The following is a 72,089-nucleotide window of genomic DNA, read 5'->3' on the forward strand; positions in this document are numbered from 1 at the left end:
AACCCTTACCTTTCAGAAATTTATAGGTAAATCAAGCTAAAAATGAAAGTTGTTGAGTTCGTCACAATCTTTCAAGAAGCAACAACAGTAATCATTTTAACATGAACTTTTCCAGTAAACGTTTCTTAGTAATAACTAAAGATACATTTGCATCTCCTTAAAAAGCTGTCCAGTGCAGGGAATATGCAAAAGAAGAGCAAAAGTTACAGAAGTAGATGCGTTGAGTGTCTCCACATCACCACTTGAGGGGAGGCGATGCTCTCAAAAGGGTAGAGCTGCTCCAGAGAAATAAAACATTGTGATATGCTAATTTAGAGTTAAGACACTTGCATTTTAATTCAAACTGCAACAGGATCTGATGAAGCAATCCTCAGTACTATGGCAAACGTGACCATCTAAAAGTTTTGCTGAATGATAAATGAAATGCCTAACTTTAAAAAGTTGACAGAAAGATAGCAACACTCACAAGAGTTCTTTTTTGTATTTAAACCAGTAGCCTTAGTAATGTGTTAAAAGTTCTCAATTGTATTATACGTTCGAAATGTTAATTCTGCCTTTTTCACCAGATCATTCCCACTAAGTCAAAACAATTCTTCTATTTTCCACATATATAAAAACATTGTGGATGCTGGAAACATCATAAAATGTGCATGTTGTGTGGAAGTGAAGAACAGTATTACTCACTAGAGGTTACACTTCGTCAAATAGAGATGACAAATCCCCTACTAAGCTGTTCCTGAAACTCAAATCCGTCTGAGAAATGAAGATTCAGGGAAATCAAGCAATTGGATGTAATTAAACCGTCTTATTATGAGCATAACTTCAAGTAAAAGCATTCAACAACATTCTTAGCCTCAAATACAATGGCTACAAATTCTTTGCTTCAACAAACAGCAGAGATTTCTTCTTTCCAAGAAAAAGAAAAAAAAAACGCCAAAAAGAGAACCTTATCCCTGTTTAGAATCTTGATACTATTGACAAAAGGAAACAAAAATACAGCATTTCCAGGAAAACAAAAGTTGCAAGAAAATTCCAAGGACAAATGCAATGTCTAGAGTGCAACAAAGGCTTCATGAAGAAGCCAAGCAATCCATTAGATTTGGTATGCCACAAGTTCAAAATTATATATGCAGTAAATTAGAAGATACAATATAAGGTGACATTTCTAGTATGCCAAAACAAAAACACCTCCAGTCTAGTCACGCAATAGACTCTTGGAAAGTAATCAAGACATTCCTAGATGATCTTGGGCTGTCTAACAGTTGCTTAGCCAATTGTAATAAATATTGAGACACACAGCTCTCTGAACATGTCCTGCAGATTCTCCTTTTTGATACGATAACGAACTTCTTCAAAGCCATTGCATTCTTTAGTAGAAACTCTGAAAGTTTGAAAAGCTTATCATTGCCACCTTCAAACCGCCCCTCCACACAATCTATTGTGCAGCAGATCTTAACATTCTTGAGATTGGGAAACACAATGTTTGACATCCAACTTTGCAGATTGATATTATCTCCTTTGGCCAAATAGCTTCGCTCAAGTTGGCAGTGGACAACAAGAAACTGTAGCAGATAATATAATCAGGATCTACAGCTTAATGGGAATATTCCACAGAAGACAAATAGGAAGAAAGATAAGTACATTCCAGTAGTGTATGATATAAAACTATTTTCAGAAGCAACGAATCTTGAATAGTCCTCAACAAATGATTACAATAGCTGATTCATTTTTTATGACGATTAAAATAGGTGATTACTGCCAGATATACTGAAGCAGTAGATAAACCAAGAAAAAAGAGACTCAACTTGTCACCATTCTTTTCCTTTCCGAGCTCGCTTACTAGATAGAAAGCAACTACCTTGACCAGAAATTTATATATGGCAGTGAATGTTGCGCTGTTAAAATCTAACAGATCTGCAAGATGAGTAACACAGAGATGTAGATGTTAAGGTGGATGTGCAATCACATAAAATTAGACAAGATTAAAAAATATCACATTTGCCTGAAGGTGCAAGTAGCATGAATTGATCAAATGAGAGAAGGTCATTTGAGATGGTTCGGTCATGTCCTATGTCGATCCTAATTGCACCGGTTCATAGGTCGAATTCAGGAATTAAGGTGCTTTTCTAATGGTACTGACTTGTTTAGTATATATATGAATTTAGAGCCAGAGCCTTGTGTTGTTTGCTTAGAAGAAGACGGGAAACCTGAAGAACAGGGTTTTATTTAGTGGGGACGAGCTAGAGCTAAAATAACATGTAAGGAAGTAGTCTCTAAAGACCTACAATCTCTTGGATTTAGAAGCGGATCCAGGATTTAAATTCTAGGGGTTCAATCTTAAGAGTTTTAGTATTGAACCCATTATATTTTTAAAGTTATGGGTTCCTATCTACTATTTATTACCTTTTTAATAATTTTTTACACATAAATTTATGCTCCGCGTGGAAAGCTAGGGTTCAATTGAACCCCCACTTCATATGCTAGATAGGCCACTGCTTGGATTCCATGAAGACTTAGCAAAAGATCGGATACACTGGACGAAAAGGAACTATATAAGTGATAGAAGCAATTAGGGAATACGTTATAGTCATATTAGTGTGTCTGCTTCAGTCCTATGATTTTCTAGAAGTCTTTTTCTTAACAAAGATTGATATGCCTGTAAAACACAGAGAGTTCCTAATGTTTTCTTTTCCCTTTATTTGGTGTAATGTTGGTACGTTATGAGTTAAAATTGAGCAGCATGGTTGGTGAGCAAGGATTTGAAGACCCCGATATGTTTGGGATTGAAGCGTAGTAATTGCTGATAAAGATTCTTGGTGGTAATTAAAGATACATTTGCATTCCCTTAAGAAAATTTCCATCCGTGGGAGGGGTTAAAACTTCAAAAATTGAATGGATGTAAAAAGAAGAGCGTAGGTTGAGAGAAATTATGACCCAATTGTAACACCTCGTAGCTTCGGGCGAAGGTTTGACTCATAAGATGATAATATAATGGAACTAATATGAGGGTTATAGGAAGTGTTTTGAAAACTAATCAAGTCATAAGAAATGTCTTTGGACAAAGCAAAATTGGAAGCCACTCTACGGGGCATGTTTGCAAGTGAACCATGGCCTGGACGTAACACGGCACTCGGTGCCTGACTGCATGTGACCGAGCGAACCACATGGCTTGCTGAATTATTATGATACATAACATAAGCGGAATATAACGTGAATGCATGATGAGCCTTTATAAAACATGGTGAGTCATAATACTTAACAAAATACTTGTTTAAACATGAGTGCGGAAATAACATGAATGAGCCAAAAATGGCTATACGATTCCGGATGTCTGACATAACATAACTGACTTGTCTAGTCTATGAAACCTCTATCATGAGTCTGACTGGAAAACATGCTTACTGGGACAAGGCCCCCAGCATACCTTAGATGCATAACGAACCATAAAAACAAAAGTTGACTAAACCCCGAATGAGATGGGGCTCACCAATAAGCTGATACGGATGCTGTCCTACTGAGCAGATGTATCGTCCTGTATATCAGTACCTGCATCGTGAAATGCAGGCCCCCGGGCGATAAAAGGGGACGTCAGCACATTGAATGTACTGGTATGTAAAGCAACTGAATGAAATAACATGGGACGTGAAATAATATGATAAGAAGCGAAACTGAAAACCTGGACATGAACATGAGTGTATACATATATATATAAAACATGGTAAAAATATCATAAGTAGGGAGAGCAATAACTTATAACCGATCCATGGTCTGGTGCTTGCGTCCCGCCAGCAGAACACTCAGTCCTTGCCAGGGAACATGAGATTTAATAAAATATGAAAGGATCCAGTCATTATGAGAGATCGTCCGGGACATGGGTGGAGCGATCCTCATCCTACGGTGGCTACGTAGTTTCAGGCTATCTGAAGCCCTCCTCGGTAATTAATGCAACTCCCAAAACATGAACATGTAAAATAGTGGCACTTGCTGCCCATGGTATATCATGAATCGTAACTTGCTTGTACATGGTATTCATGATCATAACTTGCTTGTACATGGTTTTCATGAATCATAACTTGCTTGTACATGGTTTTCATAAATCATAACTTGTAAATATAGTTTCATAAGATAACTTGTCATAATCTTGCAAAACATGTTTTTGATGCATGAGTAATAACAATAGTTCATAATCATGTATATATACTTGACTTCAAAACATGCTTGTAACTTCCTGGATGAAATCATAAAGTTTCATATAAACATAATGAGAACACATGAGGAAGAATTCATGATTCATGGATTTAGCTAGGATTCCTAATATCCGTAATGGAGGATTAGGAATACAATAACGAACATAGATACAAAATTCATGTACATACATACATAATTACGGGCTACCAATATGTTGGGTTTAATGCCCTAGGATTTGAACTTCATGGATTTTAAGAAACGGATCATGGGGAAGAACGTAGAGATTCCCACATGTGGGTGGAAGTTCTACATACCTTAACTTCCTGCTTTTGAGCGTATCACAATGTCCTCCAATCCCTTCAACTTTAATCTATAGCAGTACATGTCATAGGGATTCTATGTTAGCAACAATATCCATGCTTTGTTCATCTAAGCATTTTATCAAACACTTGGTGGACATGAAACTCCACAACCCTCATTAATGGTGTTTTCTTCACCAAATCCCCATTCTATTACTTCTAGCAAATTCTAAAATCTCAATTAGATGTAATTAACATCATTCTTCATCACCCATATGAATATAACAATTCCAAGTCAACAATCCAACAACTCTAGCATAGTTCATATGATTCTTTTCAACAAACCAATTATTATTCTCCCAAGAGTTCATCAATTCACAACTACAATTGATTAGGGAGTAGAAACATTACCTTTTTGGGTAGTCACCACGAAATCAACACCCCCAAGTCCGATCTTTAGCTTAAAATGACGGCAACAACTTGTACTACACTTTATCCTTCACGAGCTTCGGGATTTGGGGCCTTAAACTTGGTTGATTTCCTACTTTCTCTCTCTAGCTCTCCTCTCTCTCACTTCCTCTCTCTAAAAATCTGAAATTTGAGGGAAATGGAGGCTGCTAGGGTTTTCATTTCCCTTAAATACTAAGGGGAAAATGGGTTGACCCAACTTGAAAACGGGTTGAGACCTATCTGTCTTAAAACGTCTATATCTCCCTATCCCGACGTCGCCTATGAACCCACGACCTATGGTTGGAAAGGTTTTTCAATTATCTAAAACTTTCGTTCTTTGAGTTTTCCCAAATTCCCAATTTATGATAGGGTTATGGCCTCCCGAAGTCAGGTGACCCGAAACGTATATACGGACCAAGATACGGTCACTGTTACGGTCCCGTAACACAAGATACGGACCGTATCTTTGTACCGTATCTTGGTGAAAATTTCCAGTGAGCTTCTGGAAATTTTTGGGACGTTACGGTCCACTGTTACGGCCCGTAACACAGTTACGGTCCGTAACGTCACCGTTACGCCGGGCAAAATTTCCAGCGAATAGGCTTCAGTAAAATGGGCATAACTTTTTGCACAGATGTCCGTTTGACCCCGTAAGATACCGTTGGAAAGCTATTTCAAAGGGCTACAACTTTCATTGAGGAAGTTTTCTCAAATTCCCAACGGATTTTCACTAAAGTTGACTGGAAGGCAGACGTATCGAAAACTTAGCCGATTCTATAGGATTTCAAGTGCCTTACTATTAGCCATATTGAGACGATCATATCTCCTTGCTCCGATCTCTGATTGGCTTGGTCCTTATATCGTTAGAAAGGTATTTCTGCATACTACAACTTCATTGATAGTACCTTCCCAAATTCCAAACCGATCAAGGAGTTATCGCTGCCCGAAATAGGCCCATGAACCATTTTCGCAAAACGTCAAAACCTTAAATGTTTCCACTAGAACTCTAATGATATGAGCTTAGACATAGTTCCAAGATGCGGGGTGTTACAATATCCCCCCCTTGGGATCATTCGTCCTCGAATGATGGGTCATGGTTAAGAATATGGTTGGACATGGCTTGACTACATAAACATGAAGGAAACATAACATGAAACATGGAGACTGAACTAACATAACATGGTTATATGAAAACATGAATACTGAGGCATGAACATGGGCACTGGATAGATGACATGAGCGTGGAACATGAGACATAATATGACATGGGGCATGAAAACTGATATGACATAGTTTCATGAAAACATCAGTGCCCGAACATGAGACATGAATAGCGAAGACATGAACATGAACTTGAACGTGAAACGAGGGCATGAATACATAAGGGACATGACATGAATACTAAAAGTATTTACCTTGAAGTTTATTTGCCTGCTCTTCAAACAAGTAGGGATATCTGGATTTCATGTCTTCTTCGGCTTCCCATGTAGCCTCTTCAACCTTCTGGCTCCTCCATAAGACTTTTACTGAGGCTACTTCCTTAGTTCTCAACTTGCGAACTTGACGGTCAAGAATGGCTACGGGGATCTCTTCATAAGTCAAACCATCCTTAACTGTTATAGTATCAACAGGAACAACCAACGATGGGTCTCCTACACATTTCCTCAACATGGACACATGAAATACGGGATGTACAGCAGCCAAGTCTTGTGGCAACTCAAGTTCATAAGCCACTAGACCGACCTTTCGTAGAATTCTGTAAGGTCCAATATATCTAGGACTTAGCTTCCCTTTCTTGCCAAATCTCATAACACCTTTCATAGGTGAGACTTTAAGGAACACCCAATCATCAACTGAAAATTCTAAATCCCTTCGTCTCACATCTGTATAAGACTTATGGCGACTTTGAGCCGTTTTTAAACGCTCCTGTATTAACTTGACTTTCTCCATAGCCTGATAAACCAAATCTGGTCCTAACAACTCTGCTTCACCTACCTCGAACCAACCAATTGGTGATCTGCACCTTCGCCCATACAGAGCTTCAAATGGTGCCATCCCAATGCTAGCATGATAACTATTATTATAGGAAAACTCGATAAGAGGCAAGTGATCATCCCAATTACCTTTGAAATCCAAGACGCATGCTCTCAACATGTCCTCCAGAGTCTGAATAGTACGCTCTGCCTGGCCATCTGTCTGCGGATGAAAAGCTGTGTTGAGGTTCACCTTGGTACCTAATCCTTTCTGAAAGGATTTCCAGAAGTTCGCTGTGAACTGAGCACCACGGTCTGAAATAATGGACACTGGTGTCCCATGCAATCTGACGATCTCATTAACGTACAGCTTGGCATAATCTTCTGCTGAATCTGTAGTTTTGACGGGCAAAAAGTGTGCTGACTTCGTAAGTCTATCCACAACCACCCAAATTAAATCATGCCTCCTAGTTGAACGAGGTAGACCTAGAATGGTGAGCTTCTGACATAAATAGTTCTCTGAGTCCATCTACATCTGAAACGCATAATCTGCCTTGATATCTCAAGGTACCATTATCTCCCTCCTGCTCAAAAGCTAAGGCTTTCTATTCGTGAATCCTCTCTTTCATCTGCAGCAAGTAGGAATCACCAAACTGCTTCTCTCTAACTTCAATAACTAAGCAGGAATGCCATGTTCTGGGCAATAACTCCACCCACTTCGGAGTTTGAAAGTCAAATTCCTAGCTTGGATAAGAAGTGAACTTCTTTCACCTTAGTTCTCTTGTCTGCCTAAATCATGAGCGTACTTCCCATACTTGATTTTTATTTTTTATTTTTGAGATACTTTCTAAAATACTCATAGTACGGTGGTGCGCTAAGTCTTTCACGAGCACCTTAAAGATTAGAGTCTTGTGCAATGGCACTGCCCTATGACACATAACTGGGCATGATCTTATAGCTTTTCTGTGATCGCCTAATCGATAGTAATTGAACTTGACACGATCCGTTTGACGATCATTCTACTCACTTCAGGTTAGGCATATTCCCTATGGAGGCTATCTCATTATGCCAACCTAACTGAATTAAGGTTCTTCATATCTCATACTAACCTTTCGGGTCTTCAATTATCTCACTGGACTTACTGGAGATTTATGTATCTCCCCCTTAGACCAAGGCTAACGTCTTATACTTACAAATTCTTCTCTTTTGATGGGATCCAATTAACATTCCGTACCTTCTGCAATTCCTTTGTACTCTACAACACTGACTTTTTTTTTTTTTTTGACTCACATCTGACCAATTTCTCATGGAGAAAAGAACTAAATTTACTTACATGAACGGGTTGCTACTGTATTCGTAAACGGCATACTCTATCTTAACGACTTAACTCTGCTCACACTTGTAATTCTTAGGACAACCTCTTTTGAAAACTCTTAAAGGCTATTCTTCTATAGGTTGCTCCCTTACGGCTTTAGCTGATTTCTTCTTCTACTAATCACTCTACTCTGAACTTAAATTAAGCCCTTGTTTTCCAATACACATTCGGATATATCTGAACTGTCACCCACTCAAGGTTTTCATCTGAATAGGGAATCAAATCTTATTTCTCAAAGTCATCCGTAATCATAACTTAGTCAAATCTTATCATTACCGTTGACATGGCTTTTCCAGACATATTACGAACTTATATCTCATTCTCCTTCTATTTCTAGGAAAAATTTTGGCAGAGTTTCCTTTGTATTTCTTACTATCCCAAAACCTGCACGCAGGAAATACCAACAATGCCTCACAAGGCCAGCATATATATACATATATATATCATATCATATCATAGCCACACAGGGCTCCCAATTTCAACACAGTATAAAAATTATGAACTTACCTCATATGTCCAAATCAAACTGTACCTGTTACACTTTCCTGTTTATTTTCCCTTTCAATCTGTAACTGCGGATGGAGTGGGTCCTAATGACCTCCGATAGAAAACTGCCTGCCACCTCTTCCTTGAGATGCTCCATAATTTACCTTTTTCTTGTTGACTTGGCTCCTTTTTCTAATTTCTCTAATATCCTCTCCCTGTTGTATTCCATGCTCAAGGACATTATTTTCATTCAACATACCATTCATTCCACTACACCCCTTCTCGGGCAACTTACATTGTATTCCACTTTCAATAGCACTTGAAGTCTCATTCGTTACCGTAAGTATTGCATAATTGTACCCCCTATGGGTAAACATCCTTACTTGGACCTTGAATTACCTGTTCATCTCCTGCGCATTCGAAACGTACGTAATTCGAGATAAAGAGAAGTTACTTATTGCTCTAAGCTTCATGGCACGATCTAGAGTGGAAAGAAATGAGACAAATCCTGAATGTCTTGGTGGTCAACTGTTTATATGTATGGGGCCCTCACACATATAAAAATGACCCCACTGGACACGGTTTCATAGACTCCCTAAAGACTCTTGAACCTAGGCTCTGATACCAAGTTTTGTCACGCCCCGAACCATGGCCTGGACGTAACACGGCACTCGGTGCCTGACTGCATGTGACCGAGCGAACCACATGGCTTGCTGAATTATTATGATACATAACATAAGCGGAATATAACGTGAATGCATGATGAGCCTTTATAAAACATGGTGAGTCATAATACTTAACAAAATACTTGTTTAAACATGAGTGCGGAAATAACATGAATGAGCCAAAAATGGCTATACGATTCCGGATGTCTGACATAACATAACTGACTTGTCTAGTCTATGAAACCTCTATCATGAGTCTGACTGGAAAACATGCTTACTGGGACAAGGCCCCCACATACCTTAGATGCATAACTAACCATAAAAAAAAAAGTTGACCAAACCCCGAATGAGATGGGGCTCACCAATAAGCTGATACGGATGCTTTGTCCTACGAGCAGATGTATCGTCTCGTATATCGATACTGCATCGTGAAATGCAGGCCCCGGCGATAAAAGGGGACGTCAGCACATTGAATGTACTGGTATGTAAAGCAACTGAATGAAATAACATGGGACGTGAAATAATATGATAAGAACTGAAACTGAAAACCTGGACATGAACATGAGTGTATACATATATATATAAAACATGGTAAAAATATCATAAGTAGGGAGAGCAATAACTTATAACCGATCCATGGTCTGGTGCTTGCGTCCCGCCAGCAGAACACTCAGTCCTTGCCAGGGAACATGAGATTTAATAAAATATGAAAGGATCCAGTCATTATGAGAGATCGTCCGGGACATGGGTGGAGCGATCCTCATCCTACGGTGGCTACGTAGTTTCAGGCTATCTGAAGCCCTCCTCGGTAATTAATGCAACTCCCAAAACATGAACATGTAAAATAGTGGCACTTGCTGCCCATGGTATATCATGAATCGTAACTTGCTTGTACATGGTATTCATGATCATAACTTGCTTGTACATGGTTTTCATGAATCATAACTTGCTTGTACATGGTTTTCATAAATCATAACTTGTAAATATAGTTTCATAAGATAACTTGTCATAATCTTGCAAAACATGTTTTTGATGCATGAGTAATAACAATAGTTCATAATCATGTATATATACTTGACTTCAAAACATGCTTGTAACTTCTGGATGAAATCATAAAGTTTCATATAAACATAATGAGAACACATGAGGAAGAATTCATGATTCATGGATTTAGCTAGGATTCCTAATATCCGTAATGGAGGATTAGGAATACAATAACGAACATAGATACAAAATTCATGTACATACATACATAATTACGGGCTACCAATATGTTGGGTTTAATGCCCTAGGATTTGAACTTCATGGATTTTAAGAAACGGATCATGGGGAAGAACGTAGAGATTCCCACATGTGGGTGGAAGTTCTACATACCTTAACTTCCTGCTTTTGAGCGTATCACAATGTCCTCCAATCCCTTCAACTTTAATCTATAGCAGTACATGTCATAGGGATTCTATGTTAGCAACAATATCCATGCTTTGTTCATCTAAGCATTTTATCAAACACTTGGTGGACATGAAACTCCACAACCCTCATTAATGGTGTTTTCTTCACCAAATCCCCATTCTATTACTTCTAGCAAATTCTAAAATCTCAATTAGATGTAATTAACATCATTCTTCATCACCCATATGAATATAACAATTCCAAGTCAACAATCCAACAACTCTAGCATAGTTCATATGATTCTTTTCAACAAACCAATTATTATTCTCCCAAGAGTTCATCAATTCACAACTACAATTGATTAGGGAGTAGAAACATTACCTTTTTGGGTAGTCACCACGAAATCAACACCCCCAAGTCCGATCTTTAGCTTAAAATGACGGCAACAACTTGTACTACACTTTATCCTTCACGAGCTTCGGGATTTGGGGCCTTAAACTTGGTTGATTTCCTACTTTCTCTCTCTAGCTCTCCTCTCTCTCACTTCCTCTCTCTAAAAATCTGAAATTTGAGGGAAATGGAGGCTGCTAGGGTTTTCATTTCCCTTAAATACTAAGGGGAAAATGGGTTGACCCAACTTGAAAACGGGTTGAGACCTATCTGTCTTAAAACGTCTATATCTCCCTATCCCGACGTCGCCTATGAACCCACGACCTATGGTTGGAAAGGTTTTTCAATTATCTAAAACTTTCGTTCTTTGAGTTTTCCCAAATTCCCAATTTATGATAGGGTTATGGCCTCCCGAAGTCAGGTGACCCGAAACGTATATACGGACCAAGATACGGTCACTGTTACGGTCCCGTAACACGAGATACGGACCGTATCTTGGTGAAAATTTCCAGTGAGGTTCTGGAAATTTTTGGTGTGTTACGGTCCACTGTTACGGCCCGTAACACGAGTTACGGTCCGTAACGTCACCGTTACGCCGGGCAAAATTTCCAGCGAATAGGCTTCAGTAAAATGGGCATAACTTTTTGCACAGATGACCGTTTGACCCCCGTAAGATACCGTTGGAAAGCTATTTCAAAGGGCTACAACTTTCATTGAGGAAGTTTTCTCAAATTCCCAACGGATTTTCACTAAAGTTGACTGGAAGGCAGACGTATCGAAAACTTAGCCGATTCTATAGGATTTCAAGTGCCTTACTATTAGCCATATTGAGACGATCATATCTCCTTGCTCCGATCTCTGATTGGCTTGGTCCTTATATCGTTAGAAAGGTATTTCTGCATACTACAACTTCATTGATAGTACCTTCCCAAATTCCAAACCGATCAAGGAGTTATCGCTGCCGAAATAGGCCCATGAACCATTTTCGCAAAACGTCAAAACCTTAAATGTTTCCACTAGAACTCTAATGATATGAGCTTAGACATAGTTCCAAGATGCGGGATATGGTCATATTATACGGACCGTATAACTTTATGCGGACCATATAACTTTATGCGGACCGTATAACTTTATACGGACCGTATAATATGTCCATATAACTTCCGCCTCACTTTTGTATAAATTCAAGCCTTCTGTTCTTTTATTTCATTATTCACAATTTCAAGCCCTAGCAACAATCCAAAACATCAAGGTAAGTCAATCCAAACCCTTCCAACTCAATTCTAACATATATTCTAATAATCTAAGCAATAAATCATTGTTCCTAAACTAGGGTTTTCAAGAAAACTCATCTCAAGGTTCAAAAATTCAAGATTTTGGAAATCTTCTTCAAAGTTAAAATCTTTAATTCAAGTTTGGAGCATTACCAGGTATGTAGAGTTACCATCTACGTGTGAGAACATTATTGTTCTTCCCCACGCCTCATAATCCATAAATTATGATTCTCTACTAAAACTAGGGTTTCTACACCATGTTCATGACAACCCTAGGTCCATGTCCATGAATAGATTATGTATGAATTGCTATTATTCTATCATTGTGTTCTTAATAACTCCATATGATTATTGAGAATCAGTCTGTAATCCATGAAAACCCATATCTTGTATTCCATGGAAGAGCATGCATGTTTTTAATTAAGAATGATTATTTTATGAATATCCTACATGTACGCAGTTTTTGCAACTATATTAGATAATTACTTTCATGCCATGATACAAGATACATACATGCTAAATACAAGTTATTTCATGAAACCATGTTTACAAATTATTTCGTGAAATCATGATTACAAGTCAAGTACAAGTTAATTCACGAAAATCATGGGCTTCTTAGCCAATTATATCATGTTCATGTTTTTGGGAGTTGCACAGAGATTACCGAGAAGGCTCGGATAGTACGAAACTACGTAGCCACGTAGGACAAGGATCGCTCCGCCCGCTTAGGACGATTCCTTAATTTTACCTTTGAATGGATCCATCGGCACGTTACCACCTTATACCACCGGCAAAGTATGGGGGCTCTGGCTGTCCCGAGGTACCGGACTCCACGTATCCATGGGGTGATATCATGTTGTCGGTTTATGAAATGCTCTCCCTACTTATCATGTTTTATTCATGTTGTCGGTTTATGAAATGCTCTCCCTACTTATCATGTTTTATTAATGTTATATATATATATATATATATGTACCCATGCTCATGCTCATATTCATGTCCAGGTTTTCAGTTTCAGTTCTTATCATGTTATTTCTTTCAGTTGCTTTACATACTAGTACATTCAATGTGCTGACGTCCCCTTTTATTGCCCGGGGGCCTGCATTTCACGATGCAGGTACGGATTTACAGGATGACGCCTCTGCTCATTAGGATCTGCACGTGCCTGGGCTTATTGGTGAGCCCCACGTCTCATTTGGGGTTTAGGCATTGTCTTTCTTTATTTAGTTTTGCATCTAAAGGTATGCTGGGGGCCTTGTCCCAGCAAGTACGTTACGTGTTTCAGATTCATGTTAGAGGTTTCATAGACAAGACAAGTGTCATGTTAGACCTCCAGAGTTGGTTAGCCGGTTTGGCTCATTTATGATATTATCCGCATTCATGACCTAATCAAGTATTTATGTTTAATATTATGACTTACTATGTTTTATAAAAGCTCATCATGCACTTCACATTATATTTCCACTCATGTATGCCTCATGATGATTCAGCAAGCCATGTGTTCGCTCGGTCACATGCAGTCAGGCACCGAGTGCCGTGTTACGCCAGGCCATGGTTTGAGGCGTGACACCAATCTCCCATGTCTATGTTCAGCATCTCCAAAAAAGGCGAGGTCCGCAAAAGGCTAGCTACTCCATAAGATATAAACTTGGTATACACCTCAATTGTTAGACATTTGCATCTCAACTCTGGAAGCGGCACTCCTTCGAGTTGCAACATGAACACTACCTGGTGAAATAATTCCAATGCAATTAGTAAAGAAAGAAGCAACCAAAAAAAAAAAAAGAAAAAATCAATGATAAATCTAACCATGTAACCACTTTCAAGGAACAACAATGTATGAAAAGCTAGTTACTAAAATAATCTATTGCCAGTAAAGTTATATCCAACTTCAGGAAGTAGACAGGAAGATCATAAAATGTAACAAAAGGTGAAGAGAAGATCATCCTATATACATATAAAAAAAGAATTCCTTCCAATTATTTAACCAAAATATATTTTCTCGTTGAGATTTTCATGTATACAAAAGTTCATAATTGTATCAGATTCTGAAGGCTATTCTCTTTCTCCGGTTTACATGCTGCTACTCTTAGCTAAAATAAAACAGAGAATAAGGCCTTTGACATGGAAAACAAACCTTTGCAAACCAATTTCCAATTATTGGCTCAGTTGCATAAGTCAACTTTTGAAGAGAGTCCAGAACAAGGTTTCTGAAAACTTGATGAAATTCACGACAACTATAATCATCAAAGGTGGTACAACAAATGTTAAAAGTGAAGTTGGCAGTAACCAAAGAGGAGACATTTACTAGCCTGCACTTGAGATCTCCAAAATGTTCTGTTAGCTCTAAATGCTGAACAAGTGGGGCGAAAATTTCAAGAACATGATCAGGTTCTTCGTAAGAAAAGCTCCTATAGAAATTCAAATTTAGTCTCTTTAAATTTGAAGAATTGATTTCTAGATGACGAAATCCCCCAAACATTGACAACTCCAGAGTTTCCAAAGCAGGACAACTTGACAGTAATTTCACAATATCGTCATCGTCTAACCTTATGGTCCGCAACTTTAGACTCTTTAGAGAGTTTCAAGCTGTAATCTGTCCTTTATCAAACACCCAACAGCTCAAATTTAATGTAATCAATGACGAACAAGTGTACATACATAGAGGCAATTCATAGGAGAGATCTTCAGCAAATGCATAAGCGTATAACACACATCTTCCACTTTGTTTTCCACAGCAAAACTGAGTCATTCCCTGATTTTCAAGTCCCTTTCAGGAACTACAAATGAAAAGAGATGGAATTCTTTTATTTTTGAGCAAGCGGAATGAGTTAAAATGTGGTCGACAAAGGAGATGAAGTTTTCTGGTTTCTTGAAAGTTTCAGCAATGAAATTGAAGTTATAAACAGAAGTCCAGAGATAATGCCACCTCTTTGAGAGAACACATGATTTGACCGCATCATTTGTAGGCAAAAGGAACAGTATTTGTACGAGAAAGTGAGTCCGGCAACTGATTGATACGATCATCTTCAGTGAGTCCATTCTTTTGTTTCTTGGAAGCCATTGTTTTGGGTGCAAAAGGGGTTTGGAATCGTTTCATCACTCAACACTTTAGTTCTTGGAAACAGATGGAAAGTAAACAGACGCAAGAGCAAAAAAAATCTGGAAAATAGTGGTTTCAGTCCTTCATTTATTGCTTTATTCTAATTTTAATCCCTAAGTTATTCAGCTTAGCGCATTTGGCCTTAGTGCCATTTCTTCATTTTTTTTTTTTGCTTCAATTCCTCGTTAGATTCCTTTTTATAACCTCCAAAATCTCAAAAGATATTCGCATTTACTTAGAGATATGTGATTGACCTTTGGGCAATTGCTGTTTTGAATGGGTCAATCATCTATCCTTTATTGATATTCTCTATTGTGTTCAATTACAAAGCAACGATGTGTGCTGATAAATAGTTGGTGATAGTTCATGTAAGAAACGCAAATACCTGATAGTTCAGGTACAAAACTTGCAAAAAGAAGTGATAAGTTAGGTGTGTTTTTGACCGTTATCTCTTTAAAAAATGAGTATTAATATAACATGGCATGCAATGTAATAATCATGTGAGAAGTAGAGTGATTTCATTGTGATTAAGAAAGTGAATTTACTCAATAGTTCCGTCAAGCAGGGGGGCTATTTAAGAAATTAACTCGTGCACACTCCAAAAGAAACAATTAACATTGAATTCTTAAAAGGCTGTATCCATTTACTCTGCCTTTGCTACCAAACCTAAGAAAAAGAAGGGCAAAGGAGACAAGTTATAGAATGGTGCTATAGCGTGTACTGATAAATGTCCATTATCTGCTGATGTTTGGCTCAACCGCTCAAATTCAATTGAAGAAGTTCCAAACAAACTCTGGACAAATAATTCCCTATTATTCGTGTTGGCCCCAACTCCAGGACCTTAATCAAGTTTTACATTTGCCTCCAAAGTTGTCAGGCAGAGCATAAGTTGCTCCACTTGTTCTATTACTGACTACTATTGTTTTCTGGAACTCACACGAATTACAAGTACAAGGAAATATCAATCAAGTTAGAGGTTTAGATTTGTTTTCAGAAGAAAGAAGTTTATGGGGGTATATTCCGATCAGTGATCAAAGGTCACTTGACTGTACATATGCTAATCAAATGGAGATAACTGCATAAATCATATTTCATGAAAAAATGGTCAATTTAGGAGCGTGATTATATCGGAAGAAATCGTGGGAAGAGTATCAAAAACTAGAAGATGAAAGGAAGAAGAAATTATAGCTTCGAGAAAAAGCTAGCGCTTCCTATCTGGCTTAAACAACCGATGCTGAAAAAACAGAGTATTTGTCCAAGAATTACATTGCAGGGTGTGTTGGATAGAGCAAAGATGTAATATCATTGAACGTAATGCAAAAATTTAGAGTCAGGTTGTCAAAGATTAGCAAACAATCGACACAACTGACCAATATTGTCTGCACTTATCCAAAGTTCAATTTACTGGTACCATTCCTCACAAACATTATCCTACAAACCCAAAAGAACAGTAGTTTACCCCAAAAAAAGGGGGAGAAAAGATACCAGCGACTCTTTCGCATGAGATTTATCAAGAAAGCTGGTATTCCACAATCTTTTGCAACACCTTGTAAGCTATATGAGCAAAGTCAATGAAGATTTCAGGTTGAAGATTTCAGGTGAATCAACAGATGTACCAAACCGAATGGTCCTATATTACGTCCTTAAGTTCAGGTAAAAGCATTACAACTGGCTACACACTTCTTGAGATAAACATTTAAGCAGTACAAACCTCTTCATTCTGAGAAAATAATACCTTCATGTCATGGACAAAGGCGGCAAAAAATAACATTTCATGAGCTTAAATATCAGAAAAAGAGTGGCTTGTAGATCTGCCCATCTTGATAGATCTAGGAAAACAAGCCTAGTACAAGAAAATCCGAAACACATGTTGAACATCCAGAGTGCAACAACAAAAGCTTCACGAGAAACCGAGCAACCATAACATTTGGTATGTCATTAGAGTAAGATAACAAGAACATATAGTTATATAATTTATACAAACAAGTTCAAGATTTTCGTCAGCAGTATATCAAAACCTAAATATTATATTTCCCGAAACATAAAACTACATGTGATCTAGTCATGGCCCTCACTCCTGGAAAATAATCATTGAATTGGTAGCGGATCATGGGCAGCCAATTGAAATAAATATTGGGACACAGTTCATTGAACATCTTGCACTTCTTTTCTCTTGATACGCTAACAAATTTTTCCAGTACTTTTGCATCGTTAATAGAATTTCTGAAAGTTTGGAAAGACTCATCAAAACCACCTTTGGAATGGAACACTCGTTCTTTTCCATGAAGTATGTTTTCAAGTCTGACAGTACAGGCTAATTTACTGTCTTTTTCTGGAACTCAGGCGGATAGCCTATTCAGAAGAAAGACGCTTAGGGGGTATTGTGATCATGTGTCACTTGATATCTGCAAACTTGTAAGCATATCTTCTATGAAAGCTATTTGAAGAAATAAGTAATGCAGGGAGATCGAAAAGCAACATGTACACTTAGCATGAGTGTGATAATATCAGAGGAAAAAGTACTGGAACCCCAGAACAATAGTTTTATCAAAACAAAGGCGAAACATAAACCAAAGTACCAAACTACTACTGACAATATTTATCAAGAGAGTTGTTGTTCCACAAAAAATTTCATAACCCCTTGTAAGCTGTCCCGGCTAACTAAATTCTACCTGAAGAATGGAGATTTAAGGGAATCAAAAAGATAGGTCCAAGAAATACAAAGATACAGTACCACAGTAACCCTCAATCACAACTGCTAAAATTATTACGTTAAACAAACAATGCAGACCCCTTTCTTCCACGAAAAATGTCAAAATAGGGAACCAATTCACAATCAAGGACCTGGATGTTATTGACAAAGGAAGGTACCAAAACACAACATTTCATGCAGCTAATTATTTTTAAAAATGTGGCTTGCTGATCACACCTATTCCAAGAAAACAAGAGTTCCAAGAAATCTCAATGCACATGTACAAAATCTAAAATGCAAACAAAAGCTTCATGAGAAACCAAGCTACCATAACTGCTATGCAATAAAGGTAGGTCTAAAAGTATAGTAATTAGTAACATAGAGAAGTTAACTATTCATGATTGCATGGAGGTGTTTATCAAAAACTCAAAATAAGGCTCGACATTTCTTGTACACTGAGACAGAAAACTACTTGCAGCCCAACCACGGAAATTTCATTTCTCGAAGATAATCATAGAAGTGGTGGATGATCTTGGGGAACCTAACAATTTCTCAGCCAATAGAAATAAATATTTGTACGCACAGTTCATCGAACATGCCTGACAACTTCTTTTCTTTGATATGATGACAAACTTCTCCAAAACTGTTGCATTCTTTAATAGAAAATCTGAAAGTTTGAAAAGATTCTTGACATAGGCCCAATCGAGATGATCCTTCAAGCACATTGAGGAGGAGATGACAATCTTAACGTTCTTGAGGTTGGGAAACCCAAAGCTTGAAATCAAACTCTGCAAATCAATATCATCTGCTTTGGCCAAATCTCGTAACTCATAGCAGCAGAGGGAAGCAGCAGGCAGGGATGCATGTCAGCCTAGTGGAAATTGTGTAAAAGCGAAACAAAATATGATTTCACAGTAGAAGTGTCCGGTACAGAAGAATTTCAGAGCCAACAAATTTAAAAATAACTGGAAAAATGAATATAATGGCTATTCCTATCATAAAAATTGGCGCAGGTAACCCAAAGATTGATAGTGCAAACAAGACCACAACCATATTAGTGTGAAGCTTTACAGTGACATAAGCAAAGCCTCTTACTGATAATTAAGGATATATTTGTGTTACCCTTGTTCTTCAGAAACAACTTGCGGGGGTTTGATTAAAAAATAAAAAGCAACACGAAATTACATGCTTAGCTGCTATTTCTATGTTGAGTGTCTCCACATGAGGCAAGGCTACAAAGGCCAGCCGCTCCATACACATAGTCTTTTCAATATACAACTCTAGCGTCAAATATTTGCATTTCAATTCTGGAATTGGCTCCCCTTTGAACTGCAGCGTGCACAATGTTGGGTCCATCCCTTATTTTAGGGAAGAAAACACTTCCCTTGTTTTGAGGAAGAAAACACTTCCCTTGTTTTAAGGAAGAAAACATCTTCCTTGTATTTGGCAAGTTGTCGAGTGCTTGCTTGAGTCACCAATGACATCAATAGGTTCATCTCACACCTATAAATAGGTATAAAAAATCATTTGCTAAACACACCAAATTGAAGAAGACATAACATCCCAAAAGATCTAAGAGAAATACTCTTATTTGAAAGGCCTAATAAGAAAGGTCTTTGAGAGAATTTTGTGTAGTAAAATTCTTGAGTGTCATTGGGATTGGGGTTGTGAGGTTGAGACCAGTTGTAAACATGGAATATTTCTTCTTTAATAAGATGCCTACGAAAATTTGGAAGCGTAATCCGCTCTCACGTGAGGGTGAACCGCGCTCGTAGTTTATTTATTCTTCGACATCACGGCGTAAAGGTTATACTAAAAAGATTGGTATTTAAGTGGTCCTTTTGCAACTTATAAATTTCAAGGTCATAAAAAGTCGGATTTGGGATTTTCAATCAACACAAGGATACCAAGGAGCAAAGCAACGGGTTGTGTTGTGATTTAGAAACGATGGGAGAAGATGGTTTCGACGACGGCGGTGAATCATGGTCTATTTTTGCACTAAGGCATGCCAAAAGGAAGATTATTTATATACCTTCGAACCTCGAAAAACCGATCCGAATGAAGCTAATCCAAACTATGATCTCGGGCGACGGACAATCTAAAAAAAATTCGCCATAAAATGCCAAACATTAGCTAACGTGGCAAAGAAAAGACCATTCATTCCAACTATTCTGAAGGTATTGTACGATATGTATGAGAAACCTTCGGCAAATAATAAGGTATTTCTCGTGAAAAACTATTTCATCTCTAAAGATGATGGAAAATGCAACTTTGCCACAAAATAACCAACCTAGCAAATCGATCATCATCGGTAAAAATTGATTTTGATATGACAATAGTAACTCTCTTTGTTGGCATCATGCGAAGTACAACAACCACAACAACAAATGATTAATACACTAATTCCTTATGTTTATCCAGCCCCTTTTTCAATGTTAGATCGTATCATCATGAACAGCCGGGACTCCGGAGCGTCGCAAATATACTACATATATTGAATAATCATAACTATAATCCCTGCATTTCGACCAACAAGAGCAGCCGAAGTCGAAAATTACCACAAACAGCCCCCAAAATGTCACTACAAAACAGCCACGAAATTTATAACAAGCAGCCCCAAAACAGCCACAAAATTCATCACAAAACAGCCATGAAATTCATTACAAAACAGTCCCCTAGCCGAGAGCAGCCCTCTTGTTGCTTTCCTCATTTTTAAGCCATGCTTTGTATCACAATCCACAATATAACGATAAAATTTTCGGCAGATATACGAATTACATAAGCGTACAATAAGCCTTAGATCAGCCCACAGATTGGCACAACATCAATCTTGAGTTATCAAATGGATTTCCAACTAGAATTCATAAAGTTACGACATGTTCCAAACATTAAGCGATATTCATTCGTTCATTGTCATATAATATGACCCATTTTGGTAACACTACACATATACAAAATGGATAAGGTGCTATGGTACTTCACCTAACAATGATCATAATCAACTAACTAGGCATTAATTCATAAATTCAATCACAACATAACAACACCCATTTACACGGCATTGTCCACATACACAACTCACTTCCAACATTTCATATTTCATGATTTTCCTCCAATTTACAAATGGCAATAATATAACCTTCATAACACAAAAACAAGATCAACCTCTTGACCTTTTTCTTCAACTTCTCGGACAAACAAAAAGCGAGGGTTTCCAAAAGATGAGAAATAGTGGATTGAAGGTCGAAAACGATGGTGCACACGCTGTGGGGACCTCAATATCCCTCTCTTGGAGGATCACATCAACAAAATATTTTTGGATTCAACCAAGGTGTGGGTTTATTTTATTTTTCTCTTTCCTAATAAATCCGATGTGTTTAGTTTTTTTCTAAAGATGTAAAGGAATGATAAAGATGACAAACCTCGAGTTGAAGTGTTTGAGGTCCGATAAGTTGCGGAGAATACATTGATGGTGATTTTGCCGGTATTGTGCCGATAATGGAATCAAGATGATTAAAATTGTCCACAACGCCGCGACCAAATGGAGTAGCCAAAGAATGAACTAAAATTGAACAATTTTCGAATTTCAAACTACACTCGGGACTTTTTACCCAAATTTTCCTAATCGTTCCATACCAACAAATTCGGTTCAACTTATTTCAAAATAAAATCGGGTCAAAAAAATCTTTCATTTCGAAAGTGTTGTCCTTCACTTATCATAATTAGTTCGGATTGTTGATATGTACTAAAATACTTGATCCAAAATCAAAAGTGTTACTTTATTACGTTATGGTGACAATGCAGGTTATCGATTTTGGGATGAAAAATGTCAAAATAGGAAGATCATCACAATCAAGGACCTGGATGTTATTGACAAAGGAAGGTACCAAAACACAAAAAATTCATGTCGGGACAATTATTCGGAAATAGTGATTTGAGGGACTTTCCGCTGATCACACCTATTACGCCAAGAAAACAAATAATCCAAGAAATCTCTCAATGCACATGTACAAAACAAATCAACGACAAAGCTTCATGAGAAACCAAGCTACCATAATGCTATCCAATAAAGGTAGGTCTAAAAGTATAGTAATCCGTAACATAGAGAAGTTAACTATTCATGATTGCATAGGGGTGTTTATCAAAAACTCAAAATAATGGCTCGACTATTTCTTGTACACTGAGACAGATGAAACTCCTTGCAGCCCAATCATACATGGAAATTTCATTTCTCAAAGATAATCATTGAAGTGGTGGGTTTATCGGATAAAGGAAGAACCCAATTTCTCAAGCCAATATAAAGCAAATATTTGCAACAGTTCATCGAACATGCCTCGAAACGCTCACAAGATATGTGACAAAGTTCTCAAAAAGTTCAACATTCTTTAATAGAAAATCTGAAAGGTTGTCGAAAGATTCTTGACATAGGCCCAGGATGAGATGATCCTTGGACAAGATACCGGACATTGCAGGAGGAGATGTCAATTTAACGGAAAAGCAACTTGAGGTTGGGAAACCCAAAGTGGATATCAAACTCTGCAAATCAATATCATCTGCTTTGGCCAAAATCGGAAACGATTGCAAGGTTATGTTAATGCAGCAGGTGGTGATGTTGACAAAGCAGGTTCGCCAAATGCATGTCAGCCTAGGAAAGAACAGGCTGGAAAAGTGTGAAGACAAATTAAAATTATGTCTTTGGGAGAAGAAGTGTCCCTTATTTTAGAAGAAAACAGAGCCAACAAATTTAAAAATAACTGGTTTTAAGGAATATAAACATCTTCCTATCATAAAAATTCAAGTGCTTGCTTGGTAACCCAAAGATCGATAGAGCATCTCACCTATAAATAGGGAAGCTTTCTCATTTGCTAAACACACAAGAAAGACAACACATCAACCAAAAATCTAAGAGAAATACTCTTGACATAAGAAAGCCTCTTACTGATAATCTTTGAGAGATATATTTGTGTAGTAAAATTCTTGAGTTCATTGAAATTGGGGTTGTGAGGTTGAAAATTGTAAACACTTGCAACATTTCTTCTTTAATAAGATGCTTAGCTGGACGTAGCTCTCACGTTGAGGGTGAACCACATATAGGCGTGTGTGTTATTTAAAAGGCCAGCCGCTCCATACACATAGATTGGTTTTAATGGTACAACTCTGACCCTCAAATATTTCTGCATTTCAATTCAAAAGTCGGATTTGGGATTTTAAATCCTAACACACAAGACCTGGTGCAGTATTACCAATGAAGCTAGTAAAGACTAGAGAAAGCAATAAAAATGACAAAAAGAAAGTACTCCACAGCAGAGATAGTGTTGTCACAAATCAAACCATTTTAACGCGTTAAGCAACATCAATTTACAAAAATTGTGGTGTAGAGGTATACCTTTTGACGATATGAAAAAAGAAATACCCGACCTCGAAAATTGACAAAGAGATTGCAAAAAGGTCCACAAGTTTCTCTCTCTTATTAACTTTTTAACTGAGAAATCCCCGAGGGCAGGAGGCCCATGGTTTGAAAGTCCGTGGACAACGAGCCCACCCCTCTACCCTTCTCGACAAGTCTCTATAACAAATCTAATTGCTTTTGTGAAATTTGTGCAAAGTTTCTCCATTGTATAATTTTTATCCGCAAGTGCCTGTTAATAATCAATGTGAAAAAATAAGGACTTTTGAGGTAAAAACAAACCTCTATGAACCACGTTCCAATTGTTATCTCGCTTGCACAACTCAACTTTTGAAGATAATCTTGGACGAGAATCTCAAAATCTTGATGATAGTCCCGACGACTGTCCTCCTCCTCATCATCAGAATCTTGATCATTATCCTCGAAGTCTTTGATACATGTAATGTTGAAACTAAGCTTAGCATTAACCACGGAGGACACATCTACAAGCCTACACTTGAGATCACTAAGATCTCCTGAAATCTCCAAATGCTGAAGATAGGGGGCAACAATTTCCAAGGAATGATCAATTCCTCCATCATCATAATATGTATGCAAATTCAGTATCTTCAATTTTGAAGTCCTAATTTCCAGGCGATTAAAACCCATAAAAATCGATAATTCCATAGATTCCAATGCAGGACAGCCCGATAGTAAGTTCACAATATGGTCATCAGATAACATCCCAAACTCTAATTTTATGCTCTTTAAAGATTTCCAGGCAATTGGCACATGAGCATCATAGTGAAAAAACTTTTCCAAAACTAATGTTATCAAGGACGAACATGTGTATAAACATTCAGGCAATGCAGCACAAACATGATCCGTAGAATATGATCGGAGTGTCACATTTTCCACTTTCTTTTCAACAGCAAAACTAAGCCATCGGTTGATGTCAGACTTGTATGCATCAGACTCATGGCTGTCGAGTTCGAATGTTTTAATTTTGGAAGAAACAGAATGACCTAATACATAGTCAACATAGGATACGTATTCTTCACAGTAGTCTTCAGTACTAAAAGAGAAGGTATCAAGTGAATGCCAGAGATAGCGCCACCTTTTTGAGAGAGCATTTGTAACGAGTGTTTCATCTGTGGGCATAAGAGAGAGAATGTGAAGGAGAAGAGAGTCTGGCAACTCACTGATTCGGTCTACACGTGTTTCTTCAACTCTCTTTTCCCCGGAATCCATGCTTGTTTTTTCGTCCAGACAGCCTAAAGGGTTTTGATAATTTTCCGGTGCACCGCTTTCCCTTTGTCTCTTTTAAAATTTAATTTAATTTAACGGAAAAGGCTCAAATATATGGTAACTATCGAAAATATTTCATTTATGCTTGGCTACAAATCGATAGTTTGGCTCATTTATCTTTATCGAACTATAGGAAGTGGTTCATTTATGTCGTCGAACTATAGGAAATGGGCTCATTTATCGCCACTCATCAATAGTTTGACTCGTTTATCCATCGTCGTCAATAAAAATGACTCATCCATGCCATATTTCATTAAAGATGGTTTTACAATACCATATATGACACGTGGCCTCCAACTAGATTATGATTGAGGGTGGGTAAAGTGTATGGGTCGGATTTTTTTATTAATTTGGTATTTAAAATTGGGTTGGTTTAATTAAATGACGTAGACCTCTAATTGGATGTCACGTGTCATATCTGGTATTATAAAATCGGCGTTAATAAAAAAATGACATGGATGAGTCATTTTGGTAACAGGCGATGGCATAGATGAGTCAAAATATTGATAAGTGGCATAAATGAGTCATTTCCTATAGTTCGATTAAGCATAAATGAGTTAAACTAACTGACGAGTGGCATAAATGAGCCATTTCCGATAGTTGGATAGCATATTTGAGCCTTTTCCGTTAATTTAATACACAAAATGAGGGCAAACTTAAGGACCCGTTTGGCCACGACAATTTTTCACTTTTTTCCGGATTTTTTTTCCACTTTATCTGAAAATTTTAGAATTTGGAAAACAACTAAAACCTTTTTTTCACCTTTCTTTTACCTTTTTCACTTTCAGTCCATTCAAACAACCAAATACTTTTGCAAAAACTATAATCAAACAGGACTCAAACTTCAAATCCAACTTCAAAATTACAGATAAAGTGAAAATATTTGGCTTTCATGGCCAAACACCTACTAAATTTATAAGAGTATTCAAAATTAAACTGAGTTTAATAGTTTAGCTTACCCATGTCCTTACCGTTTAATAGTTGGTCCAAATATGCTAATCAGAGCCTCCCTAATTAACGTTTAACTCATATACTCCTTCCGTTTTAAAATAGGTGATGTTTTTAACTTTTTATTTTATTTCAAAATAAGTGATTTTTCACAAAATCAAGGAAACATTAATTATTTTCTTCTAATTTTACTCTTATTTAAATAAATGTAGTTTAGATGGCCAAGAAATCATTAAGGTCTGTTTGGAAAGCCACCTGGTAATTGGAATTGGTATAATTTAGTAGGAGCCTGTTTGTAAAGCCACCCATGTAATTGGAATTGAGTGTAATTGTGTGTAATTACACAGTTTGGCATGTTTGTCAGGCCAAGTAATTACATTATCAGCATGTAATTGGGTGTGATTGGGAAAGGGTAATTACACTCTCCAATTCTCAAGGAGGAGTTGAGAATTGGGTATAATTACATCCTGTAATTACATGATTGCTTTTTAATTTCTTGTTTTTTTCTTTTTATTTTAATTTATTTTCTTTTTAATTTATTTTTATTTCTCTATTATTTAGATTTCTTTTTTATTTTTATATTTTAAATTATTTTTATTTTTAAAATATTTTTTATCTTATTTTATGTTTTATTTTCTTTCTTCTCATTTCCAACCTTTACTTCTTGTTATTCCATGTAATTGCGAGTATTTTTTTTTTCTTATTTTCTTTATTTAGTGCAACTACGTTATTATTCTAGTTTTTAAAATTACACTTCCTAAAATTTGAAAGAATGAGTCATTAACAAATTTGGCATATAACGGGTGATGTTATTAAAGTAGAATTTCGTTGTTGAATGAAGTTCTAGACTTATATATGTTTTTCACTTTCTTTTGAAATATTTACTTAAGTTATTTTGGAACTTATTTCATCCTATGTTGGAATTTGACATAAAAGTTTCATGTTAAACTTTTTTTTTTTTTTTTGGATTTTGAATTTACATTTTTTATTTCAATTTATTTGCTTTAGTATTATTCACTTGTTGTTTTACATTGCACGTTGTTCATCTTTTCCACTTACAATTGATACATTATTTTTTTGTCAAACCTTTGAATAATGTTATGACATTATAAATATAAATATTAATCTTTTTGTCAAACATCCAGCTATGATGTTCTTACAAAATGTGTGCTCTTAATTTTTGTAATTAATTAAATTAAACCATTATTAATTTGAAAAATTTATACAATTACTTTTACAATATTACTTACAAATATGTGATTATTGATTAATATATTTTTAAGAAACAATATGTATCTGAAATACCTAATTTAATATATTATTTATAAAGGCACATAATTGTCAAATATTAATTTTTATTTTTAAAATTTAATCAAACTGTATAATTACATTTGTACAACCAAACACTTGTAATTACGCTGTAATTACGTTATTCCAAACAAACAAGTTCTCGTAATTACTACCCTAGTAATTACACCAATTCCGATTACCAGGTGGCTTTCCAAACAGACCCTAGGGTAGTAATTACACAGCCTAGTAATTACAAACTATAGTAATTACGAAGACCTATTTGTTTGGAATAACGTAATTACAAGCGTACTGTTTGGTTGCACAAGTGTAATTATATAGTTTGATTAAATTTTAAAAATAAAAATTAATATTTAACAAATATGTGCCTTTATAAATGACATTAAATTAGGTATTTAAGATACATATTGTTTCTTAAAAATATTTAATAATCATATATTTGTAACTAATATTGTAATAAATAATTGATATATATTTCTCAAATAAATAATGTTTTAAATTAATTAATTGTAAAACTAAAAGCATAGATTTTGTAAGAATCATGGACGGTATGTTTGAGAAAAATTATTAATATCTATAAATATAGTGTCATAACATTATTCAAATGTTTGAAAAAATAAATAATTTGTCAATTCTAATTGAGAAAAGAACGACATGAAATGTGAAACAACAAAGCAATGCTACTAAAGCAAATAAACTAGAACCGAAAATATAACATAAATTCAAAATCTATTTTTTAAAACACTCTTATGTCAAATTCCAAAATAACATAAAATAAGTTACAACATAACTTAAGTAAATATAATTCAAAAGAAAAGGAAATATAAGCCTATAACCTCGTTGCAATATAGCTATGCTAAATGAAGAAAAATAAATAACAAATAAAAAAAACTAGACAATAATATAGCTATGCTAAATGAAGAAAAATAAATAAAAAATAAAAAAATACGAGCAATTATATGGAATCACAAGAAATAAAGTTTGGCAAATGAGAAGAAAGAAAATGAAAGATAAATAATGTAAAAAGAAAAATATATTTTAAAAATAAAAATAATTTTAAAAGTAAAAATACAAAATAAAAATAATAGGAAAAAATAAATTAAAAAGAAAAGAAATTAAAATAAAAACAAAAAGGAAAGAAATTAAGAAGTAACCCTGATATAATTACATCATGTAATTACACCCAATTCTCAGCCCCCCACCCCTCTAACCCACCCCACCCCCTCCCCCCATTGAGAATTGAAGAGTCTAATCATTACTCTCTCCGGATAAAAAAGAGCATGCATTTAGCCTTTTTTTCTTGGATAAAAACTAAAACAGTGTCCACTTATCAAATTAAGAAAGAATTACCTTATTTTTTTAGATTTACCCCTATTAAGTGCTATGTGATCAAATCTCAATACCTATTTCATTAGGGATAGTTTAGTCAAATTACCTAAAAAAAATTTAAGAGTTAGTATTTTCTTAAGGGATGTGCAAATGGCTAAGTGGACACTCTTTTTTTATTCAGAGGGAGTACCTCTCAATTATACCAAATTATATGCTGGCCATGTAATTACTTGGTCTGACAAACATGCCAAACTGTGTAATTATACCTAATTACAATCACATGGGTAGCTTCCCAAGCAGGCCCTAAAAATCTACTTCTTTTTCAAGGTATTTGATTAATGGTAAAATAGTAAAAACAATTCTTACTTTCTAGGAGTGAGTAGTTTTCTTAAAGAGTCTAAGCTAAAAACACCACTTATTAGAAAACGGTGGGATTATATCCTTATTATTACGTTCAATAGTTGGTCCTATATGTCATTAATTTAACTGAAGCCCCAATTGGCCTAATTAACTTATTAATAACCGAATAGAACACAGATATGTTCTTATCGTATGCAAATTGAGCACATATGCCATGCGTTAATAATATCATGAATTATACTCAATTAAATTCGATTTTCCATATTTAACCAAGTAAAAAATTAGTTTTTTTTTTGGCTGACAACCCCTTCCAACCCCATTGATCTTTTACAACGGTGTTTTCCCGATGAGAAAATCAACTCTTGAGGATTTTCATTATTCTGTATTTTTTTTAATTTGGACACTCTAATTAAACTTTTAACGTAAATTTCACTGTTTTTTTCCTTTATAATAACCTGATGGAAACTATCTAGTCCTTAATTTAGGGCACAGGTGTAGTATAGAGAATATGTGCATAATTTGTAAAACAACTCAGAAAACTGAAGAACAAAAATATATTTATAAATTACAATCATCGAATATATGAACGTATGTTAATTACTTAGATCTATTGTTTACATCGTTAGTATGTAAAACTAACAATATTAAATTAAGCTAAAATATTCATAATCAAATATAGAAAGTGGTGCTTTGCTTTGGTTGTTATATACACACGAATAGAAAATAAAGCTTAAACTTTTACATGTTAAAGAAATGTTAAACGGTTAAACTTTCAACAAAGAGAATATCTGCTAAATTTCGTATACTATAAGAGCATATTTGGCCCTTTTTTGCTTGTTAATTAGCTAATTGGATTAATTGGGGGCTTCAGTTAAATTAATTATATATTTGAACCAACTATTAAATGTAGTAAGAATATATATGAGCTAAACTTTAACGAACTTTAAACCACTAATTCAAGATAAAAACTGATAAGTAATTTCGTAATAATGAAAGAGAAACTTTTCCTGATGCCTTTTCAAGTTTTGGTAATAACGGCGTACATTGCCTATATTTAAAATGAATTAGACGGGCATGGAGCACGGGCCCAACATTTTATATTTCCAATGGTGAATCTTTGCATAATTGGTGATGCAAGATAGTTGTCAATAATTATTAAAAAAAAAAAAAAAAGAATGAAAAAGTAGCACATGGAAACCATAGAGCTAATATTGCATAAGCTTTTATAATGCAGATACAACAACACAACTATAAACATTTGCAAATATATGTATAAGTATACCCAATAAGTACCTGTGTTTGCCCTGGAGAATCTTAGGAAAAAAACAACACCACTAATGACTAATGAACTTGTTCGTCTAATCTTCATATCTTACATACACTACGTACAGCTTGTTGACCGTGTTGTGCACGGGCCCAACATGAGGGAAGACTTCAAAATTGTAACACAATATTCCTCCCTTGCGGGTCATAGGCAAGCAATGGAGTTGAAGAAGATGCATTAAGTACTTTGACATGATACCCCATCACAAAACATTGGTAGCTTAATTAAGGGTAAAATGAACAATTACTTCTGCTGCTACTTGTGGCACCTCCCATCGAATGTAGCGTGTTCTAGCAACTGGAAGAGAACATGTTTAGCACAATTTTTCCCGTCCCTCCATGCGCATGATAATGACATAACCAGTTGCTCTTTATTTGAGTACTGAAGAGAAAAAGTCACTTTCCACCAAAAGAGACTTCAGGTTAGAAAGAAGTAAACACTACCATTATAGGCAGCAACCAATTTAATCAATAAAGTTGTAATACTAACAATTTGTCTGTGCAATTCAATTCCTGAAATGAAGGGACGCTCTGTTCTTTTTTATTTGGTGATAAGTATATTCTCCTTTCAAAAAAGAGTAGACAAAAAGTTTATTTAAAAAAAAAAAAAAAAAAGCAACAAATGCTTTACTATATTGCAGAGTACTCATGTATGAGTTAGTAGCATCTTCTTTTTCTTTTTTCTTTCTTTTTCTTTTTGAAACTGGTAATTGTGAATCAGTAGCATCTAATTAAATAACAAATGAGGGAGCACTCACATATAAATAGAAGTACTACTACACAAACGGAGATAGATAACTATGATTCTTAAAAGGCTGTTAGACTTCGATGCAAAGTTCTAGTTTGTGTGAGACCCTTGCTATCTTGCTCCTCCAACATTCATACTTGCAAACTTCTCTACGAAGCTAAATACTATCTTTTGAACTTTACTCTTATGGCATACCAACATGTTATGGTAGCTTGGTTTCTCTTGAAGCATTTCTTTGTTACATTTCACATGATGTGCACTTTCTTTGAGATTTTCTAATTCCAACTCTTGGTCTCCTGGACCTATTATGATGAAGAGATCTACAAGCACATTTAATAATTAGCCTCAAGAAATGTTATGTTTTGCTACCTTGCTTTGTCAATCAGATCAAGGTGTATGGTTGCGACAAGGTTCCCTTTTTGGATTTAAATCTTGGAAGAAACATGTCAGCATTTTTTGTTTACCTCAAATTGCTTTTAGCAGTTGTGATTGAGGCTTTCAGTGTTGTCAATGTCATATTATCACTCATCAAAAGTTAGATTAACACACGGAAATGTTTCCATCTTAACCAAGACAAAAATAAAGAAATGAAAGTTGGGGTATGATACCATTGAACGTAAATCCAAGATTTTCAAATCGTATGTCAAGGGCCTAACAAACAATAAAGTTTAATTTCAACTTAAAACCACTAGATAATTGACATTTCAAAGAGGCAAAAGTTTTTGTGGTGATTGAAAATGTGTTTTATGTGTTTTTTTTTCTGAATTTCTTAGGCAAGTAACTTGGCTATAGTTTCGGCCAAATTCACCTTCACTCTTCAATCAACTTGACTCCAATATTCTCTTACGAAGTCCACTATTTTGGTCTGTCTTTTGTCATTCCTCATGAACTTTCTACTAGAATAAGGAGCTGACCATCTATCTTTCTTAAGGTTGAGAAATATTAATTTTTGGACTCAATCTTGAGAATGACGAAATTCCTTTTAGGGAGCTCTTCGGCCGAAGTGCACAAACAAGTGAAACAACCACTTCTAGGACTCCTATTTAAAGAATAGCCCGAATTCACAAAGTTTAGCCTCCTTAGAATCAACTTTAGACATGTAGGTCCAAAGTTGGGCTCTACTATTATACTGGTCTAAATTTAAATTTTGGGTTTTCAAACTTCAAACTTTCATATATGAAGTCTACTTTGGCAGGGCCCAACTTCAAGCCCAAATCATTGAACTAGCTAAATTAGACGTTCAATCCGAAGTTTACCAAAACTGACTAATCTTTAAATAGTTTTAAAACTATATATGTTTTAGATAGAGCTGATTCGCGTTCAATCAAATTTTCTGCCTCCACTATTTGAAATGTTTAAATTTTTATACCCATTGCTTTTATAGGTTCAAGAACTCCACGCTAATCTTAAAAAAAATAGTTTTAAAACAAGATATATATGTTTATCTGGGACCGCAGATAACGGGGCATAAGTATGGGGTCCATAACTTCGATAATTCCTTCACAAAGTTATCTTACGGGGCATTTTAATGGTGCGGACCCGGCGCATAACTTTGTGAAGGAATTATCAAAGTTATCGCGACGAGCATACTTATGCCAATTAGCCCTAAGCATAAGTATGCGAGGTCCGCATAACTTTGATAATTCCTTCACAAAGTTATGCCATTACTTTTAATGGGCAAACTTTTATGCGGTTGGATAACCCCTTGAAGGAATTATCAAAGTTATGCACGATACTTATGCTCAAGTCGGCATAAGTATCATAACTTTGGTAATTCCTTAACAAAAAGTATGCCCCGATAAAAATTTAAACTTGCCTTGCGAATTTTTTTTAAAATTTTCACGCGTGGGTTCGAACTGGAACCTATGGAAAGTGGAAATAGGCACAAACGAAGGGCACTCCGCGCAAAAAAATGTTTTAGATAGGGGGTGCTACCAGCAGCAGTTTGGTGTCAAATCTACTTAAATTAGCCCTACGTCCCGCGAATTCGGATTAATCAACTCAATGGGCATCAGAAATCGGATCATTAAACCCAAAAAAGAAAAAGAAAAAAAGGGAGGTGGGGGCCCGGGGGGGGGGGGGGGTGGAGGACGGCCAGGAAATACAAAGGTTGAAATCCAGTGTTGCAAATCAACGTCATAATTCTTTGGCCAAACATACATACTCAAAGTGGCAGCAAGAGATGATTAATCTGGAAACATAGAATATAATCAGGAAAAAGTTCTGTCTACGGCCTTATGGAACTCAAATTGCACAAAGTCATAAAACAATAATTTTATAACACAAGTCTCTGGTACAGAAATGGTCCTATTAATGAATTAGATGCATCTTTTATCATTAAGCAAACCTTTCAATTATGAAATTTCCATATGTTAGTGGATGGATTATTTTAAACCACAAGATAGAAACTGATGACTAATTTCGTAATAATGAAAGAGAGAGATTTTGTTGATTCTTGTTCAAGTTTTGTTATAAATGATGTACATTGCCTTAATGTAAAATGAAAATGGAAGACCATTTCTGAGGTTTATTACCAACTTTTTGAATCTCTACTAAAGTTGATAGCTTATTTGCAGGTTACATATTTGTAGCACTAATTACTTTTCGTTTGAACTACTCCAATACATTACTCATGAAATGGTACACGTCATTGAAATATTTAAGTCCTCTTGGAACTTTGTATGAGATCCCTAAAAATGGAAAAGGGCCAATTGTACTACGCAATGCCATTTCTAAACAAAGCCATAAACAACATACTTACACAATAATATTCATCTCTTGAAAAAATTGAATGAAGCCAATTCATCCAAGCAACAATCTGACTTTGACTTTATAATATTTTACATTTATAGTACATTACACTGCATTAAACATGTGGCAGTTGCCTCATGTCCAATAAAATACTCAACCTAGAAATGTTTTCTAAAACATTTGTACGTTTGGTAAATTTGGATTCATCAATATAGTCAACAGGTTAGATGAACAAATTAACCACTACATACTGACTTCCCTTCCAAGAAGAGGTTATTATAATCACTGGACAATATTTGTTGCTCCCACAATATTATATGTATATTGTTTCTGCTTGTACATAGTATCTCAGCCAATTTTAATGGCAGCTCTCACTAGATGTTTCTCTCTTTTCTATAAAGTGTATCCCATTTTGTTCTGTTCATGGCTTCTTCAAGTGCTAAGGTTCATGATACTAGCAACTATTGTTTTCTGGAACTCATGCAGATATGCTATCGCGAATTACAAGTATAAGGAAATGTTAAACAAGAAGAGCTCTAAATTTGCGTTTAGAAGAAAGAAGCTTGTGGGGATCTTTGATCAAGCTTCAATTTATTGTGCAATATGCTTATCAGAATTCGAGCACGGAGAAAAGGTGAGAAAGCTGGAAACTTGCCAGCATACATTCCACGAAAACTGCTTGGAGAAATGGCTAATGCAGAAGGATATAAAAGCAACTTGTCCACTTTGTAGGAGTGTGATTATATCAGAGGAAATAGAGGAGTATCAAAAATTAGATGATGAAAGAAAAAGAGATCATAGCTTTGAGAAAGAGCTAGCTCTTCTCTTGCTATCTTGCTTGAACAGAGGATATTGCTATCATAGGTTTTCCAGTTTTTGGGTTTTCCTTCCGAGGTAGCTTTTCCATCTGATGATGCACAAATAATAAAGCACATGCCAAATAATTACTTATTTCGCAAGAATTTATCAGGTTCATCAAAATGTAGTTTCAATTTTACTAGTTTGACTGGTCATAGTATTTTGTGTCATCAAAATAGATCAAACACAAGTCAAGATTGAGAGGTAACACACGATTTTTTTTTTCTTTTCACTCACTGGCATCAAAAGGAAGGATTAACAAACTATAAAGTTGTAACCTAAATCAACAGAAACACACTTTGATTCCAATACTGCTAGACACTTCTGCAAAATTCACTAGTTTGGTCCTTTATATCCTGTTCAACCAACCCCAGAATGGTGGTTCTACTAAGCCAAAGGGACAACAGAAACTAAACTATTTCTCACGACATTTATCGAGAGAGCTGTTGCTAAAAAATTCTTCACAATCTTGTAAGCTGTCCTAACTCCTAGCCAACCAAAATCTGCCTGAAGAATGTCGAATTCTGGCGAATCAAACAGATAGATCTAATCATATGACTTTAACTTCAAGTACAAAGTTCAACAGCACTGTAAGCCTCAATGACAACTGCTAAAAATTAAAGGCAAACAATGCCAGACCTCTTTCACAATCATAGACCTTGATGCTATTGACAAAGCAAGGAAGCAAACACAACATTTCATGTGGCTAATTATCATAAAAATTTTGTGACTTGCAAATCTGCTCATCTTAATAGATCCAGAAAAATAAGAGGGCAGCCTGGTGCACTAAGCTCCCGCTATGTGCGGCATCCGGGAAAAGGCCGGACCACAAGGGACACTTGTACGCAGAAAAATAAGAGTCGCAAGAACATCTCAATGCACATGTACAACATCTATGCAACAAAAAAATGCTTCATAAGAAACCAAGATACCATAACATTTGGTATACCACAAGGGTAATTAAGTCCAATAGTAAAATTATTATTCAGTTACAAACTTACATAGAGAACTTAAAGATTCATGATTGCATGAGTAGCTTATCAAAAACTCAATATAAGGCGACATTTTCTAGAATCTTGAGACAGTAAACTACTAGAAGCAGTTTTGTCATGGAAAGCTCATTCCTGGAAGATAATCACAGAATTGGTGGAGGATCTTGGACAACCTAACAATTTCTTAGCCAATCGAGATACATATCGGGATACACAGTTCATCGAACATGTTTGGCACCTCCTTCTCTTTGGTATGATAACAAACTTCTCCAAAACCGATGCATTCATTAACAGAAATTCTGAAAGTTTGAAAAGCCTTTTGACATACCGCCATTTGAGATGATCCTTCAAACAGACCTTTAAGGAGTTAACAATCTTAACATTCTTGAGGTTAGGGAACACAAAGCTTGAAATCCATCTATGCAAATCAACTTTATCTCCTTTGGCCAAATATCTTAACGCAGAGTGGCAATCGGAATAATCAAACTAGAGATGAAGAATATAATCAATACTAAATGCAGGTGAGCCTAATGGAAATTGCACAAAAGTGTCAAAAATGATTTCAAAGTAGAAATGTCTGGTAAAGAAACTTTTCACAACCAAAAAATCCTAATGGTACTTGTAAAAATGATTATGATGGTTATTCCATCTAAAAGATTTCGTGGCGTAGGTAAAACAAGCAAAGAGTGATTGTGGTAAATCCTTTTCATTTAAGAGCTCATTTGCCAAAAAGAAAGCCACAGCGCTAGGCCAGATTAACGTGAAGCTTTATCGTGATGTAAGCAGAGCCTAGTACTTAACTACTGATAATCAAGTTATTTTTGCATTCTCCAGAAACAACTTTCCAGGGGTGGTGGTTCCTAACTCTAGAAAGTTCTAGGAACTTACAAGCATAGTTGCTATTTCTATGTTGAGTGTGTCCACATGAGGTGACGCTCGCAAAAGCCCAGCTACTCCATACAAATTAAACTTTTCTATATGCAACTCCAGGGTTAGATATTTGCATTTCAATTCTGGAAGTAGCACCCCTTTGAACTGCGATATGCACAACACCTATAGGGGCGGATCTACGTGTTGTCTAGGGTATTCACCCGAACACCCTCGGCAAAAAATTACAGTGTATATATAGGGTAAATTTTCTGTATTTATATGCATATATTAACTTTTGAACACCCTCGGCAAAAAATGACAGTGTATATTTAGCTTCTTTTTTTTTTCCAAACACCCTGAATGAAAATCCTGGATCCGCCACTGAACACCTGGTACTGTAGTCCCAATGAAACTAGTTGAAACCAATAACAACAAAAAGAATGTAGTGTACTCCACAGCAGATAGATAAGACCTGTGACGAATCTAACCATCTAAACACCTTAAGCAACATCAACACACAAGAATCCTGGCTTTTTGATGTATCTTTTGCCAGTATGATAAAAGAAATACCTGAGACCGAGAAGATTGACAAAAGGATTGCAAGAATGCAGAAAAGGCCACAAGTTTCTGTGACTAATCCAGTTGGGTTTGTGAAAATTGTGCAAAGGTTCTCAATTGTATAATGTTTACATTCTACAACTGTCGGCTAAAAACAATAAGAGAAACTAAGACTATTGAGTTAAAAACGAACCTCTGTGAACCATGTCCCTATTATTAGCTCAGTTGCACGACTAAACTTTTGAAGGTACTCTTGGAAGAGAGTGCTAAAAACTTTATGATAATCACGACAACTGTCTTCTGCATCATCAAATGCTTCACCATGATCAGACAAGATGTCTTTGATACATCTAATGTTGAAGGTAAGCTTAGCATTAATCACAGAGGACACGTCTGTAAGTCTAAACTTGATATCATCAATATCCCCATCGATTTCCAAATGCTAAAGATACGGGGCAATAATTTCCAAGGAATGATCACTTCCATCATTGTGCAACCAATAATCTTGCAGCTTCAGTCTCTTTAATATAGAAGACCTAATTTCAAGGCATTGAAGACCCTCAACTAGATATATTTCCAAATTTTCCAATTTCGAACAACTGGGCAGTAAGTTCACAATATCTTTATCAACTAAGATGATTGGTGCTCGTGTAAGACAATTTTTTTTTTGCTTGCTTTTGAGTATATATGGTTGCGGTAATGTCCTGGACATGTTGTGATTCACAGCAACAATAGTACAACATACATACAAAAAGTAGGATGAATTTGTATTTGAATCCAAATCCACTGCTTTCTTCTTCACAATTAAATACACTGCTTCCTTTGTGAGTAACATGTAATGGATTCTTGGGATTACTTTTTTCCAATGTTCGAATCTGAAATAGGAGTTGAAAAATATATAAATTGTTGAGTTGATATTAGAAGTTTGATGTCAATGTCGACCTATTGGTGTAATAGATTGGCTACTGTATGGAACTAAAATTCAATTACATGCCCCAACTGCACCACTGCCCAGTGGGTTTGCCAAAGAAGTAGACTCATGTTTCTCACTATCCGTCCTAGCTCAACATCATCGTTTCCAAAGTCAAATGAAACGTAGGGACACTAAAGTCACAAAACAGTGATTTCATAGTTGAAGTATCTGGCACAGTAATATTTCAGTCTTTAATGGTTCTTGGGAAATGATTATGATAACCCTTCCTCTCAGGAATTAATAGGTAAACCAAGCTAAGAATGAAAGTTGTTGAGTTTGTCAGCAATCTTTCAAGAAGCAACAACAGTAATCATATTAACATGAACTTTTTTAAACGTTTCTTAGTGATAACTAAAGATACATTTCCTTAAAAAACTATTCAGTGTGGGGAATGTGCGAAAAGAAGAGCAAAAGTTACAGAAGTAGTTACCATGTTTATGTTGTTGAGTGTCTCCACATTACCACATGAGGGGAGGGAAGGCTCGCAAAAGGGTAGCTGCTCCAGAGAAATAAAACATTGTGATATGCAAATTTAGAGATAGTACTAGCATTTTAATTCAAACTGCAGCAGGTTCTGATGAAGCAATCCACATAATTAAGGCAAACCTGTGACCATCTAAAAGTTTTGCTGAATGATAAATGAAATACCTAACTTTAAAAAGTTGACAGAAAGATAGCAATACGTTTCAAGAGTTTTTTTTTGTATTTAAACCAATAGCCTTAGAAATGTGTAGAAGTTCTGAATTGTGTTATGCCTTTTTCACCACATCACATTCCCACAAGTCAAAACAATTCCTCTATTTTCCACATATATAAAAACATTGTGGATGCTGGAAACATCATAAAATGTGTATATTGCGTGGAAGTGAGGAACATTATTACTCACTAGAGGTTACACTTCGTCAAATAGAGATGACAAATCCCCTACTTACTAAGCTGTTCCAGAAATTCAAATCCGTCTGAGGAATGAAGATTCAGGGAAATCAAGCAATTGGATGTAATCAAAACCTCTTATTATGGGCATAACTTCAAGCAAAAGCATTCAACAACATTCTTAGCCTCAAATACAAATACAAAAGTTACAAATTATTTCCTTAAACAGCAGAAATTTCTTCTTTCCCAGAAAAAAAAAGCCAAAAAGAGATCCTTATCCCTGTTTAGAATCTTGATGCTACAGACAAAACGAAGCAAACCACAGCATTTCCAGGAAAACAAAAGTTGCCAAAAAATTCCAAGTACAAAGCAATGTTAGAGTGCAACAAACAACACACTACAAATTCCAAGTATAAAGCAATGTTAGAGTGCAACAAACAACACATTACAAGAAAGTATAGAAATCGCAACAAAATTTTGTTATATTTGGCAACAACTTAGTTTTATTGTTGGCAAATGATTTTTTTGTTGCCAAAGAATTTTATTTTGTTGCCATAGTATTGATTATTGTTGCAAAAAGTATTTTTGGCAACCAAAAAAAAAAAAAAAAAAAGTTGTTGCACGTTGTTGCAATAATAGCCGTTGAGAAAAGTTCATGCAACAAAATATTTTTTTTGTTGCTAAAAGTACTTTTTGCAACAATAATAAAAAAGGCTAGCTACTCCATAAGATACACACTTGGTATACACCTCTATTGTTAGACATTTGCATCTCAACTCTGGAAGCAGCACTCCTTCGAGTTGCAACATGAACACTACCTGGTGAAATAATTCCAATGCAATCAGTAAAGAATAGAGAAAGAAGCAACAACTAAAAAAAAGTAATCTGCAAAAAAAAACAAAAAAAAAATCAATGATAAATCTAACCATGTAACCACTTTCAAGGAACAACAATGTACAAAAAGGTAGTTACTAAAATAATTTATTGCCAGTAAAGATATATCCAACTTCGGGAAGTAGACAGGAAGATCATAAAAGGTAACAAGAAGTGAAGAGAAGATCATCCTGTATGGATATTAAAAAAAATTCCTTTCAATAATTTAACTAAAATATAGTTGTTTCAATGAGATTTTCATGTATACAAAAGTTAATAATTGTATTAGATTCTAAAGGCTATTATCTTTCTTAGGTTTATATGCTGCTATTCTTAGCTAAAATGAAACAGAGAATAAGGTCTTTGACATAAAAAAGAAAAAAACAAACCTTTGCAAACCAATTTCCAATTATTAGTTCAGTTGCATAAGTCAACTTTTGAAGATAGTCCAGAACAAGGTTTCTGAAAACTTGATGAAATTCACAACAACTGTAATCATCAACGGTGGTACAACAAATGTTAAAAGTCAAGTTGGCAGTAACCAAAGAGGAGACATTCACTAGCCTACACTTGAGATTAAATTTGAAGAATTGATTTCTAGACGACGAAAACCCCCGAACATTGACAACTCCAAAATTTCCAAAGCAGGACAACTTGACAGTAATTTCACAATATCGTCATCGTCTAACCTTATGGTCCGCACCTTTAGACTCTTTAGAGAGTTCCAAGCTAAAATCAGTCGTTTATCAAACACCCAACGGCTCAAATTTAATGTAACCAATGACGAACAAGTGTAAATAGATAGAGGCAATTCATAAGAGAGATATTCAGCTAATGCAAATGCGTATAACATAACATCTTCCACTTTGTTTTCCACAGCAAAACTCAGCCATTGGCTGATTTTCAGGTCCCTTTCGGGAACTACTAATGAAAAGAGATAGATTTTTTTTATTTTGGAGCAACTAGAATGAGTTAAAACGTGGTCCACAAAGGAGATGAAGTTTTCTGCTTTCTTAAATGCTTCAGCAACGAAATTGAAGTTATAAACAGAAGTCCAGAGATACTGCCACCTCTTTGAGAGAACACATGATGAGACAGCATCTTTGGTCCACAAAAGAGACAGAATTTGTATAAGGAGTGAGTCTGGCAACTGACTGATACGATCATCCAGGGTTTCTTCTTCTTCAACTCCATTCTTTGGTTTTTTGGAAGATGGAGAAGCCACGGTTTTCGGTCCAAAAGGGTTTGGAATCCTATCTCACTCAACACTTTGGTTCTTTGTAAACAGATGGAAAGTGAACAGACGGGAGAGCAAAAAAGGTCTGTAAAATAGCGGTTTCGCCACTTCATTTATTGCTTTATTCTAATTTAATCCCCATGTTATTCACCTTAGCGTATTTGGCCTTAGTGGCATTTCATCTTATAGTTTTTTGAGCAAAGGTGCAATTATGCCCCTCAACTTTGCCATTTAGAGCAAATGTGTCCCTCGTTAAAAAAGTGGTATATATATACCCCTGCCGTTACACAAATTATGCAAATAAACCCTTTCGTTGACAATTTAAAAAAAAAAAAAATAATTAGCTTATTTTTTAATTTAAAAAATATCACATGGCTTTAAAAAGGTAAGTCTACTCATATTTTTATCAAACTTGCTTTCTTAAGCCACGTGGTAATTTTTTTTTTGGTGGATCGGGTCTGATTCATTTAAATAAATATCTCTGTGCTTGAATTACACCATTAAGTTTGCATAGTAAGATTTACATTCAATTGGCTCAGTTATGACAAGATTAATTTGAAGAAACACTCATACTTCAGTTAAGAAGTCCGGGACTTTTACAACATATCAACACCATCAACCATAGTGTTAATCAAGGTATGGTTTCTTAAACTATGAAAATATTTTTCTCCTATTTTTTCTGTTAATTTAGGGTTACGTAATTTATTAGATGTAATTTTCAATGTTTGAAGGTGAAAGAAGTATTTTTTTCACGACCCAACACCGTAGGCCGTGACTAGTGCCCGATCCGGGCACTCAAACACACCTATCAACGCTATCACAAGGTATATCAAACGCATCCAAGTATATAACGAGCGACAAGGTCGTGTTCCAAATTTATATAATTTCCGGGAAAAATTTCGGCGAGTTTCCTTTATTTTACGGACTATCCAAAATAACCTGCGCGTAAAATACCAACGAAGGCCACGCGGGGCCAACGGAACAACATATATACATATGCGGGCCGACGAGGGCGCCGCGGCGGGCGGAATCGCCCAAACACAACATATACAAACACAAGCATGCGCGTAAGTAGGCACAACCCACAAAACATGTGTCCCACGTACCTAAACGGACAAACGGAATCATATGACGGGACAGGGCCCCGCCGTACCCATGAACAAATATATACAATGCAGCGGACGAATATATATATACCAAAAATATAAGCTCCGGAATGAGAGGAGCACTCCGAATCGCAGAAGAGGGTGTCCTAAACAGGTGGATCACCAAACTATGCGTACGTACATGCAACGGGCATGAAACACGGCCCCCGAAGAAAGGGGTCACATTTAAAAATATGTGCGAGTATGCAAAGCGAGAAAATGTAATATACAAATACGAGATCAAATCGAAATAGAGGTACGAAAGTAAATGCATTTCCAAAATATCAAAATGTTACTTCAAAATATAAATCATGCATAGGGCACGGAAATATGATCGCCCGCATGTCGATGGCGCCATAACACAAGATAACACCGTAAAGTTTCAAATCTCCGAATCTCGTCACATATCATACACGCATATCGCCATACACAACATCACACCAAATATGAGTGAACCGAACCCTCGAGCGAGGACTCGGTGAACCATGAACACGACGTAACACCGGAGTATATCATAATGCGCACGACAATAGAGCCGGCCGTGTCCGGCGAACGATATCATAGTAGTGGGCACGAGCAGAGTAGTGCGGAAACCATATGCATATAAATAAATAAATAAATAAATTTCTTTCAAACTCAATAGCCAAATATTTTTACGGACATCGAAGGCTCAAAATAAAATTCGGGTCAATTGGAATTAGTATAAGAGAGTCACAAACTTTCGAAATACGGAATCTTCGAAAATATTTCATAAGTCGTATTTAGAAATTCGAGTACCATTTATATTGAGAAGATTTCAAATAACATTATGGAGCACTTCAAAGGAGCTTTAGAATCATACGCGCATATCCAAAATATACATATCCAAACTTTGGCCATATCAAATATTTTCGGACATCATTGTGGATCACATATTCATACTAATAAACTTGCGGATAACATTATGGATCAAATCAAATGGGGACTTTAAGACCATATTTTCATATCGAAATATTCATCAAAGGCTTTAGTCTTCTCGTTTTCTTTCGAACAACATCTAGAACATAATAAATAGAATATTTGAACATCATAAAATATGTACCCAGCCATATGGAATAGCTTATGGAGGTCAAAGATGTTAGCCATCCTAGTGGCTCCAAGAATAGGATCCCTTTTTTTTTTTTATAAGCATACATATACATTTTGTTTCTCCCAAAACGGATCATGTCAAAAAGAAGGAACGGTAGGCTTTACATACCTCGATCGCTCGCTAATCAATTTCCGAATCAAGTCTCGGTCTCTCCAATATCTACAATAATATTATCAATTACCCATAAATTAGCTACTAGTACTTAGAATTTTAAATCCCAACTAGCACTTGTCTACGAAATTTCGGAAGATTTCCCATATATATTCGCCTATCCGAATTTCCAATTGTTCTCCTGTTGACACAGAAATACCAACAATAACATATGGACACAACCATATCTTCAATTCTTTTATTTCAACAAGAACAACAACATATCAAAACAGCCCCCAACTATAACATAGCGATGCCCAAAATTCTAACGAACACTTACAATACACCAAGCACCCATATACACTTCTTATACCTTATTCAATGCAATCTTTTCAAGCAAATTTAATGAAATACTACAGCGACTACACCACAACTACGTCATCTATCCATATGCAAGTAAATCACATTATTATCATTATAATCCCTACAACAACCCACAACAAATTTAACTCCAACTCTAACCATTAAATTCCTTCATTCTCATCACATAATCCATGATAACAACAACAATAATCATATGAACATAATCATACCCTCAATCCTTTCAATTCAGCAAGATAACAACATGTCCATAAAACAACACAACTTTAAATTTAACCATTTAATTCCTCCATAATGCTACTAAAATCAATTCATCATTCTTACTCGAAACACCCCCTTACACTCCTCAATTTATAATTCAACATCAACATACATAACCCTTTTGTATTTAACACACATCTACCAAGCTATACAAGTCTAAACTACCTCCAAAACATGTAGAAAAGAATTAAATCTTACCTTAGAGACAAGCTACAATTTTCACCATGTAATGTCTTCAAGAAAGCCATGACCTCCATATTTTTCCTCCTCTGATCTTCAAATCTCTCCAATTAATTGTGTAGAAGGGCAAAATGGGCAGCCGTGAACGGTTCGTGAACAGTGGCACCGCCCGTGAACAAGGGGCGCCGCCCGTGAACGATTGACCGAACTTCTCTCTTTAAGTTGAGCTTCTCTCACTAAGACCTAACTTGCAAGATTAATTTGTGGTATAAGTGATGACTTAGTCATCCACTTATGCTTATATATTATCTTTACAAAGTGGACATGTGTCAACTTTTTATTCAACCACCAATCAAATTCGGCCATGTGTTGTGGCCCCTGATCCCACTAATGACTTAATAATCTAATCATGGTAAATTAATCTCAAATTTCCATTAATATTTCCATACCAAATAAAATTGCAAGCAAGTCGTGCACTTACTAAAATCGAAGATTAAAATCCTTGTCTCATATCCAACAATAATCTTGTCATTGGATTTATGTTGATTTACTTACGAATAATCCGTGGTATAAAAATACGGGTCTAACATCCTTCCCTCTTTAGAACATTCGCCCTCGAATGTTAAACTAGCCTCATAAGGTCTTACAAAGATTCCAGAGTCTCTTTTTATCGCGATAACATATAGTCTCATCCCCCAATCAATATAATCAAATGAGGAATTTTTGCTCACCCGTAGGCATGGGAACAAGTAAGGACACCGATTCTTCATCCCCCTCCCCAGTGCCATCTCTTCCGGTTATTAATTGCCGCAATACGCTAATGAAAGCCACGTGCTTTAGTATGCAACATTCTCACTCGGCGATTAAGGCATAGCTATATAGTCCTTCTGCGATAATTTCTCTGCAGCACTGGGCATCATCGCGGGGATTACTCGAAAAGAGTCGCCAATACGTTTGTGAAGCATCGACACGGGAAAGACCTGGATGCACCGCTTCCAAATCGACGGTAGTCCAACTCATGAAAACTTGCCTACCTTACGAATAATCTAATAAGGCCCGATATACCTCGGGCTAAGCTTTTTCCTTTTTACCGAATCTCGTTACGCCCTCATGGGTGACACGTTCAAGAACACTCAATCACCAATACGAAACTCTAAGTGTCGACGTCATTTATTTGCATATGACTTCGACTTTGGACTACTAATAACCTTTCCCGAATAAGCTTTACCTTATCAATAGCTTGTTGAATCGTATACGGGCTAATTAACTTAGTTTCACCAACATCGGACCAAACAATAGGTGACACCGCACTTCGCCATACAAGGCCTCACATACGGTGCCATACGGATACTAGAATGGTAGCTATTATTATAAGCAAACTCGATAAGTAGAAAATGATCATCCCGGCTACCTCTCGAAAGTAATAATACGTATTCGCAACATATCTTCTAGCGTCTGAATAGTACGCTCGTGACTTATCCGTCAATCTGAGGATAAAATGTTGTGCTAATCGTGGAGTACAAAGTAAGTCTGTAATGAAGTCTATATTTTGGGAATCTTCGTCCTCATGTATTATTCTCGACTTCTTAGAGGACTTTAATCGGTATTCTACCTTCGGCTTTTAATCTCAATCCTTATAGTTGGCTACCGAGTAGCGCTGGAGTTTCCCTCATATAATAACTTACATAGCCGCTCTGTACTCTGTCTATCATTAATTGGTATAATTATGACAGGATTTGACATATAAGTTCATCATCTTTTAGTAACTTGACTAGTCTGATCGTCTTGCTTAAGCCGTTCCATAGTTCCCTTAATCTAACTTGTAATACTTTAGGCATATTATATTTCTTTGTCCTTAATTCAAACTCTTCTATTGCCTTTATTCGGATTTTTTCTCTTAACTTTCTCACACTCATTAGGTTGCAATCTTTACAAGAATATGCGAAGGTTCCCAAATGTGTCCGAGAAATACCTTAGCGTCGTTTCACTAGTCTTTATGCTTTAACTTCTCTCTCTTCTCTTATCTTACAGTCGGTATTGGGATAGATCTTTTGTTCAACCATGGCCATGTCTTATTTGCCCTTTGGTGTTAAATCTTATATCAGTACTTTGGCTCAACCCATCTTTCTGTAATGTACCCCCAATATCACAACTGCATTGTTATTACTGAATCCTTCATTTTTATTACGTACTAACTCACTTGGTAGCTATTTTGTCATACTCCTTTCCCTTTCTTTACTTACCCTTATTTTATTTTTCATATTCTACTATAGGAGATCCTCTATCCTCTCTCCTTTGCTACTTGTATATCACAATATCATTGGCCAATAACTCTATTGCCAACGTCTTAACTTCTAATCCAAAGATCGCCTTGCTATCCCTTATAATATCCTTTAAGTTACTCGTTACCATTCTCTTGTCGTATTCTTCCTTTTTATAAGCATCCACCTTCTCCGATGTCATATCTTCCAAGGTCTTTACCAATAATCCTCGACTCGTCTCAAATACCATCTTGGCTAATGTTCATTTATCGGCCGGCTTTTAGATCTTACCAACTTATTTCGACTTGGGATCTCACTTGAAGTTTGAGTATCCATATTGGATATATTATAGCGTCAATTGTTTCCATTTGTACTTACTTTGCTTTCACCCGCTTCCCCTTTGGGGTTATTTACACCATGTCCAGGCCTTTTCTTTATCATTTATAACTTCGATTCTCCACGTGCGAAACCTTAACCAAATCCCGAGGCGATGAGAACTCTCTCGATATATTGTACAAAATCTTATCCGATGGTTGGTACTCGAGTAATGCAATTAATGTAGCAATTTATCCGAAGCCACATTCCCTTTATTCCGGTCGATGTAATTAGCTAGTGCTTATAGTCGTTTCAAATTCTCCGTTAGGTAGCACTTATATTCTAATTATAAGTGTCCCAAGCTTTCTTATAATACTATCTTTATCCCAACGAATATCGTCTCGTTTCTTCTAATAAATTCACAATGCATCGGTTGTTTCGCAAATCCACAATCCTTGTCCTTTAAAGATTTCACTATTCCCGAGGTGAAGTCGCATATACGCATCGTTTTATGCCTCATACTCTTTCTCTCTTGTTGTATATCAAATGCTAACTTCTAACTTATCCAAAATCATGTCGAATTTGTCTTAATAGTGGTCTTGTCTTATTATCGTTTCGTCGCACTACATCTTTAAGTCCATACTATATGTTTCCCCTTTTTATTCTATATTCATACTCAATTAATTACGTCCGTCTTGTGTACTTCCTTAAGTATTTCCTTCGTTTCTCCAGTCTATGTCCATCTTTCACGTTGTGCACGAGGAAGCTCATGCTACTCCTGTATCCTTGGAAAACACTATTTCTACATAACCCCTTTCTCGTTTTCAAATCATGTTCTCGTTTATCTCTTTTTTATTTTTATCACACCACTATTTCGATATTTGTTGTCTTGTTGCTCGTCTTTTCCTAGATCATCTTTAGTACTTCACCAACAACACATGAAATGTATGATCCTAAACAGCCCACAAGTTTAAGTTTTTATTCCACAAATTCCATCTCCAATTAGTCGATGAGAACTGATAAAATGTTACTATAAGGTATTTTCCAACCACCAGCAAGAAAGCTAGAGCCCGACAAGCACCAGAACTTCTTAGTACTTAATTCACATAGTTTATCCCCATATTTTTTTTTTTGAGTCATGAGCGAATCATTTAAATTCCCAACTGCTTGTCACACGCTTTGTATTCTTCCAATAAGGTGAAACTTAATCGCCGGACATTTTTGCCTTCAACATAGGCTTTTTCTAAAGCAAAATGTGGTTGGAACGTATTCTGTCCGTTTAAATGAATTGCGAAGTCGGCTCGCTCGTATATGCTTTCTCGAAATAAAATTTCCCAATAAGGATGATGTCGCTTACGAATGACATGGAGGATATCTCTTGAGCTTCAATCCAACGTAATAATTTACCCTATCGGTATCGACTTTTAAGACATATTAAGAACTTATATCCCATTCTCCTTTTATATTTACGGAAAAATTTGGGCGAGGGTTCCTCTTGTACTTCTTACTATCCAAAAACACACGCGCGCGAAATACCAACAATGCCTCGCAGGGCCAACGTATATATACGCATATCTCATATCGTATCATAGCCACATGGCTAACAATTTCAAGTAAAAGTATAAAGATGTCGAGACTTACCTCACATGTCCAACTCAAATCGCACCGTTACACTTTCCCGTTTACTTTCCGTTTCAATCTTCAACTCTATATTTCAATCGTACTTCAAATACCTTACCCGACATACATCTTTTATACCATTGCTTACTGTGTATCTGTGTAGCTTCCAATATTATCGGTCACTTTCTTCTCGTCGATGCCGTTAACCGACCGAAATCAAGGGTTAGTAAAAGGAATTTCATTTCCTATGGCTGGGCTCTATCGCACGATCTTAGATATCAAAAAAAGGTAACATCCTAAATGTCCGTAGCTTCCGTTTATAGATGTGGTGCAACACACCGATAAACAAGACTCTACTAGACACGGTCCGTGGATATTCCGAGGACAAACCGCTACGATACCAGCTCGTCACGACCCAACACCGTAAAGCCGTGACTAGTGCCCGATCCGGGCACTCAAACACACCTATCAACGCTATCACAAGGTATATCAAACGCATCCAAGTATATAACGAGAAGCGACAAGGCCGTGTTCCAAATTTATATAATTTCCGAAAAATTTCGGCAAGAGTTTCCTTTATTTTACGACTATCCAAAATAACCTCGCGTACGTAAAATACCAACGAAGTGCCACACAGGCCAACGGAACAACATATATACATATGCGGGCCGACGGGGCCGCGGCGAATGGAATCGCCCAAACACAACATATACAAACACAACCGTACGGAAGTAGGCACAACCCACAAAACATGTCCACAGACCTCTAAACAGACAGACAGAATCATATGACGGGACAGGGCCCCGCCGTACCCATGAACAAATATATACAATGCAACGGACGAATATATATACCAAAAATATAAGCTCCGAATGAGAGGAGCACTCGAATTAGCGTAAGAGGGTGTCCTAAATGTGGATCACCAAACTATGCGTCCGTACCTGCGGGCATGAAACACAAACGGCCCCCGAAGAAAGGGGTCGACGAAATATGTACCGAGTATGCAAAGCGTAAAATGTAATATACAAATGCGAGATCAAATCGAAATAGAGGTACGTAAAGTAAATGCATTTCCAAAATATCAAAATGTTACTTCAAAATATAAATCATGCATAGGGCACGGAAATATGATCGCCGCACTTTGTCGATGGCGCCATAACACAAGATAACACCGTAAAGTTTCAAATCTCCGAATCTCCGTCACATATCATACACGCATATCGCCATACACGCATCACACCAAATATGAGTGGAACCCGCCCTCGAGCGAGGGACTCGGTGAACCATGAACACAAGATAACACCGAGTATATCATAATGCGCACGACAATAGACCGGCCCAGAACCGGCGAACGATATCATAGTAGTGGGCACGAGCGAGTAGTGCGGAAACCATATGCATATAAATAAATAAATAAATAAATTTCTTTCAAACTCAATAGCCAAATATTTTTACGACATCCGAAGGCTCAAAATAAAATTCGGGTCAATTGGAATTAGTATAAGAGAGTCACAAACTTTCGAAATACGGAATCTCTCGAAAATATTTCATAAGTCGTATTTAGAAATTCGAGTACCATTTATATTGAGAAGATTTCAAATAACATTATGGAGCACTTCAAAGGGAGCTTTAGAATCATACGCGCATATCCAAAATATACATATCCAAACTTTGGCCATATCAAATATTTTTCGACATCATTGTGGATCACATATTCATACTAATAAACTTGCGGATAACATTATGGATCAAATCAAATGGGGACTTTAAGACCATATTTTCATATCGAAATATTCATCAAAGGCTTTAGTCTTCTCGTTTTCTTTCGAACAACATCTAGAACATAATAAATAGAATATTTGAACATCATAAAATATGTACCTTGACCATATGGAATAGCTTATGGAGGTCAAAGATGTTAGCCATCCTAGTGGCTCCAAGAATAGGATCCCTTTTTTTTTTTTATAAGCATACATATACATTTTGTTTCTCCCAAAACGGATCATGTCAAAAAGAAGGAACGGTAGGCTTTACATACCTCGATCGCTCGCTAATCAATTTCCGAATCAAGTCTCGGTCTCTCCAATATCTACAATAATATTATCAATTACCCATAAATTAGCTACTAGTACTTAGAATTTTAAATCCCAACTAGCACTTGTCTACGAAATTTGGCAAAGATTTCATATATATTCGCCTATCCGAATTTCCAATTGTTCTCCCGTGACACGTAAATACCAACAATAACATATGGACACAACCATATCTTCAATTCTTTTATTTCAACAAGAACAACAACATATCAAAACAGCCCCCAACTATAACATAGCGATGCCCAAAATTCTAACGAACACTTACAATACACCAAGCAGCCCATATACACTTCTTATACCTTATTCAATGCAATCTTTTCAGCAAATTTAATGAAATACTACAGCAGCTACACCACAACTACGTCATCTATCCATATGCAAGTAAATCACATTATTATCATTATAATCCCTACAACAACCCACAACAAATTTAACTCCAACTCTAACCATTAAATTCCTTCATTCTCATCACATAATCCATGATAACAACAACAATAATCATATGAACATAATCATACCCTCAATCCTTTCAATTCAAAGCAAGATAACAACATGTCCATAAAACAACACAACTTTAAATTTAACCATTTAATTCCTCCATAATGCTACTAAAATCAATTCATCATTCTTACTCGAAACACCCCCTTACACTCAATTTATAATTCAACATCAACATACATAACCCTTTTGTATTTAACACACATCTACCAAGCTATACAAGTCTAAACTACCTCCAAAACATGTAGAAAAGAATTAAATCTTACCTTAGAGACAAGCTCTAATTTTCACCATGTAATGTCTTCAAGAAAGCCATGACCTCCATATTTTTCCTCCTCTTGATCTTCAAATCTCTCCAATTAATTGTGTAGAAGGGGGCAAAAATGGGCTGGCCGTGAACAATGGAGCCGTGAACAAAGGGCACCGCCCGTGAACAAAGGGCGCCGCCCCGTGAACAAAGGGGCCGAACTTCTCTCTCTTAAGTTGAGAGCTTCTCTCACTAAGACCTAACTTGCAAGATTAATTTGTGGTATAAGTGATGACTTAGTCATCCACTTATGCTTATATATCATCTTTACAAAGTGGACATGTGTCAACTTTTTATTCAACCACCAATCAAATTCGGCCATGTGTTGTGGGCCCACTTGATCCCACTAATGACTTAATAATCTAATCATGGTAAATTAATCTCAAATTTCCATTAATATTTCCATACCAAATAAAATTGCAAGCAAGTCGTGCACTTACTAAAATCGATTAAAATCCTTGTCTCATATCCAACAATAATCTTGTCATTGGATTTATGTTGATTTACTTACGAATAATCCGTGGTATAAAAATACGGGGTCTAACATATTTCACGTCCTTTGAAACTGTAGATGAACAACGAATAAAGCAGCAGAGAAGTCAAAATCAATAACCTTAACAAGTCCCAAAAGAGAGAGAGTCAAGGCTATGTTACGAATGATAACCAAATTTGAGGCATCTCATGAAAAATTTCCGTTTTTCTTTCTATTGAATTGAATGCCTTTGTATGTTTAATCATCACGAGAACATGTCACAGTGATTTAGTGTATGTAATCTATTTGTCTTTTTATGATCTATCTTTTTATTATGTTATTCTCTTCTCTTTTTTTCCTCTTCCTTTTAGCGATTCTTCGTTAACTAGAGAACAAATGCTAAGATTCTAATGATGATCTGAAGCTAAGGGTGAAAATGATATGTCCTTATGAATGATAATAAAAATCACATCTTTAATCATTACTGGAGTAGTACTGCTTTTATATTAACCTTTATCTTTCCTATTCCTTTGGTAATAGCCAGGTAATTTTCATTATTTTTCCTAAATTTATTTATATTGTCCTTGGATTGTAATTGTTTTGGAATTTTAATTTTATTTATTTCCGTATCAAGCTGATGCTCGAGAGAAGTTGAGTGACCTTTTAAGTTATTCACTCATTAAACTCAACAACTTATGATGAGTTTAATATTGAAAACCAATCATTTGTATTAGTTATACAGAGATTATATAGTCATGCAAGACTTCATGCCGGAAACCAAATGATGTACAAGTAATATAGTTTTTTAAACAGGGATTAAATTTTCTTGAGGAGTTGTCATGTTAGGATGAACTTCCAGTTGTCATTTTAACGTTTTTTGTGTGTAAGATTCAATGGGGGATCTAGAAATGCACACTAGATGCCTAGCTCTTCACCGGAGGATTTGTTAAAATTCTATGGAATTCTGACCATCTTTAACCTCCCAAATGGTTTACCTGCATTGAGTTTGAGATCTTCTCCCAGGAATTGAGGCTATAGAACCTATTATATATATGAAATGCAAGATTCACTGAAGAAGCATATGGTGGTGATAATGTATCTTAGTTATGATACACTTTCAATGTGTTTGCTGAACTCTAGAAATACATGCACCTCGACTACTCCCGGTGGAAGGAAAAAGTCACACCCATAAGAAAGATTCTTTTGTCTATTTATAGTAAGAATATAATGAAGAGTCCTACTCAAACTCTTTCACATGACATTTATCAAGAAAGCAGTTCTTCCAATGAGCTTTTTTGCCACCCCTAGTAAGCTGTTCCAGTCACTCACATCTGTCTGAGGAATGAAGATTCAGGGAAATCAAGCAATTGGATTCAATAAAACCCCTCTTATTATGGGCAAAACCTCAAGTAAAAGCATTCAACAGCATTCTGAGCCTACAAATTATCCGCTTAAACTAACAGTAGGTCCACAATCTTCTTTCCAAGAAAAAGCCAAAAAGATAACCTTACTCCCTATGGTAGAACCATGACAATATTGACAAAGGAAGCAAATTTCATGAGCCTAATTATCAGAAAAAGAGTGCCTTGTAGGTTCGCGGATCTTGACAGTTCCAGGAAAATAAAAGTTACAAAAAAAAATCTTTTCTGATAGTACAAGAGTTGCAAGAAAATTCTAAGCACATATGCGATGTCTAGAGTGCAACAAACAAAGGCTTCATGAGAAACCAAGCATCCAAAACATTACAAGTTCAAGATGACATCTGCAGTAAATCAAAACCTACAATATAAGGTGACATTTCTAGTACTCCGCTACCAAACCACGTCCAGTCTAGTCGTGCAAAGCATACTCTTCATAAGTAATAACAACATTCTTAGATGATCTTGGAATGTCTAACAGTTTCTTTGCAATTCCCGATAAATACCGGGAGAAACAGCTCTCTTTACATTTCCAGCATTTTCTTCTCTTTCCTATGATAACAAACTTCTTTAAAGCCACTGCATTCTTTATAAGAAACTTCGAAAGTTTGAAAAGCTTATCACCCCCTTCACACCAGAACTCCTTCAGACATTTCTCTGTGCAGCCGACAATCTTAACATTCTTGAGATTGGGAAACACAATGTCAGAAATCCAACTCCGCAAACTGATATTATCTACTTCATCGAAATAGCTTAGCTCAAGTTCGCAGTGGAAATCAGTCAACTGTAATAAGGAATACAATCAGGACCAAATGGAGGTCTACAAACTAATGGGAATATTCGACAGAAGAAAAAATAAAATGATTTCACAGCAACAGTGTCTGATATAGAACAATTTTCAAAACCCGTAGTTCTCAACAAATGATAACAATATCTAATTCGTGTCAGAAATACTCGAGCAGTACATAAACCAAGCTAAAAGAGGTTTAGTTGGTTACCAACCCTTTTCCTTTCTTCCGCTCATTTACCAGATAGAAAGCAACTACTCTGATCAATTAATTTATAGCTTTATAGTGACAAAAGATTCTTCATGATAATTAATGCTTTATTTGCATTCTCATTAACACTTTCAATCCTTGGGGGTGTTAACAGTTAAGAATTCACAAAGTGAAAGATGGATATTAAGGAAGAGCATAAATTAGAGAGAAATAACGACCTTAACTCCCAAGTGTATGTTCAGTGTCTCCAAAAGAGGAGATGCCCGCAATAGGCTAGCTACTCCATACAAATTATACTCTGTCACATGCATCTCTAACGTTAGACATTTGCATCTCAATTCTGGAAGTGGCACTTCTTCATGTTCATTTTCTTCCAACATGAATACAACCTGGTGATATAATCTCAATGAAATTAGTAAAGGATAGAGAAAGAAGCAACAATAAAGAAAGATAATCCATAATAAAAAAAACTAGTGCTATGACAAATCTAACCACTATAAGGAACAACAATGTACATAATGCTAGTTTCTAAATAATCTATTGCCGGTAAATAAATATCCAACTTCAGAATGTAGATAAGAATATCATAGAAGGTCACAAAAGGCGAAGACAAGATCATTCTATATGTATAAAAGAAATTTCTTTCAATTATTCACCAAAATATATTTTTTCGCTGAAAATTTCATGTATACAGAATTTCATAATAGCATTAGATTTTGAAGGCTGTTCTCTGTCTCAGGTTTACATCTTGCAATTCTTTGCTAATAAAAATCAAATAAAGAACAAGGTCTTTAGACGTAAAAACAAACCTTTGCGAACCAACTTCCAATTGTTAGCTGAGTCACATGACTCAACTTTTGAAGATAGTCCAGAACAAGGTTCTCGAAAACTTGATGATAATCACGACACATGTCTTCCTCATCAGCATCTTCATCTTCATCCCGAGATTCAGTGATACATGTAATCTCAAAAGGAAGGCTGGCAGTAACCAAAGAGGATACATTTACTAGCCTACACTTGAGATGTCCAAGATCTCCTGAAATATCCAAATGCTGAATATGTGGGGCAATAATTTCCAAAAGCTCCTCATTTCCATCACAAGGCTTCAAATAGCCAGCCAACGTTAGTCTCTTCAAATTTAAAGAGGTAATTTCAAGAAGATGAAAACCATGGAATACTGACAATTTCAAAGTTTCCAAAGCAGGACAACCTGACAGTAAGTTCACAATATCATCATCATCTAACTCTATCCAATCCAGCTTTAGGCTCTTTAAAGAGTTCCAAGCTATGACCTGTCCTTTATCAAACACCCAATGGCTCAAATCCAATCTAATTAACGACGAATCAGCGTACATAGTTAGAGGCAAAATGTAAGTGAGATCACAACCACGTGAACACAAAAAAACATCTTCCGCTTTTCTTTCCACAGCAAAACTAATCCACCGGGTAATTTCCAACTCACAGTTCCAATAAGAGGTGTAATCTAAATCGAGATGGAATTTTTTGATTTTGGAACAAGTGGAATGAGTTAAAACATGGTCCACAAAGGATACGAAGTTTTGTGACTCGGAATGACTCTTAATGAAAAGGAAATTATGAATTGAAGTCCAGAGATAACGCCACCTCTTTGAGACAACACATGATGCAACGGCATCATTTGTAGGCAAAAGAGAGAGAATTTGTACAAGTAGTGCGTCAGGCAATTGACTGATATGGTCTAGAGTTTCTTCTTCTTCAACTCCATTCTTTGACAATGAATCTCTCAAATTACTTAACCCGCCATTTCTGTTGGTTTCGGGTTTTTGGGCCTCGTTTTGTTTTCGTTTGGTTTTCTCCACTTCTCCCTACTTTAGACTTTGGATTGGGAGTGCCGTTTTCTACAGGTTCCTTTCTGAGTTCTTTCTATCCTGATGGCTAACACATGTCCGCCGGAATAGGAAATGCATACAAAACTAAAGTTACTTATTTATTTATACTCCCCGGTTAAAAAATAGTACCCATTTAGCTTTTATTTTTTAGTTTAGAAAGAGTGTTCACTTATCAAATTAAGAAAGAATTAACTTTATTTTTTCAATTTTTTTCTTATTAAGTGTTCAAATCTCAATATCTACTTAATTAGGGGTAATTTAGTCAAATTATCTATTTTTATTTAGGAATTATAGTATTTTCTTAAGGAGCGTGCAAATGGTTAAGTGAACACTCTTTTTGAACAGGAGGGAGTATCATCTAAAATTCATCAACTCAAAGTTTAATCATCCAAGAATTAATTTGCTATATTTTGTTACATAAAAGTTATACCATTTTGACTTAGTTATAACTAAAACTAAATCGTACCTAAACTTTAATTTTTTGTACCGGAAATATGACATCGCACTCCAAAATAAGTTAGTTACTCTGAGATAATTTCAGTTTTTAACGCTAATTTCTCATTGTAATTTACGATTATAATATTTCTTTCCTTTTTCATTTTATTTTCTTGTAATATCTTATTAACTGATTATCATTAAAGTAAAAAAAGAAATTTGACTATTTTGCCCTTAATATTGTTTAGTTAATTTATTAAATACATTTGTAATTAGCAGAAGAGTGTTGTTGGAACATCAATTCAATGATACGTTTTCCTGACTTCAAATTGTTAAAAGAAAATCAAAATAAGGAGATAAGCGTAATTTTGTAAATGACAAAGGAAATCAGTGTTACAAAGAGAAACTTGGGAGAACGTCTAAATAATTAAGCCATTACATTTAATATGTTTATAAGCTAACTAGTTATTTTGGAGTATTTTCAGTACAAAGTATGAAAAGTCAGGTGAGATTTACAACTTAATCAAAGTTGGATGACTTTTATGTGATAAAAAAATTGATTTTTGTATGATAAATTTAAAGTTGGATGACAGCCTGTCACACCCCTACGAGCAGTATGATGGGCTCCGACCCATAAGCCGGAAACCGCCTGACTTATCCGTTACTTTGAACATCATAAACCATAACTCAAAGAATACCTGCACGCAGAAAAGGCCCAACATAAAAATGTCCGATCATTCAGCACATATGTACATATGCAGACCGATAAGGTCGCCATAACATAACGTATATCATAAAGCCGGCAAGGCTAACAGTAAAGTATCACCGACCAAAACAATGCCAACATGACCATATACCATGCTTGCATACCCCCACTATGTCTATAAGTCTCTAAGAGTGTACATATGAAGATATATTACACTAACAGAAGAGTACCGAAAGATAGCAAGTCCGGAGTAATGGCACTTGCTGAGACTGGTGAGCTAGAAAATCCTACTGCGGTCGCTCCTCAATAACCCTATCAGAGCCTGCAGCACGAAATGCAGCGTCCCGTGTAATGGGACTTCAGTACAGATAAAAGTACTGAGTATGTAAGGCCGGGAAGCAATAACATAAGTGGACGAAATATAAATAGAGTAAAGCTAACTTTGTCGGTCGAGAACATACAATATGCCATGCATGAATCTTAAAAATCATATATAAGTAAGCACATATGTGTATATGTATATCATATTAGTGTTGCGGAACGTGCGTGTACCGATCCATAGATGTTAGTGCGAGGAACGTACGGCCGATCCATAAATATGATATGTTAGTGCCGAGGAACATACGGCCCCGATTCATAAATATGATATGTTAGGGCCGAGGAACGTACGGCCCGATCCATAAATAGGATATGTTAGTGCCGAGGAACGTACGACCCGATCCATAAATATGATATGTTAGTGCCGAGGAACGTACGGCCCGATCCATAAATATGATATGTTAGTGCCGAGGAACGTACGGCCCGATCCATAAATATGATATGTTAGTGCCGAGGAACGTACGACCCGATCCATAAATATCACCTGTTAGTGCCGAGGAACGTACGGCCCGATCCATAAATATAATATATACATAATGTAAATAGCATGCATGAGAGCTCATATGAAAGCTACAACTTTATCGAAGTGACGTAAGGTCGGTAACCTCCAATTTATATTATGGAATTCGTGTCGAATCCAAAGAAATAACTTAACGATGATGAACATAATAATATACCAAGAATCAATCAAATAGCTAAGACATTAAGAGTTGAGCTACATGACATAGGAATGGAGTGATTTTATTATGGAAAGCTCATATCCATACTCTAGTTGGATTCGTGCCAAGGAAAGAGAGAGAAACGAACACCTTACATATCTTATCCGTCAAGCCACCACTTAAAGGATCTGTTACTTCGGTATTTGCCCTTCACCCGAACCTACATATCGAGAAATACATCTTTAATCATACTTTCATCATATTTTCATCAACTTATAAGCACTAATTATTGAACACTAATTTGGGTTACGAAAATTTGGGCAACATTTCCCCTATATTCTTTACCTCCTCCAACTACCAAAACAACTCCCAAACAATACCAACAACATCAACAACAATATCATTAAGATTCTACAAGATAAATATGTATAATTTCATCCAAAACTTTCCTCAACTTCAATCCACAAGCCAACAATACCAACACCACAATCCGTAGCTCTTATTCTCGTAAATATCCTTAAATCAATATTAATAAAGAGAAATTCATACCTTATCTTTGCTAGAATAGGAAGATCTTCAATATTTACTTTGATTCCAAGCCAACTTCAATGCAAAACGAAACTATAAGTGCGACTACACGTTTTTCAGACCTCGATTAATACTCCGTAACTTGAAATCTCTCAAAATCCTCACTTTTATGTTATATGTAAGCTCTCATATGTTGCTGAATATTTTGGGGAATTATTATGACAAAAAAAGGGGTTTTAACCCTTATATAGTGTGCTAAAGTCGGTGGCACCGTGCAAAAGACCTTTAGCTGCCGCGCCCTGCTCTGCCCGCCTAAATTGTAACATTCATAATTCTTTACTCCGACATCGTATCGATGAGCAGTTTGTTGCGTTGGAAACTAGACTCGACGAACTTCATTTTAGGTTTTTGAAACACCTAAAACTCCTAATATACCTGGAGATATACCTAGAGATATACCCCTCCAAAGTTGACCCAAAATTCTGTCCTTGATTCTGCCAACTTTTTCCAAATTTTCGATAAACTTATTTTCTTTAATTTGCTTGGTCTCGGAATCTTCCTAAACTCTCCTTACATGATATTTATTATTAATCATACTTGACAATGGTCATGTCCTTTGGTTCCAAGGTTGTCCTTCCCGGTTATGACTTACGAGATCGTAATTCATCCTGTGCTTCATTGTTTCGTACTTCCCATGACTTGTACCTCTCAAAACTTCATGGGACGTCTCCGATACTCCATTAATACGGTGAAGTACATGGCATGCTTATACTCTGAAAGTGCGAGGTGTAACACAACCGGTGAAATTTGGCATGCGAGACATGAGATGTGTTACATCTTTCTCATTCCCTAGCTTACGATCAAGAGAATGTTTGTGTGATCAGCATGATTTCCTTAGCAATGAAATAGGTCAAATCTTAATCAAGGTTATTGAAAACCCAAAATAGTGAATCCTTAATTAATTAGTACTGTGCCCAAGTTTATAAATGACACTTAATTAACATGTGAATTCCCAAGAGTCTGCGTCCATCCACTCTGCCTTCGAGGCCAGAGGCGGATCTAGGATTTAAACTTAAGAGGTTCAACCTTTTAAATTTTTTAGCATTGAACCATTATATTTCCAAAGTTATGGGTTCATATCTACTATTTATTATAATTTTAGTAAATTTATAGCCCGCATCAAAAGTTTGGGGTTCAATTAACCCCTAGTTATAGTGCTCCATCCGCCTCGGTGAGGCCAAATCTCAACAAGGAGTAAGGACCAACAAAAGGGCCAAGTTTGCCCAAGTCTATAAATGACAATTAATTGCTAAGATTTTATGTTGATTTTCAACCCACTGCAGTTCTACTCTTTTTTTGAACTCGAGACCAACTATGTGAGCTAGCCGAGCAGAACTTTATACAAAGCAATAACTGGTAAAATGTACATTTTGCCTCTTAATTTTCTAACAATCAACACTAAAACTCGCTCTCGATGTGGCTTTAAGAAAGAGAATGGCAATGGGTCCATGCTATGTCATAGAAATGGTAGGCTAATGTACAGGCACTGTCCATTATCTCCTGAAAATTGTATGAAACCAATTCATCTAAGTAACAATCTGGCATTTGACTTGATAATATTTTATATTTGTAGTATAATACAGTTTGTTGCATTTAACATGTAGCTGTGGCCTCACATTCTGTAAAATACTCAACCTGGAACTGGAATTTTTTCTAGAACTCTCCTTCGTATTTTATGCTTTTATACCTACTGTTAAGTTTGAATTCATCAATATAGTTTCAATATAGTCAGCATGTTAGATGAACAAATTAACCACTATAGTTTCAATATAGTCGAGATTGAGAGGTAACACAAGAACTTTTTTTCACTCGCTGCTCCCAAAGAGAACAAAGAAAATGTAGCTAGGCTATTTATACTAATGAAGCTTAATGCAAAATCTTCAAATCACCTGTCAAGAATTAACAACTAGAAAGTTGTAACCTAAAACCAACAGAATTGTACTTTGATTCCAATACCACCTGACACGTGCAAAGTTCACCAAATTAGTCCATATCCTGTTCGACAAAACAGAACAGTAGCTCTATTGAAACAATAGCAAATCAGAAACTATTTCTCACGACATGTTACATAAATTTTCAAACCCCTTGTCGCTGCCATCTAAATTCTGCCTGAAGAATGGAGATTTCAGGTGAATCAAACAAAGAGATCTAATCATACATTCTTATATGACTTAAAGCCAAATATAATGATTCAACGGCACTGAAAGCCTCAATAACAACTGCTAAAAATTATTTGAAGTAAACAAACAATGCAGACCTCCCTTTTCCAAGAAAAAAGCGAAAATGGAGACCATTACACAATCATAGACCTCGATGCTATTGATAACACAAGGTAGCAAAACGTACACAACATATCATACTGCTAATTATCATAAAAAATGTGGCTTATCTACTCATCTTATCAGGTCCAGGAAAACAAGAGTTGGGAAAAATCCGAATGCATATGTACATCTAAAATGCAACATACAAATCGTTCATAAGAAACCAAGATATCATAACATTTGGTAAGCCATATGGGTATGTCCAAAAGATTAGTAATTAGTTGCATAGAGAAGTTAAAGTTTTATGATTACATGAGCAGTTATCAAAAAACTCAATATAAGGCGACATCTCTTGTATGCTAAGATAGAAAACTACTTGCGTCTAGTCATGGAAAGCTCACTCCTAGAAGATAATCACACAATTCGGGGAGGATCTTGGGCAACCTAACAATTTCTCAGCCAATTGAGATAAATGTGTGGACACACAGTTGATTGAACATATCTCGCACTTCATTCTCTTTGATATCACGAACTTCTCCAAAACCGTTGCATTCTTTAACAGAAATTCTAAAAGTTTGAGAAGCTTGTCAAATCGATTGAAATAATCCTTCAAGCACACACCGGAGGAGTTGGCTATCATAACACTCTTGAGATTGGGAAACTCAAAGCTTGAAATCCAACTTTGCAAATCAATATTATCTCCTTTGGCCAAATCAGTGTTTTAAAAGGCGGGGGCGTTTTGTGTATGCCTCAGCGAGGTGCAAGCCCCAAGGCACGGGGCGTAAGCCACATGGGTATTTAATTTTTAGTATTTTATAAAATAATATAATTATAAAAAATATTTTTTAAATAGGTAAAATTACATTAAAAATTTGTAAATATTGTGTATATATATATATGTGTGTGTGTTTGAGTGTGTGTGCGCGCCCGCGCTTGATCCTCACAAAAAACTAATCAAAGCAATCCATTAAACGCCACTTACAACTTGTTAATATGTATAACATAATTTTACAAGTATAAACAATACAATGAAATAAAGCTATTATGAAATGCAAATCAACTCTAATATCTTAACTTTCAAACAATGAAAAAATCACAATTTCTTAAAACAATATTACTATCATACTATTCATTTTATCTCCCTAGAAGCAAATAATCAATAAACTTTATCAGTATTATAATTAAAACGTAATTCCTTCATGCATAAAAATAAAATTACTTTCAAATCGCGAAATTATAAGATATGATAATTTTGATACATAGGACAAAAGACCAATGACAAGTGAAAATGTACTATTCAGCTATATAATTTTTAAAAGAATTATTTAGTGATATTCACCCTCACGATGTTCTCAAATAGTAAATATGCAATACTACGACATGTTATTTGAGTTAAACCCAATCTTCTTATTTCTATAGATGAAAAACTATTAAATATTATTCATTTGTTAAAGAATTATGAGGGTCAACGATTTTAATTAAGGAATTTAACATATAATTTGTGTAAGAACTGTTAGGCGAGCCTCGAGTGTTGGGCGTTAGGCGTGTTTAGGGCGTAAGCCTCACAGAAACTAAGTCCCGCACGTGAGCCCCAGGGCGTTTTGCAATTGCCCTACCCCAAGGCGAGCCCTGAAACTGCCTTTTAAAACACTAGGCTAAATATGTTCACTCAAAGTGGCAGTGGGAATCTTCAAGCTGGAGACAGAGAATATAATCAGGACCAAATGCACGTTAGCCTAATGGACAGAGCACACAAGTGACAAAAACGATTTCACAGTAAAAGTGTCTTGTACAGAAAATTTCAGAAACAACAAATCTTAATGGTATTTGTAAAAAGATTATGATGACTAATCCTATCTTAAAGATTCATGGTGTTCAAAACCCAAGCAAAGAGTGATGGCACCCAACCCTTTTCGTTTAAGAGCTCATTTGCCACAAAGTAAGCAACAATACCAACAATATAAACATGAAGCTTCGCAGTGAAAAAAAAAAAGCAAACTTCTTACTGATAAGATATTAGCATTCTCCTTGAGAAACAATTTCTCAGGAGGGGTGGTTAAACTTCATAAAATGAATGGATGTAAAAAGAAGAGAGAAAGTTCCAGGCTCTGTTGATATATCCATGTTGAGTGTCTCCATTGATATATCCATGTTGAGTGTCTCCACGTAAGGTGACGCTCTCAGAAGGCCAGCTACTCCATACAAATTAAACTTCTTTCATATGCAACTCTAGTGTCAGTCTGTCAGATATTTGCATTTCATTTCTGGAAGCGAAATCCCTTTGAACTGCAACATGCACAGCACCTGAATTGTGAGGCTGCCACGTCACCTGACTAAGTCTTGCAATTATATATATATATATATATATATATATATATATATATATATATATATATATATATATATATTAATACATTATGATTTTACATTCTATCTCGCTTAATTTAGACTCGTGCCACATAAAGCTGTTGCTCCTCCATCCGGAATGTTATTAACCAAACACACTCTCCATTACTTACGCTAAATCCAATGACAAATTCGGTTTTTTCTTTTAAATACGAATCCAGAAATTAAAAGGCAAAGAAAAAAGTGCAAGGACTCTTCTCTTGACGAGACTTTGAAATAAAAAAGAAGACGTTTAGCGAACCAATTCCAAATCCTTTTTTGGAATTATGAGAAGTTAAAAGGGGTATTGCGAATCTTAACCATGAAATACTTGAACGAAGAAATTCCCATGATTGTGATGTGTTGTTCAGAAATTGAAAAATTGAGGCTGTTTCCCTTTTGACACGAGGATTTGAGTAAAGAAATTAAGAATGGAATAAGGAAACAATTGATTATCATCATTTTTCTGAATTCCGAAGTAGAGTTGCAAAGAAATTAAGGAAAACTCCTACTATTTAAATTCACGACTTTATTAAAATTGAATCCACCAGCTACATCAAATTCAAATAACGTGTGCTTACTGGATTTACACCGATGATCGGATACAATTCCCGTCTCTGCCTCTGCTCGCCACAACAGGCCCTCGAAACGAATACGATACCTACATATACTCCCGTTCTCCCTTTGAAGTGATTAATTAGTTTCTGTAAGTTATTTCAGTTTATTCCTTGTGAAGACTTAATTTTGTGTGTTTTATTATGCGTTGCCAGGAGATATTTCTTCTATTTGTGTATTTTATTATGCATTGCCAGGAGATATTTCTTCTACTCAGTAGAAGACTTAATTTTGTGAATTTTATTGTGCTTTGCTGGGAGATATTAGGATAGCAATTGGAGAAAAGAATGATCTTTTGAAGCATGTTTTTGACAAATAATAGGAGGAAGTACAAATGCGGTTGTTCATATATAGTCCCTTTATAAGCTGATATCATTTATTAAGTGCTTTTGTGATTCTGCAAAGTGAGTTGGTTAAGCGCAAAGATTAGATTTTTAAGACAAAAATGAGTACAGAAAGGCTACCCAATTCATTTTCTCGATAATGGAAATTGGTCTGATCTTTAAGCTAAACATGACCATAGAAAAATCACAACAGTTTTGAAGCAAAGGTTGATGTTTAGGAAAAACATGACAATAGAAAGAGATACCAAACAATTCATTATCCGCATTCTTGAAATGGGTACTTCTATGAATTTGTGAAGAAAAGATTTGATTTTAGGCCAAATTAAGGTGTCCGCCGAAAAAATTATGACAGTTCATACTCCAAATTATCGAAATAGGTTCTTGGGTGATGTGGGTTCGTTAAGCAAAGTTTTGGTTTTTAGGGTGTGAATATGATGATATAAAAAGATTAGAACAGTTTGTTCCCTAGATTCTCCAAATGGGCACTTGTGTTACATAGGTTAGTTATTCAAAGATTAATTTTTAGGCAAATATGGCCATAAAAAAGACCAAAGCATTTAATTCTCAAAATTTCTCGATTTTTTTTTTTTAAAATTGTTTTATTACATAAGGGGTAGGGGAAGGGGAAATGGGGGAAGGGATTACAGATGGGGATTCGAACCTTCACCAATAAGGTAAAAGTTCAGGTAGCCAACCATGGAGCTACTATATCCCTACCAAAATTTCTCGAATATGGTAGCTGTGTCACGTGTTTAAGTTAAGCAAATTTTTAATTTCTAGGGAAAAGATGGCCATAGAAAATATTACATCAGTTCATTCTCAATTTTTTTTTAGAAAGGGCATATAACTTTGATTGGTTGTGTATGTATGTTTCCGTGTATGTTACTCTGAAAGAAGGTTTGTTTTAGTATGATATGATTATTAAGGTGCGGAAGGACAATACCATAAACTGCTCCACAGGATTACAGCACATCCCAGTCAGGCGCACTTCGAAGAAATCGAATAACGCAAAGAGTCGAAAGCTGCTTTCACAAGGAAGCACTTTTTGGCCATAGAAAAGCATAGTTTATTCGATAGGAATGATCAGGAAACTGAATTTTCTATCGCTGGAAGATCCCGTATGGAGACATACTTCTCATTTCAAGTCTAAAAATCATAAGCAAAAGCTTATAACCAGCTTAGACGATGAGGCTGAATGAATAATGATTGAGTTTATCCACTCCTCTCTAATGTACTTACCTGCAATGGAAACTCAAATTAAAATGCAACTTTCAACCCATGGAAAATGAAAAAAAAAAAGAGGTTGAATATGGATTTTAGGGAAGGAAGATAAAGTCAAATTAAGATTTTGTACTTGAACGTGGTATAGCCAAAACTGATAAAGCTAGGCAAGATGCTGAAAGATTTGCAGTTCAATCACTTGCTTCAAGTTTAGAATGTTAAATGACATATCTCTCTCTGTCTAATCGTTATCCATTTGATGTCATCTATTATTAGCTCACTATACTGATCTGACTTGCAATCTATTTTTTTCTAACTTGTGTTGATAACTCTGGGTGGCGTACTAAATGGATAAAATATTCATCTCCTTAATTAATGCGGGCATACCACATAGAGGTTTGTGAACATTGATTTCACTTAGAGAATGATGTGCAAACACACGATGAAACTGTTAGACCTTTGTTGATACACATGGATTTTCTTTCCGACCATTAATCTAAGAAAGAAGCCCTTAGACTGATGCAAAGAGAGCTATTTTCTGATGCCTGTTTTGTACTGTGCAGAGCACTTACGCCTGGAACTGAAGAAGAAGCTAGCTCCCTGGAAGAAAGTTGACACCCAATGTTGTTAACGCTATAAAAACAGATTTTCATACCAGATAAATTGAAACTGGAACCAAGATGTTTCCATCAAAGTGGTCAAACCTGTCTATGATAGCACATAAATGTTATTCAAGACTCAGTTACTCTTTGAAGAAACATTTCTGTGTTATTTCAACCCACTCTCAAATGATTTGTCTTTTATAGTCACTTCAACTACTTGAAATTTCTAATTTGGTTTCTCCCATCTATGGGGCTTTATGTTGATATCTCTATGTGATTTTAGTACCTCTGTAACTTTCTTCTCACCATACATACAAGGAAGAAAAGAGACCTGGTAAAACCATGTGCCTGAGTCTTTGATAGTTAGAAGTTTCAAGTGAACTTTGGTTGCAGTGACTCAAAGATTTAAGAGCAAACAGACAGAATTCAGATTTAAGTATATTATATTTTTACTAGGTGATTGGAAAAGCTGTGAAGATTGCTGAGGCTATTAACTATGTGCAATCCTTCCACCGCCGAGTTGAGATAAGTTACTTAGGCTGCTTTGTTTTAGAATACGCAAAACTTGGCTTCGCAATTAGTGTCGAGTTTCCAGGGAAATATCTGTTTGATGTGCTTTGTCACAACCAAAAAAAAAAAAAAAAAAAAAGAACTTCCCCATCCGTTTCAATTTGTTTGTCTGGTTTTGATTTGCCGCAGAGTTTAAAGAAGACTTTTGAATCTTGTAGTCTTAAATTAAAGATATTTAGCATGAATCAAAATTCTCTTGAAACTTATGGTCTTGAACATGCCACGTGGAAAGTTGGAATTAGAGCATTGCCCAAAAAGGAAAGAGACATTCGTTTTTAAACGGACTAAAAAGGAAAGTAAGACAAAACAAATTGAAACAGATGCAGTAATATTTAAACTATTTTCAATTTCTTAGTTATTAATCTTAAGTTGCAATGCATGTTCCAACTGATTGGGAGGTAAACATTAGCAAAATAGCTAAATTCTGTACATGTATACTTTCATGCAGTTTATCTCAAAGAAGTTATCTGAATTCGGGAATGGACTTCAACGTGAAATGTCTTCTCTCCAGGCATGCAAATCACTCAAAGAATATGTTGTTATGAGTTTTTGACTTCTTGAAAATAATTTTTAATGGATTTTGTGACAATTTCAGATGATTCAATCCATTGGATTGTTTCATCATACTAACAGAAGAAAGTTGCAGAGTTCGGATTTTGGAGTGATGAGGCTGGTTTAGAAGAAAATTTAGTTCCTCCAGATCTGTTGAAAATAACAAAAGCCAGGATGTACAAAAGAGCTCTTTAGTACAAACGTTATTATGTAATCGATAATTTATACTTTCCTCCTCCCTCTCTTAGCTTTAGAAATTCCTTTCACGCTATAATTTTGATCAATACACCGCGCGAAGCGCGGGCAAATTTACTAGTATATTAATAATATATGGATTAAACTAATAAAATGACAGAAGTGTCTTTCCTAAACGCAAACTTACTTTTATTTTCTTATTTAAAAGTGAACACATATTAGAATCATACACTGTACTTTATTAATTTTTGATATTAAGCCAAACATCCAATAAGAAGTAACTCTTACGAACACCATATCCCTGCATTTGTTCTATCCTTCTATAATTTGTATTCAAACCAAACGACCCCTAGCAACATAAGATAACTATATACATGAATAAAGCATCCAGAACGACGCATCATTGTCTTTTTCCTAGAAGACCGTGAACATTAAACCTCCAATGGGATAACAGTAAACTCACTGGTTTTTAGCTTTAAAAAATGAATTTATACATCCAATTTTAGTGCGATGAACTAACACTTAATAAGAAATAATTCCAACATTATTAATCCTTGCATTACTAATTAATACATTACCAATTCCAGCATTACAAGCAATGAACTACCACTTAACAAGAAGTGCAAAACCCTTTTAGTCGTAGAACAGATTAGCTAAATATATATGGAAGAGATTTATATTTTCTTTTTTAGGAAAAACAAAAACTAATTATGATAAATATTTTTTCCGTTCTTAAAGTAAAAGAAAAATTCAAATATATTAAGAAAATCAAGACAAACAACTAGCAGAGGTAAGCAATGAATCATGCCACTAAAAAACAAATTCATTGATGATCTCATGGAAAGTCTTAATTATGAAAGACAGTCCTTTAATTTTATTTCCGATCCACTTCTACTGAGATAAACCAAATAAAATTTTAGATCAAGTTTAGCAACATGATGGTACTAGTAACTACCAGCACATGAAAACATTAAAACTTACTGGTCATCTATAGCATTACTAATTCATTAGTGGGTTCATGATATACTCTTCAAATATTTCATCTACGTAATTTTCTTTTAATTGTTTGGCCATGCGGTCTTTCCATGTGCTTTCTCAATGTCACTACTGTTAACCACTGTGTTCGAAACAAGTATTTATACGTCCTTTCATTTCCCATTCACACCACCACAAAACCCGACAAATACACCTTTTCTGAAAATAAATGGCAAATGCAAAGTCCTGTGACCATTGCAGGTTACGCCTCCTATCACAGTTTCCATATCTCTACTCTCTGCTATTATTACCCCTTTCTTTCAAGAAAAAAGCCCAAAAGGGAACCGATTAACAATCTTAGATCTTGATGATATTGACATAGCAAGGTACGCAGAACAGAAAATTTCATGACGCTAATTATCATTAAATGATGTTGCTTATCTGCTCATCTTAATATGTCCAAGAAAACAAGAGCTGCAAGAAATCTCAATGCACATGTACAACATCTAAAAAGCAAGATACCATAACATTTTGGTATGTCACACAACAGTAAGTCAAAAAGTAAAATTAGCAGTAATTGGACCAAAAAAGTTTGATGATTACATGAGCAGTTTATCAAAAACTCAACATAAGACGATATATACCGCATCCTGACACGGCAAATTGTTTTGCAGTTAGTCATGGAAAGCTCACTCCTCAACGATAATCACAGAATTAGTGGAGAATCTTGGGCAACCCAACAATTTCTCAGCCAATCGAGAAAAATATCGGGACCCACAGTTCATTGAACATCTCCTGCACTCTCTTGTCTTTGATACAATAACGAACTTCTCCAAAACAGTCGCATTGTTTAACAGATATTCTGAAAGTTTGAAAAGCTTGTCATAGCCTTGATTGAAATGATCTTCCAAACACACCCCTAAGGAGTTGACAATCTTAACATTCTTGAGGCTGGGAAACCTGAAGCTCGACAGCAAATGAGTATCATTTCCTCCGGTCAAATATCCCAACTCAAAGCTGCATGGATCATTATCCAACTGGAGACAGAATATAGTCGGGATCAAAAGCAGGTCTACAATCGAATGGAACTTTTTTTTGAACTGGAAAAGCAGGTCTTCAGTCAAATGAAACTTGTATTGCACAAATTCACAAACCAATGATTAAATAGCAGAAATGTCTGGTAAAGAACAATTTTTGGACCGACCAATCTAACAATTTTTGGACCGACCAATCTTTAACGGTTTCCTCTCTTGAAAAGCTAAGAATGAAAGCTGCTGAGTTGGTCAGCAATCCTTTTTTTTCCCCCTCTGTTTTGAGAAGTTGGTACTGTTGTATTCCTCCAAAACTAAGCAAGAAAAGGAATAAAATACGGAAAAGGCTCAAATATACCATCGAACTATCAGAAATGGCTCATTTATGCTACTCATCAATAGTTTGGCTCATTTATGCTATCGAACTATCGAAAATGGCTCATTTATGCCACTCATCAATAGTTTGGCTCATTTACGCCATCGCCGTTACCAAAATCACTCATCCATGTCATTTTTCATTAACGCCGGTTTTATAATACCAGATATGACATGTGGCCTCCAATTAGAGGTCTACGTCGTTTAATTAAATCAGCCCAATTTTAAATCTCAAATTAATAAAACATTCGATCCATACACCCGACCCACCCACAACCATAATCTAGTTGGAGGTCACGTGTGATATCTGGTATTGTAAAACCAGCATTAATGAAAAATGACATGAATGAGTCATTTTGGTAACGGCGACGGCATAAATGAGCCAAACTATTGATGAGTGACATAAATGAGCCATTTCGGATAGTTCGATGGCATAAATGAGCCAAACTATTGACGAGTGGCATAAATGAGTCATTTCCGATAGTTCGATGGCATATTTAAGCCTTTTCCGTAAAAGAAATATAACTAGTTACAGGGGAATGGACTAGGTAAACCAATGAACCTGCAGCTATACAGAATCGGACCCAGTGAAAATAGCTGTGGACGGTGCAGAAACATTTAAGAAGGAAAATTGTGATCTAATAATTGCGGGCGCCACAAACAAGAAGCAGCTCTTTTTGAAGAAATGCGACAAGTGTCTGAAGCAACGAAACCGGATCTCGTGATATTTGTTGTGGATAGTAGTATTGGATGTTTGGTTTGATAAAGCTCAAGCATTTCGACAAAGTGTTGTGGTTGGAGCAGTGATTGTTACTTAGATGGATGGCCATGCAAAAGGAGGTGGTGCCCTAAGTGCTATTGCTGCAACTAAAAGTCCAGTCATATTTATTGGAACTGGTGAATACATGGACGAGTTTGAAGTTTTTGATGTTAAACCATTTGTCAACCGTTTTTTAGGCATGGGTGACTTGTCTGGATTGGTGAACACGATACAGGATGTAGTCCCAATGGATCAACAGCCTGAGATTCTTCAGAATTTATCATCAGGACATTTTACCTTGAGGATCATGTACGAGCAATTTCAAAACATGCTTAAAATGAGTCCCCTTGGGCAGGTCTTCTCAAGGCTTCGAGGATTTAGTGCCGAGATGATGCCACAAGGTCGTGAAAAGGAAAGTCAGGCAGAATTTAGACGGTATATGACAATGATGGACTCCATGACTGATGAAAAATTGGACAGTACCAACCCAAAAGATTACGACTGAATCTCAATTCACGCGTATAGCTAGGAGATCTGGCCGCCTAGTGCATGAGGTGATGGAGATGTTGGAAGAATACAAACGACTTGCCAAGATATTCAGCAAGATGAAGGGTCTTAAGATTCCAAAGGGAGATATGAGTTCCTTGTCAAGAAACATGAATGCACAAAACATGAGCAAAGTCCTTCCCCATCAGATGTTGAAGCAAATAGGTGGCATGGGTGGTTTACAGAACTTAATGAAGCAAATGGATTCCCCCAAGAACATGATGGGTATGTTTGGTGGTGGAGAGTAATAATGTGATCACAATCAAAGTACACTTTACGGGGTAACTGTAAAGGCTAGTTAAGTTATCAATCCATAGTCGGTGGAAAAAACACATAACCACATCTTTGTCATTCCCTATCTTCGAAATTTTTGGATCACATGCATGTGGTGAATTTAGTTAATTCAGAATGAAACATGCTATGATTTTGCTGGAAAAAAAAAAAGCTATTACTAGTTGGTCAGCAATCATTTTTCCTTTCGAAGCCTGTTTACCACAGTAGAAGAACAGCACTAATCATATTAACATGAAGCTTTCTAGTGAGAATTTCTTAGTGATAATTAAAGAATATTTGCATCTCCTTCATACAACTGTTCAAAGGGGGCATGTAAAATTCATAAAATGAATGTGCAATAAGAAGAGCTAAAATTGCAGGAAGTTACGGTCATAGTCGCCATAGTTATGTTGAGTGTCTCCACATAAGGTGAGGCTTGCAGCAAGATAGCTACTCCTTTCGAAGAAAACCTTGTGATATGCAAATCAAGAGTTAGACATTTGCATTTCAATTCTGGAAGCAGTAGCCCTTCAAGCTGCAACAAGACCTGATGCAGTAATCCCAATGAAACTAATAAATGATTGTCTGATAGAGAAACCAAAA

At 35.9% G+C, this 72,089-nt stretch overlaps 6 protein-coding genes, 1 long non-coding RNA gene and 1 pseudogene across 7 annotated transcripts in view; 2 read left to right on the forward strand and 6 right to left on the reverse strand.

Annotated features, from left to right (window-relative positions):
* Window positions 1-14,028: 14,028 nt before the first annotated feature.
* On the reverse strand, window positions 14,029-15,553 carry LOC132034875 (probable F-box protein At1g60180). Its single transcript, XM_059425215.1, has 3 exons — window positions 15,470-15,553; window positions 14,623-15,061; window positions 14,029-14,213 (listed from the first exon to the last, which is right to left on the reverse strand). Exons 1-3 carry the CDS (start codon window positions 15,551-15,553, stop codon window positions 14,029-14,031), a joined length of 708 nt encoding a protein of 235 aa, XP_059281198.1.
* An 8,297-nt stretch (window positions 15,554-23,850) lies between these two features.
* Window positions 23,851-24,921, reverse strand: LOC132034876 (F-box/LRR-repeat protein At3g26922-like). The gene has a single exon (XM_059425216.1). It carries the CDS (start codon window positions 24,919-24,921, stop codon window positions 23,851-23,853), a length of 1,071 nt encoding a protein of 356 aa, XP_059281199.1.
* A 9,185-nt stretch (window positions 24,922-34,106) lies between these two features.
* LOC132034877 (uncharacterized) lies at window positions 34,107-34,643 on the forward strand. The gene has a single exon (XM_059425217.1). The coding sequence runs from the start codon at window positions 34,107-34,109 to the stop codon at window positions 34,641-34,643; it is 537 nt and encodes a 178-aa protein (XP_059281200.1).
* Window positions 34,644-35,512: 869 nt separating this feature from the next.
* Window positions 35,513-37,866, reverse strand: LOC132035401 (uncharacterized). Its single transcript, XR_009409236.1, has 2 exons — window positions 37,217-37,866; window positions 35,513-35,952 (listed from the first exon to the last, which is right to left on the reverse strand). It is a non-coding gene; the product is annotated as an uncharacterized LOC132035401 (long non-coding RNA).
* Window positions 37,867-40,238: 2,372 nt separating this feature from the next.
* Window positions 40,239-44,242, reverse strand: LOC132034878 (putative F-box/FBD/LRR-repeat protein At1g78760). Its single transcript, XM_059425218.1, has 2 exons — window positions 44,184-44,242; window positions 40,239-40,995 (listed from the first exon to the last, which is right to left on the reverse strand). Exons 1-2 carry the CDS (start codon window positions 44,240-44,242, stop codon window positions 40,302-40,304), a joined length of 753 nt encoding a protein of 250 aa, XP_059281201.1. The 3' UTR covers window positions 40,239-40,301.
* Window positions 44,243-53,392: 9,150 nt separating this feature from the next.
* Window positions 53,393-59,400, reverse strand: LOC132034879 (putative F-box/LRR-repeat protein At5g02930). Its single transcript, XM_059425219.1, has 4 exons — window positions 59,374-59,400; window positions 54,957-55,991; window positions 54,366-54,536; window positions 53,393-53,933 (listed from the first exon to the last, which is right to left on the reverse strand). The coding sequence occupies exons 1-4, from the start codon at window positions 59,398-59,400 to the stop codon at window positions 53,562-53,564; spliced, it is 1,605 nt and encodes a 534-aa protein (XP_059281202.1). The 3' UTR covers window positions 53,393-53,561.
* A 7,753-nt stretch (window positions 59,401-67,153) lies between these two features.
* LOC132034880 (signal recognition particle subunit SRP54 1-like) lies at window positions 67,154-71,578 on the forward strand (annotated as a pseudogene).
* A 240-nt stretch (window positions 71,579-71,818) lies between these two features.
* LOC132033764 (putative F-box/LRR-repeat protein At5g02700) overlaps window positions 71,819-72,089 on the reverse strand; it is a 1,094-nt gene continuing 823 nt past the window's right edge. Inside the window, exon 2 of the mRNA XM_059423827.1 lies at window positions 71,819-72,033. Within this exon, the coding sequence (XP_059279810.1) occupies window positions 71,827-72,033 (207 nt within the window). The 3' untranslated portion in view covers window positions 71,819-71,826. The remainder of the gene's footprint in view (window positions 72,034-72,089) is intronic.

This window comes from Lycium ferocissimum, chromosome 10 (assembly GCF_029784015.1).
Source record: "Lycium ferocissimum isolate CSIRO_LF1 chromosome 10, AGI_CSIRO_Lferr_CH_V1, whole genome shotgun sequence".
Lineage (NCBI taxonomy): Eukaryota > Viridiplantae > Streptophyta > Magnoliopsida > Solanales > Solanaceae > Lycium > Lycium ferocissimum.

Excerpts from the sequence above, each read along its gene's own strand:
- LOC132034877 (XM_059425217.1), top strand. The coding sequence starts at position 34,107 with ATGGCAGCTCTCACTAGATGTTTCTCTCTTTTCTATAAAGTGTATCCC.
- LOC132034879 (XM_059425219.1), bottom strand. The coding sequence starts at position 59,400 with ATGAAGCACAGGATGAATTACGATCTC. Across the intron at positions 55,992-59,373 it reads ACAGGATGAATTACGATCTC|GGAGAAGTGGAGAAAACCAA; the intron begins GTAAGTCATAAC and ends AGTCTAAAGTAG. Across the intron at positions 53,934-54,365 it reads ACATACACTTGGGAGTTAAG|TTGACTGATTTCCACTGCGA; the intron begins GTCGTTATTTCT and ends TCCTTATTACAG.
- LOC132034878 (XM_059425218.1), bottom strand. The coding sequence starts at position 44,242 with ATGGAGGTCATGGCTTTCTTGAAGACATTACATGGTGAAAATTGTAGC. Across the intron at positions 40,996-44,183 it reads AATTGTAGCTTGTCTCTAAG|GATTCCAAACCCTTTTGGAC; the intron begins GTAAGATTTAAT and ends TGAGTGAGATAG.
- LOC132034875 (XM_059425215.1), bottom strand. The coding sequence starts at position 15,553 with ATGGCTTCCAAGAAACAAAAGAATGGACTCACTGAAGATGATCGTATC. Across the intron at positions 15,062-15,469 it reads CACTTTCTCGTACAAATACT|AGTCTAAAGTTGCGGACCAT; the intron begins GTTCCTTTTGCC and ends AACTCTCTAAAG. Across the intron at positions 14,214-14,622 it reads AAATTGGTTTGCAAAGGTTT|TGTTCATGTTGCAACTCGAA; the intron begins GTTTTCCATGTC and ends TTCACCAGGTAG.
- LOC132034876 (XM_059425216.1), bottom strand. The coding sequence starts at position 24,921 with ATGGATTCCGGGGAAAAGAGAGTTGAAGAAACACGTGTAGACCGAATC.